The sequence below is a fragment of the Anser anser genome (assembly GCF_964211835.1).
Source record: "Anser anser genome assembly, chromosome: 2".
Classification (NCBI taxonomy): domain Eukaryota; kingdom Metazoa; phylum Chordata; class Aves; order Anseriformes; family Anatidae; genus Anser; species Anser anser.
Genome location: NC_139721.1, coordinates 138602342 through 138674430, shown reverse-complemented (window position 1 = coordinate 138674430; position 72089 = coordinate 138602342). Strand labels below are relative to the sequence as shown.

General features: G+C 39.4%; 1 protein-coding gene and 1 long non-coding RNA gene across 4 annotated transcripts; both read right to left on the bottom strand.

Annotated features, from left to right (window-relative positions):
- Nucleotides 1–22580: 22580 nt before the first annotated feature.
- On the bottom strand, nt 22581–38018 carry LOC310894969 (uncharacterized protein). Of its 3 annotated transcripts, XM_083825705.1 has the most exons (6): nt 37716–38018; nt 36287–37604; nt 32658–32710; nt 30454–30512; nt 28869–28949; nt 22581–27236 (listed from the first exon to the last, which is right to left on the bottom strand). In XM_083825705.1, exons 2-6 carry the CDS (start codon nt 36393–36395, stop codon nt 27194–27196), a joined length of 345 nt encoding a protein of 114 aa, XP_083681831.1. In that variant the 5' UTR covers nt 36396–37604; nt 37716–38018; the 3' UTR covers nt 22581–27193. The 3 variants fall into 3 exon arrangements, 1 of the variants encoding a protein (XP_083681831.1); XR_014580321.1 differs by lacking the exons at nt 28869–28949; nt 36287–37604; nt 37716–38018 and adding an exon at nt 32839–35787; XR_014580322.1 differs by lacking the exons at nt 22581–27236; nt 36287–37604; nt 37716–38018 and adding an exon at nt 32839–35787 and having other exon boundaries at nt 28604–28949.
- A 1333-nt stretch (nt 38019–39351) lies between these two features.
- Nucleotides 39352–41958, bottom strand: LOC310895503. The gene is made up of 3 exons (XR_014580737.1): nt 41733–41958; nt 41520–41605; nt 39352–40591 (listed from the first exon to the last, which is right to left on the bottom strand). It is a non-coding gene; the product is annotated as an uncharacterized lncRNA (long non-coding RNA).
- Nucleotides 41959–72089: the final 30131 nt, after the last annotated feature.

Genomic DNA, 72089 nt, shown 5'->3' with positions numbered 1-72089 from the left:
GCTAGGTGTATGAACGTCATACGGTGTCAGTCCTGTGTACTCAGTGCAAGGGAGTAAGGAGGATCTGTCTTCATTTTTTTTTAAAATGTGTTATGTTCCTGAGTGGGAGCGTGTACTTTACTGGTTACAGTGCATGGAAATAGACTGTCACCGGTTTTATTTAGTGATCTGCTTCTATAAATGTAGACATATTCACCCTGGAGGATCCTAGAAGCAGCTTAGCTGGTAAGAGGTAGCCTGTATCCCCAACCATGCATGTTAAACACTGTCCAGCTGCTATATTCCCAGACATGCTGAGCACAGTAGGATGCGGGGCTCAGAAGCACCCCTCTCCCTGCCTTGGAAGCAGAACACGCGAGGCAAGCTGGTTTCTGACCCGAGACACCTTCAGTCCCTAACCAGGGGAATATCTTCCCTGAACACACACATAGCCTGAGAAACAGCCACATCCATTGGCCATAAACGTCAGCATTTTGATTCACATGTTCTGCTCTGATTGCAAGGAAGAGATGAGCACATACAAAGGTACAGAAATAGTTCCTCCCCTTGGATGTCCTTAATACATTTTATAGGTTTAAACCAAAATCGGACTTTTAATAAACTCTAGCCTGGTGTAACTGGCTTGGATTCTTGTAACATGCTGTGTCTTTAGAAATGTTATAACAATCTGCTGAGGAATTTTTTAAAAATATTTTTTCATAAAGCTGTGCATGATACAAAAGTAAATTTGAGCTGGTTCCTTGGTGGCTGTTATTAAAGGATGTAAGATTCCAGCGTTTATGTAATAACTTACAGCTGCCGGGAAGCTATTTTAGTCAGTGCATACAATAAGTTTACAGTTACTGTCTCCAAATACCTGTGGTCTAGCCACTTACTTCAGCCTGCTGATTATTTAGCTGAAATAATCCTGTTCAGTGCTCATCCTTCGGCTCCCTCTGGCCTGACAAGAACTGAATGCGGAGCCATTCGAAGAAACCCACCCCAGGCACTGTCTCTGGAAGCCTCCAGGGCCCGTGGCTGGAGGTCCCCATCGCCTTGCCCCTCGGGTCTGGGATGTCCCAGGGGAGGGTGGCTGTCACGCCGTGTGGAGGCCAAGAGGGAGCTGGCGTGAGGGACCTGTCACCTGCCAACCTGCTCTTGCTACGTGGGGAGAAAGGGGTCCAAAGGGCTTGGCTGAGGGTTCCTGCCGGGGGGCCAACATCCTGCAGCTCACCCACCTAGCACGGTGGGAGGAAAGGTAGGAGGCAGGGAGGCAGGGAGGTAGGAAACAGATTTAAAAAAATACAATTTACTAATTTATTTATGGGCTGCACATAATCATTATTTCCATCTTTTTTTCTCTCCCACTGACTTAGGGGAAATTGCGTATCCTGATACAAGTGCAACCTGGCACTGGCTGTTTGATTATTTAATGACTTTTTTTTTTTTTTTTTGGTCAGAAAAACCTTTTCATTCAATTTGATTGTTTCTTCTAAAATTGCTTCTGTCTTTAATATCTAAGTTAGTCCAGTTCTTGAGACAGAGAATGTCTTTCCCAATGCTACCTAATGAGCCCCACAGATTAATTTATATGTTTGTTGCTCCCAATTATTATTATTTCTGATTTTGTTGTGAGAATATTCACTGTTCACTCAGTCTAGGATTTCACTAAGGCTTTTTTTGATCCAATTCTTTTAATAAGCATTGGAGCCAGTCTAGGAAATCACGATAGAGGGTAAATCCCTTTTAAACAAAATAATAATAATAATAAAGCTGAGTTGTCTGCTGCTTCTGCTGGGGTGAGTAGGGTTGTAATGCTTTTGTGTACGAATTGCTTTGGGATAATAATGTTTTCTACTTGCTTATACATTTTTCATCAGACAAATCAGGCAAGAAGGTTGTATCATACAGATCTGTGACTGTAGCTGCTTTCCTGTCCTTTAGCTGCAAGGGGAAGATGAGACACATTTTCTTACTTGGAGAAAAAGGGTCAGAGTTGGAGGGGAAAAACAGTATGAAAGTGCAAAGCCTTGGATATAAGTAGGTAGCCCCTAAAGCAGGTGCTAACAAGACCTTCTTGACAACCACTGAGTTTTGTGTATAGCAGAGGAAAAGTTACAGCTGAAAGAAAAGAAACAGGCAAGGAATAGTATTGTGCTGTAGCTGAGTGGGATTATAGTAGCTGAATGAGTCATTGTTATAAAATATGGGCAATAGAGCATCCTTTCATGTCTCTCGACGCAGATTGAATGCAGTCCTGACCAAGATGACAAAAATCATTTTGATTGAATCCTCGTCCGTATTTTTAAATGAAACGCATGTGGGGCTATTAGCTCAGCTCCCCGTCAGAGGCGGCTGCACCGCAGCCCTGCCATATGTTTGGCAGTGTTTGAAGCACCTGGCATCCTCCACAACAGACAGGCACATCTGAATGGGGATAAATATTAAACCACCTCGCAGTTTCCTCTTCCAACTCCAGGGTAGGTGTTTTTATATATATATATAAAAAAATACATAACTGAATATAAAAGGTTAAGCAAAAATTTATGTACGTGAAGTGCTTTATAAAAACAGAAGGCGAGAGGAGGACATGGCTGGCAGAGATCCTGGGCTCCTCCCATGTCAGAGGAGGACAGGATGGGCAGGAATGCAGGCTTCTTTGTCTGAAGTCAACACTAGGCTTCAGGATCCAAAAATACAAATAATAATTTCTGCTTTCACTACCGATTTATCACGTTATTATTAAAGTTAATGTACAATTTCTCAGCCTGGAACAACCACTCCCACAAGTCCCATCCTTATCACATTTCCCTCTCTTTAACATCATTAAGAAAGAGCTATGCTTAGCTGCATGCTGAGAAGGTCAGTCGTGTCCTTTGGCTGAAAAATGAGCATGTTACTTACACGACTCTAGTGAAGAAGGTTCAAATCTTTAGTGATCCGTGGGTCTGGATTTTAACTGGTCAGAATACTTCATGTCCATGTGCTCCCCATAAGCCATTTTTTTTAAGGTTTACCAAGGATTTAGGGTATGTTTTGCGGTTAAAGAAAGAGCTATTGACATGATTACACGAGGCACTTCTGGAACGGTCTTGATTTACTTCCACCACTGACAGGTGAATTCAGACCAGCGTAAGTGAAAGCAAGGACTAGGACAATAACCAGAGAATGGAAAACCCCATCACATAACAGAAGTTAAAAGGATTTTGCTAGTTTCATGTAGCAAAAGAAAGTCTCGGCGAAGATACCGTTTATTTCTCTAAGTATGTCTCCGGGAGGAAAAGGTCCTTTCTTCTGAAGGGCAATGCGGGCACAAGGACAAGTGGATATAAAATGGATGTGAATGCATTCATGTTGGAGAATACAAAAAGTACTAACAATGAAATGAGTGAGAGTCTCAGCTGGACTTCTGGGAACTTACTGGGGTCTATAACTGCAGTCTTAAGTAGTTTTTGTTAACTGTATTTTTAAAGTGAGATGATGTGGTTAACTACAATTGCAAGTAAATGATCTTGAAAAAAAAAAAAAGAGCTTTTTCTAATCATTTTACCAATGTTCCTAATACCTAAAATGTCTTCCAAAATAGATCAATGAGGAGTACTGAGGATTGCACAACACACTTCCCAGCTATAAATATTGCAGCATTACTTTTTTTCTTTTGGGTGCAGTAAGGTTGGAAATGAGTCCAGTGCTCCTGTTGTTTCACTGATTGTGAGGATCACTTTCAGATCCCACTGGTATCATTCTTCTGCCTACAGCTGCTTCCACAAACTTCCCAGTGGGTGGACTCCCTCTAAGAAATGCTTGTGCTTCTGCCAGGATGTGTCTCCTTTTCCAGAACTCCACCTTTTAAAGAAATTCTTAGTGTGTAACAACAATACAGAAAAGATGCTGTCCCTGGAACACAGTATTTTCTGTTAGTGTTTTATTAGCTACTGTGGACAACCAGCTTTGTAAGAGGATGATTGTTGTTTATTTTTAGAGATCATTATTATGAGCATGCTGATTTTTTTTATAACGTTCATCCCTACTTATCTATGTCTTATAAAATAGTAAAGTGTGCAAAAGAGCAAAAAATGCAGCCATTTTTTTCTACCACATTTTTCTACTTCGAAAGTTAAAATAGGCAAAGTATAATAAACCAAGGAAAAATCTGCTGAAATGAATGCATTCCAAATGATCACGACTGTACTGACAATTTTTGGTCTGCTGATGGGCAGTTTCACAGGATCTGTATCACACATTGCCCACTTGTTCACCATGCCTCTCACTGCAGAGACTGCAGGAGGTCTGAAAAGCAAGTTCATAAAAACGTAGGGGTAATTGCACACTCACTTACTAGCACTGAGCACTACGAGTTCTCCATAAAAATGAAAACAAAGCAGGGATGTGGCTATGTCATACATATGCACCTGTAAATATCAATGTCTCATTCATTAGAAGAAGTGAACTGGGAACTTCAACCTCCATGCAATTATGCTGCTCACTTATAAAAAAAAAAAAAAAGAGAGAGAGAGAAAGATAAAGGGCTGTTCCACTGTTCCACCAACAGAAACCAAGCAAGGTCATTTTCTGCGTTACTTAATACTAATTTCCACAGAGGTGTATGGGATATATGGCATTTCACAAGCCTCTAAGTGTTTAAAAAATAAAATGAAGTACCATTTTCACTCATATAGGTTTTTGCTTCATGTTTAGAAATTGTAATAACAGCAGCCTCAGACTGTTATTTTATTGTCCTTGTGGTACCAGGGAAGAAATGTATCATTTGAAACAAACCAAAATAAAACCAGCATGAAGGAGGAATTGCTGAGGCTGGTAGACTGTAATTAGGGCTACCATTTTTGTTGAGGTTCAGGGAAAAAATATGCATGCCACGCTGCCCCATTGGTTCTGTGTAGGCCCCAATATTTAGCTGTACAGGCACTGAATTTTCTATATATCTTTCCATATCTTACCTAGATGAGACAATCATTATATCATATTGCATTATATATGCATAACAGATCTTGGTTGCCAACTCCATAGCTGTGCTATGAGTTCAGTATTGCACCACAATGCAGACCTTTTCTCATGGTAAAATAAATACATTTAATTGAATATTTTCACCATCATTTTTTGGAATGAGTAGCTTTAAAGGGATTCAGAGGAGGTTTAGAAATACTTGTACAACCTTAATATAGTTTATGGGTTTCTTTCTTTCTGCTTACATTCCTTTAAAGGATTGGAAAGAGAAGTGCTTCATTGTTTTGAATAAAGCAATTTATATCAATTTAATGTTTGGTTGCAGGAAAACATCCTGAACAGGGTGTTTATAGTTCATCAACCCAACTGTGGTACATCTAGCATATGGCATTTGTTTTCTATATGTATATATAAGTATACATGTATTCTTTATATGCATTTATAGGTGTATTTATGTATGTGCATATCCATGTACATGCACAAATAGTTGTAGGTTACATAGTCAGTAACAGTATATCTCCACCATTAAGAAAACATGGAGGGCGGAATTCATGTCACCTATATTTACCTGTAAGAAAATCATCATCTATTCTAAGTCAGTCATATAGGTCTCCTCTGAAGCCCGTAGAGAGATACAGCCAGTTCCAGGGGCTGACCTGTTGCACTCATCTGTATTAGAACGGGAGATACCCGTCTCTCACCACTGCCTGCAGAGAAAGCTTACACAAGTAATTCAGAGCAAATATATAGCTTTCAGAATGCTAAAGTTAGGGACAGGGAAAACAAAACAAAAACAAACACAAACAAACAAACAACACCTATTTTGTGAAGCTGACTGGTCTAGACTCCTGCACTTCTGGTTCCTACCCATCTTTTTTATGGTGGTGATAATAGTGGTGGTGTCTACCACCAAGTTAGAAAAGATCTTTTCCACATCAAATCAGGATTTAATTATTTTTTAAATGGTTATGGCAATGATTAAAGTGAAGAGGAAATTGTTCATGTTGCCAATTCATCTTTTATTTTGTTTTTTAATTTTCTCCTTAAAAATGTCTTTGAAGCAGATAATTGTATAAATGTGACTTGATCACTGAAATCACTAGGTGGACTTTCAAATCACAAGGAAAGAAGGAAAAGGGAGGAGAAGAATTCATGAGATCTACAGTAAAGAGAATTATTAATCTGCAGAAATATGTGCCTCTGTTACTACTGGCTCTGTGAAAAACTGATTTCACATGTTATAATGTGCCTTCTAAAACTGAAAAAATAGGAATGGGTGTGGAAACCTACATTTGTACAGTGTATGAACACTTTGATCTCCTAAGAAGGCAGATGTAGAATAAAATGTAAATTAGATTTGGAAAAAATGCAAACCCATGAGAGAAACAAAATTAAAGACCAAAAATCATGTCTCCTGGTTTAATGGTGAGACTTGGCAATAACATCTTTGGGCGCTTCTAAAAGGAAAACTCAGATGCTTGGCTCAATGTGCAGCACAGAAATTGCCTCGAATATAAATTTTATCTCTGTCTTTCCAGTACATTTTGAGAGCCAAATTCCAGCACTGACTGAGAGAATGTTAATATTTCTCTACAGTGACGGTTTGAATCAATAGTTCATCCTATAAGCAGGGAAAATCATTGTGACAAAGTTCTTTGCTTAAGTAAAACAAGTCAAAGTGGAGAACATGCTGTGTCTAATGCAGAGTTCCTGAGCTCCTGTAAAATAGCATGCAGTGCTCTGCAAAATTTGGAGGACATGGTAAGTGCACTAAAAGCAGTGCTAACTGTGCTGTGACTCACAGCAGCAGTTTTGGAGATAGTAGACTGGTAAAAAACTTGTTACCAAGTTAGTAATGTTTTGCTGCTAAGACAAGAGGGTTTATGATCACAGTAATTTGAAAAGCTAATCTAGTTCAGTGATCCACAGGCTGTGACCTTTGGCAACCATGCTGGTGATCGGAAGAATGGAGCATCTGGACATCAGGAGGATAAGAAAGTTGGGAAGGAAGCTGGGTCTGCAAGAAAAAGCAACGGAACCCCATCCTGTGAGGTCACTAAATATGACTTTTGTTTATGTAGATGACTGATAAATCGGATGTTTTAACATCTAATTTTCGTAAGTTGCTGCTGAGTTAATGTGCTTCAGTTTCACACAGGCCAACTTAGGAAATTCTGTGCCAGTTTTCATAGATTCAAAGTGCTATTGGCTTCTAAATTAGATAAACAGAGCTTCCAAAAATTATGTCAACCGTGTGTCAAGTTGGCATAAAAAACAAGAAACACCCTGTGTCAGTGTCATTTAAATAAACAAGTTAGCAACTAGTCCTAAAGACCATGGAGGGAGTAATTTATAAGAATGTGAGTTCCCAGCTCCAGGATTCCAGTTCTCTGACCCAAACAACAGCACTCCCACACACTTGGGAATGTACATATGAAATAAGCATGGGAGTGCCAGAACTGGAAAGCTGTATCAAAAAGGCCAAAGACACAGGAAACTTCAGATTTGGATCTTGATCTGAGAGGCTTTGGCCTCTTTCTAAAATTAAGTGCAACTCCCCTGAGTTTTGGGGACAGCTCAGTATCATATTGCAGGGAAGTCGAGGTGGATAGGGAGAAATGAAGTGGCAAAAGGCTCCCTGGATGACAAGAAGGGAAGTGCTGAAGTGAAGAAGATGCCTGTGAAGACTGGGATTTTTTTGGACAGAACCAGATGCAGGAGGGAACAAAGGAGAACTTGGAGAGAATTGGTACGGGATGAATAAAATGGAAGGAACTTATGTCTCATGATGGCTCTCATATGCCATCAAAACTTAGCTCAGCTTAAATGATTAAGGCAGGTTTGGCTCAAATTTGCTCTGAATAAAAATATGGGTAGTGAATCCTGCTTTTAATTTTGCAGAAACATGTCCCAGAGATTATTGAGATATCAGTCTCATTTTTTAACCAAGTGCCCTCTGTTGTAGCACAGACACTCCTCAGTTTCCCCAAAGAAATAGATTTCCTCTTTCGGTCTCTTTTCAATCTTAGGAAAAAGCGGTGGTTCATATGAACAACCAAACTTCCAAACCTTTAAAGCTTTATCAATCACTGGTGTAACACAGTCTCAAAACAAAACACTCCATGGGAAACAATTATTGACATGCATTTCTCATTCAGTACACTGATTTCACTGAGTAAATAATAATGACGAGAAACTTCAAAACATTTGTGGAGCCCTAATACTTGTTTTATTTTTGTAAACTATTTAATGTCTCTCTGTCATTTTTAGAAGCCATCATTTCAGTGAAAATTCATTATTAAAGAGTTTGACGACTCTCAGTAATGATCTTAGGATGAATGTAATTAATGAGCTAGAAAAATCTTTAGCTTATGTTAAGGTTGAGGATTACTTGAGGAATATTGGAAAAAGAAGCAAGTCTTTCCCCTCATTACTAAATATATCCCATGCAGTAATATGAAAGATGCAACATATCGTAAGAGAAACCATGAGATGAGGTACTATGGTTGCAGCTGTGGTTGTAACAGGGAGTGGCACACACCCTCCAAAGATCCAAAACAAAAAGAAAAGAAAAAAAAAAAAAGAAAAAAAAAGAAAGGAAGAAAAGACCAGACCATCCCAAATTCTTTTGAAGGTCAGCTGTGGGTTCAGGTTTGCAGATGGAAGCCAAACCCAGAATATCATCATCAGAAGTCTGGGACTTTTCCATTTGGGATCTACATTTTACAACAGATCTCTTTCTCCATAAAGTGACTACAAGAAAACCTTGATCTGAACACCAAAAAGATAGAGAAGATCTAGATCCATATCTGCAGTATGCATTTGCCTCATTTTGGATGGCCTGATGGGACAAAACTTACAAGTGCAGTTCACCTGATGATTTGGTGATGATTTGCTATGCATTCTTCCTCTGGTTTATATCTTCCCCTCTGCCCCCTGCCCCCCCCCCCCCTTTTTTTTTTCTTCATTTTTTATTTGTATTTTTTCCCCATCCAGGACTGGCTTGAAAGAATTAAATAATTAAATATAATGCTTGGTATGAAAACAGTATATCCCATCAGACTTCTTAAAATTTTTTTCCATGATTTATGGTCACAGAAAGACGTTCAGAAAAAAAAATCCTCATAACCCTTTCCTTCAGTTCTTTTGGAAGGCTTGTGATGGAAAAACTTGAAACTTGAGGGGGGAAAAAAAAGAGAGAAGAAAAATTACAGGAAATTGTTTGCTTTAGAAAGAAAAAAGGATGAAATAATGTCTAAAAAGATGTTATTACTGATTTACTTTAATGCTGCATTTACTGCTTCATGTCAGCCCTTTCAACCACTTTCAACAATGAATAGTGTTTCCAGTGAAATGATTAGGTATTTCCAGTGCATTTATTCTGTAACTAAACTTTACAATATCACGCAACTATAATTCCAATATATTTTGCACCAAATTTGCTGTTAACATTTAATACTTCACTGCATTCATTACATTTACTTGAAAGCATATATGGGGATGTCACGTACATTTTCAAGCTTTTCATCTAGAAATATGATTTTTTTCTGTATTAGAACTCTAGATACAATCTGTTTCAGACCTGTATAGATAACCTTTCCAGTTTATTTTTTTTCCATTTCATAGAGAAACTGTCAAGGAAAATTACTTTTTCCTTGAAAGATAGAAAAACTCTCTCTCCACTGGTGTCCTATTTCTCACTATTAAAAAAAAAAAAAAAAAAGTATATTTATGTATATTCTATACACATATAAAATTTATTGGTGTATTCTTCATCATTAAAGCCAAAAAGAATCTACTGCATAAATTTCAATTGCTCCTCAAATTTTCCATTTTCCAAAAAAGAATGAAGAATGAAGAAAATTTGGTTTTTTTTTGAAAATGACTTTTATTTTCTTTAAGAAGTCTACATAGAATTGGTAGCAAAGCATTTGACACTATCTGGCACAACATCCTTGTCTCTAAGTTGAAGAGACATAGATTCAGCAGATGAACCAGTTGGTGGGTAAGGAATTGGCTGGATGGTCGCACTCAAAGAGTTGCAGTCAATGGCTTGAGAATGGCTTGAGAACAGCTCTGAGGAGAAGGCCCTGGGAGTGCTGGTGGATGAGAAGCTCAGCATGAGCTGGCAACGTGTGCTTGCAGCCCAGAAAGTCAACAGTACCCTGGGCTGCATCAAAAGCAGCATGGCCAGCAGGGTGAGGGAGTTGATTCTCTCCCTACTCTGCTCTCACGAGATCCCACCTAGAGTACTGCATTCATCTCTGGGGCCCCCAGCATAGACCTGTTAGAGGAGGTCCAGAGGAGGGCCATAAAGACGATCAAAGGGCTGGAGCACCTCTCCTACGAAGACAGGCTGAGGGCACTGGGGTTGTTCAGTCTGGAGAAGAGAAGGCTCCATGGAGACCTTATAGTGGCCTGCCAGTACCTAAAAGGGGCCTACAGGAAAGCTGAGGAGGGACTCTGTGTCAGGGTGTGTAGGGATAGCACACAGGGTATTGGTTTTTAAACTAAAAAAAAAGGGTAGATTTAGATTAGTTATTAGGAAGAAATTCTTGACTATGAGGGTGGTAAGACACAGGAGGCGCTTGCCCAGAGAAGCTGTGGATGCCCCATCCCTGGAGGTGCTCAAGGCCAGGCTGGATGGGGCTTTGAGCAACCTGGTCTGGCGGGAGGTGTCCCTGCCATGGCAGGGGGGTGGAACTGGGTGATCTTTAAGGTTCCTTCCAACCTAAACCGTTCTATGATTCTATGATTATATCCTTAGCATGCATAAGAATTTCAGGTAGTGTTCAGGGCCAGTGTAGCTTATTTAGAAATTTAACTGCTCATCTTTTTAAACTTTAGGATTCTTGTAGCTCTGTTCAAGTGCCACATCATTTCCAGTTCTTTTCACCAGTACTCAGGCAACTGATACCAGTCATTTGCTTTCTGTCATTAGACATCCACTTGACAGCTCACAATTTCCCACTTAGTCAAATTGCACTGTTTTGTAAGCAGTGAAGAAACTGCTTTGCCAGTTTCAAAATCCTAAAGCTAAGCAAGTTTATATATTGATAGCCTTTAAATATGTATCCTATTCACAGTCCATTCATTCTTTTTAGGTTTATTCCTAGAGGACATTTTGCATTATATATAAGCAAAGCTTGAGCTATATAACCTTTTCCAAGACCAGCTTTCACAGTTCAGTCTGGGTGCTTTCTCCATGGCTACTACATCCTCAGATTCACAAGCAATTGGTAGTCTTTCATGCCAATATTCATGATTCCTATATTAAACCGTCTGTTGATTGTCACAATGCATATTTCTTATTTAGATTTATCTGATCAAATTATGCAGATGGAAACTGCAGGGCATTTAAGCATATTCACAGGAATACAAGGAAGGATTTGTATTGTTTCTATAATGTTTCTCATCTACATTCTTCAGTCCATTATATGTTTTGCTTAATGGTAAAGTGACAGTCCCTGAACCAAGTTTTTAAAATGCATGTCTATCTGTCACTTCCAATACGTCTCACAGCAGCATGCATTAACTTATCATGCTTGAAAGTACAAAAAGATTATGCTGCGGTGAAATGTTAACAAGGTCATATCATATACACACTAGCTCGTTGCACTTTTCTTCCTTTCATTGCTCCTGTTAGGCATTATTCCATGTCATGCATAAATAATGTTGCTCTAGAGAGAAAGTCAGTGTACTTTATATTACTGGTACTGCTATACTGTTGAGACAGGCTGAACTTCTGGAGTGAATGTCAGTACATGTCACTTGCTAAATTATTGGTACCTAGCCATCAAAGACAAGTACAGCAGATGAATACGTGTATTCATGAATATAAGATTACTTTCTGCTTTGGATCACCACTGCAGTAACCATATTGAGATAGTTTTCATTTAAATGGGTTTTGGCAAATCACTGTCTGGCGTCATGCATCTGATTTTACTGGGCTTTTGTGAAGTCTGTCAGACTGTACTGGATGAAGCATCTGAAAGCTCAGAAGAGCAGCACAAGAGGACAGTTTATGCACCAAGGAAATATTTCACAAGCAGAAAGTCTCAGCTACCAAAAATCCTGACAGAAAGCCAAAGATAAATAATTTTCCCTTGATACGACTCTGCAGCGTCGCAGCAAGTATGCCAGTACATCTGCTGCAAGACCTCAGCTCCTCCCTACACTGCTCTGCTCCCAGACATTGCCAGCACCCGGCTGGACCTCCAGGGAGTCACAGCTTGGGGATTTTCAGCCGGCATGACTGGGTCTTTCTGCCCTGAACCCAAAAGCTGTCTGTGTGGGCTGGCTAGGCCTGCTGCCTGCTTCCCACCCCTTTTTATTCCCTCCAGATGGAAAACTGTGATTTTTGGGTTAGATATTCCTGGCAGGTGTTGTGGTAAGAGGCCTGCTTCAGTCTTTGTCCCCCAAGATAAATTACCACCCACGTGCTAATTTCAGATTTAATTTTAAATATATCTAATATGATCCATGAGCATTTGCTTGAAGGTCTGTTACAGAATTTCTTTACTGGTATATTCTTTCACATCCAGATATAGTTAGCAATAAATCTCACTTTGTCCAGGCCTAGGTCAAGCCAAAGAAAATCTCTGCATGGAAATACTTTATTTTCATGTGTAACAAACAGCAACAATTGTTAATTACAAAAGTCAATAGAGGTCTGTGTGGGGTAAAGGGAAGAGTTCAATTTTGTTATTAGTGGAGAACAAAAGCATTATTATGGTTGATCTCACAGATGCTGCTTCGTTATTTCAGCTTTAATGAATGTTTTGTAGACAGCAATTTCAGTTTACTCAGTAATTCTGAGAAAGAGGAGAGGAAATCAAATGCAAAAGTCAGCTTCAAACTAACAACAGGATTAATCTGATTAAGGTAAAAAGTTGCAGGTCATGCAGCTTCCCCATTACAAGCACAGCTGCACCCAGTCTTACAGCCCCTGAGCTTTCTGTTATCATTCTCCAGCAATCTCTTCTGTTACAGGCAAGAAAAATTAAAAGTTGACTTCCTGAAATAGAAATGAGTCAATCTGGTGATGTAACTCACACAGCGTTTGGTGGTCTTCATAATGAACTTTGACTTCATGCTCCTAACAACACGGGGCTTTAATAAATCTGCAAGATAACTAACACAGACATGAATAGATACGCAGGGAAGGAACAGTCTGTTGTCTTTCTCTGTTAGACTGCTACCAATAGCTGATATTAATAGTGCCCTATTCTGGCTCTTGGAAGACCGAAACTCTTGGTTTAGAAAAGCCTGGAATAGGTAGCAACTTCTCTGGGTGAGGCTGCATCCCAAGGGATTTGATTTCTTCCCAGAGACCATAAGGCAAAGGTGTTTAAAACTCAGGATTTCTATTTCATTGCAAATCCAATAGATCAATAGAGGTTTTACTCCAATATAGCAGGAAAAGTAGAAAATCTTGATGTAAAAGTCATTCTGAAACATGCCACTGTTTTGCATAAAAGTGAATAGTTCTGTGTTTTTCTGAAATAAAACAGAGAAACAATTGCCTCCAGTGGAGCCCTGTGGGAGCTGGGGTAAGCCAGAGAGTGAGCAATGAAGCAGGTTTGTCAATATTCAAAGACCCCCAGCCCAGGATGAACTGACAGTCATCCCATAAAGACGAGGGTTCAGAGAAGTGTCTGCACGTTTCCAACTCACCCTGTGTCTCCTCACGGATTCAAAGCAGAGTGATGATGGGCTCGACCAGGAGCTGCAGGTTTGGGGGACTGCTTGTGCACCACGAGCAGCTGTGTGATGGGACTGTAGTAGGAGCAAAGGTCACAAAAGCCCTGGAGTACCTGGGATGAGCGATTTTGCATGATAAAGAAGCTGAACCATTTACCAAAGTTCGTCCTTCAGGCAAACCATGAGACAATTTGGCATGAAGCCAGGCAATTTTCTGATGTGCCCTGGATTTTATTTGACTGGAAATTCTTCTCAGCTGACTAGTTTCCACAAAACTCTTCTGCTTAGATGGAGCTATTATTTTCAGATCAAAAAAGTTTCACCAGAAAATTCCAGACCAGCTCTACCACTGAGCCTCTTTGGATTGCATTACTCAGGGGCTGTCTCAATAAAAGCAGACTATTAAATTTCACTTTAGTTTATAGTTTCTGACACGGCTGCTTAGAAAATGGATCTTCTGTCCACTGTACAACTCCGGTTTCAAAATATTTTTCATCTTTCAACAGTATATTTCAAAATACGAACAAATTCTTTTAATTATGTTTGCATTTATATCATCAGTAGATCAGAACTGGACTTTCTTTTTCCTGTGAAATCATTCAGATTTTTACAAATTCTCTGGAAAAATGGCACAGGCTATTTCTTCTTGTTTCTAATTCAGTGAGTTTCTGTTCCTCAGAAATGAATTTTAAATGAATGCTAAAATGAATCCATACTTCCAAATCAGGGAAGTTTATTCCTCCAATGACTTTACTATGAATAACGAAGTTGAGTAATTATAACGTTGTGCCTTACATCTCCTAGCTTTCCTTTGTGCCTGAGATCTTGAAATTTCTTGCTTAACTTCTCCCATGAAACAGGTGTGGTGCTGGTGCTGGTCTTGTTGTTGTTGATGTCTTTTTCCTTTCCTTTCCTTTCCTTTCCTTTCCTTTCCTTTCCTTTCCTTTCCTTTCCTTTCCTTTCCTTTCCTTTCCTTTCCTTTCCTTTCCTTTCCTTTCCTTTCCTTTCCTTTCCTTTCCTTTCCTTTCCTTTCCTTTCCTTTCCTTTCCTTTCCTTTCCTTTCCTTTCCTTTCCTTTCCTTTCCTTTCCTTTCCTTTCCTTTCCTTTCCTTTCCTTTCCTTTCCTTTCCTTTCCTTTCCTTTCCTTTCCTTTCCTTTCCTTTCCTTTCCTTTCCTTTCCTTTCCTTTCCTTTCCTTTTTTCTTTAAATGAAATGGGAGGAGAAGGTGTATGAACTTGAAATTTCCCAGGACTCACTGCATCCTTCATGAGTGAAACAGTGACCTGCTTTAGGGTTTCCAAAGGGTGAACTCTACATATGGCAACTGGACTCATAAAAAATAATGTTGGCAGGTGGAGACATGTACCATCACCAAGACGTGGTGTATAGGAGTGAAAGCCTGCTGCATGCACTGTCATTTTTTACTCAGTCTCTGTTGGTTCATTGAGTTTTTGCTAATTTGCCACCCCATGCCAGTTTTATACAACAGGTAAAAATTCCCTTGTTTTGTAGACTGTTATTTTACTTGAGAAATTAAGCTAAAGTCTAATAATGCTTGCCATTTCTATATTACAACCATCACCTTTGGAGTTGGACTTCCAGGTAACTTAGGCCAAGGCATACTGATTTTTGTAGTCTCTATAGTGAAGAGGATTGTTAGTGGAAAGTGAAATTCCAGCTATTTCAGAGGGAGGAATTCAGCACATAGCCTGGTATATTTATGACTTCAAGAAAGCAACAAAACTGGGGAAGGTTTATTTTTCACAGTGAAGGTGATGTTTGATTGCTGTTGAATACTTTTCATGTATTTTTAATAGTTAAAATTCAATATTCACTGAAGGATCAAAGCACAACAGGCCAAATATTACTCTCAGATGTATATGTTTGTCTCATACTTCTCTGGGATCATCTAAAATTCGAGGCACAGCCTTTTGCAACAGGAACTTTGTAACCCAGTGAAAGCAAAGAGTGCTGCTGGGGCTTTCACAGATCCCAAAGACGCAGAAGGCAGGCAGGAGAGGAATGGGCCTTAAACCTGTCTTTCTTGGGTATTTAGTCACTTAGCAATGCCCCACATCCATGACCCCTCACGCTTGTTTCTCTGACACTTTCTGCAGAAACAGCTCCCACTCATTCTCACACTTTCCATCCCCTCTCACCTCCCAGATTTTTGTCTGATGGCTTCACTTTTATCAACAAAATCCTAGACATACACAATCCAGGCAGTACCAAGCACTGGGGTGGCTTCTTATCATCCTCCAAGCTCTGCTGGGGGCAGTTAGCGAGGCCCCCCGGACCTGCCATGCCCCACAGGGTACCGGTGCCATGGCTGGTGCACAGGAATATAGCGTCCTTCTGAGATTCACTTCCTCTCTAGGCCAAAATAATTCTGAATTTCTCCACGCACAGTGGAGCAGCAAGAGCAATTTTTCAACACGTTTATCCCAGAGTAACCTGATGGTGAAGTCGCTAGTGCAGATCTTGATTCACATCCCTTAAGGCAGAAAAGAAAATTGAATGTGATTTCCTATGTCCTAGGTCAGTGTGCTAAACCTGTGGCTGTGAACTGAAGCAGGTATATCCTCACAGTGTTTAGGGAAAGAATAAATTGTATGTCTAGAAACTGGGAAAGTAAAGCTGAAAGTAGACAGATTTTGCTCTCTGGATTCCCTTTGGACCTTAGGTGTCTCCTTACTCAGTCCATTCCTTTTCATTGGTAGCATGTGAGATATCCTTTGGTGTCCCCATATCATACAGACAGCAAATGCACTCAGTCCAGGACTGCAAGTCCCAGTGCCTGGCAGGTGCTAATACTACGTGCTTTGGGTCTCCTCTCCATAATGTTCTTCAAGCTCAGATTGGTCGAGCAAACACAGATTTTCACCCACAAATTTTGAGATCTACCTAAAACCGTGGGCCGAGGCACCCAGAGCTCCTGGCTGAAGCAGGCCAGCAGCAGCAGCAAGGTGGGAGCTGAGCACCTGGGCAGCATGCATCCTGCACGAGGAGCCCTCAGGCCAGCCTTGTAGACGAAGTTTGGGAGTGATATGTGAGGAACAGAGAGTGAAAATACAACTACTCCAAGTATTGAGTGAACATCTGGCATGGGTGCTTTCAAACCTTCGTCTGTTCTTCATTCTCCTTGCCAGCACACATCATTAACTTTTAATGTAAAGGGAAAACAAACGTGTTCGTCAGCAGAGTGATTATCCACCATACAGTCTTTTTGTTTGTTTGTTTGTTTTTAACATCTCTGAACATGTTAATTATGGTTTTCCCTAAAAAACTTCATTGATGTTAGGATTCTAGGCAAATATTCTTGTCACATAGAGAAGCTCATGAGAAGAGTTTGATTTTTTTCCCAAGCTTTAAAAGGTTTTGTGTTTGTTACGCTGAAATGTTTATGTTGGTCCTGCTGCATTGTCACCATTCCCAAGTGTTCCCAGGGTGTTACTCTTCACCACCCCTCCTCCTCAGTTTCACAATAAACCTACCATTCTGGATGACTATGCAAAGCAGCTGGCAAAATTAATCTCCCAGATGAGGAAAGTGTTTATTGTATTTGCAATAAAAATCGAGGGGACAAGGGGACATGCAGAAAATTATAGTAATTCAGGAACTGATTCAAAAGAGTTCACTTCATCACTGATATAAGAAGTTGATTTTTCCGACCTCATTCTTATTCTGATCTCACCACTGCAATCATAAGTGTACAAACACACTTCCAGAAGACACCAAATTTCCGTTCTTTCCAGCTGAAATCAGAAGAAAGTTTTGAACTTTGGTTGTTCTGAAGATAAGACACTGAGCTTACAGAGTTAATTTTGTCTAAGGAATCACATGCACGATCCAGTTCTAGCAAGTAAACAAAATGTGTAATCATGCACCAAAAAAAGAAAATGAAAAAAAAAAAAAGAAAAAGAAGCAATCAACTACATTTTTGTGTCTTTAGCTAGAGTAGCCCTGAATAAATCTCACAGGAGCTAAGTGGGCTGTAGCTCTTCCCCAAGACCATTAGCACCACTCAGAGCAATACGTGCAACTCTGAATTAGTAAACAGTAGCCGATATCCATACTGAAGATTTTATTTCTGATACTGATGGGTTCTGGAAGTCTGCAATGATGGAAGGATTTATAAATAAACATATACTTTAAATGTCATTGTTATAAAATGCTAAATTACAGTTCCTATATAGAATAAAAGATTTTCTCCAACATAGAAAGACATATTAAAAAGATTAACATAAGTCTATAGAAAAATGAAAACAAAAAGTTACTTTCCAGTCCTTCGTGGTCTTTGAATGAGTCACATCATGCTTAATATATTCCTGCGACACAGACTAATTTTAACACGTTCAAGGGTTAACAAAAAACTTTTCAGGCAGGGTGGGCCTCTAACATACTAAAGAAATTCTTCTTGTACTTGGACTCCAACAAGCCATGAAATATTTAAACACAAAAAGCTATTTCCCCAGTTACATGGCAACATTGCAGCTTTAAATATTAAAAACAATAGCACTCTAGCATTCTAAACAAGTACAAGAGTTCACTGGCACCAGGCACCTCTTGTCTTCTCTTGCTGGCATGGTAGAAAAGAAACTTTATTACAAAAACAAAGACAGACTACTGAGGAATGCACATTCCCCATATTCCTTCCTATCAGGGTATGGAGAAAATAAATATCTTGCTGATTTACCCATCCATGTATTTATATAGCACTGTTCTCGAGAGTATCTGGATTCATGGAGTGAGCAATGCAAGAGGGACCATTTTGTTGTTATGGGAATAAGGTGCATAAAGATAGACAGACAGGAAAGATCTCCTGCGAGTGTTTTTCACCACAGCTGGAGTAAATAGCTGCAATGATGATTTTACAAAAGATAGTGAAAAGGCAGAAAATATATACTGCCTCTTTGTTCTCAGGTCAACAACTGACACAAAAATATGCAAAGAGCTGAGAGTTATAGCTGGAGAGAAATTCAACCATGCAACTGTGATGATGCATCTTGTTTATAAGATAATCTCTCCATCCCCAATCAGGTGGTGCAAACATTGTGGCAAATCAATTTCGAGGCCAAAGGGCAGAATTAAATATCTCGGGATATGGCTGTTACAGAGTTCAAATAGGGAATCTTCAGAAGCAAACGCAGCAGCACTGCCATTAGTGCGTAACTCCTGGCTTTCCATTTCATCCAGTCTAACTCAAATTCTAGTCTTTATATTGCCTAATTATTATTTTCTTGTGGACTGTTTAGCAGCTGTCCCAGTACTGTAGTCTTTGCCTCAGATTCAATCTTCTGCTCACCCCAGTTCTCATCTTTTATGATTTCCTCTTCAATGCTTCTCCGTTCCTCACTCCCTTTATGTCAGCCTTTTCTCTTCTTTTCCCACACACACTTCCCTTCAGTTTCTCCTCACAGCCTGCACCATAAGAGATCCCTTAAACAAATCAGTGGCAACAATAAAGAAAAACACCAAAAAGCACAGGTCTACCCTGCAGTAGGGCTGTGTAAAGCCTGCAGTTTCCTCAGCATATGTGTTCCCTGGATGTACTCATCTTCATATTGGTGATTTGGAGACAAAAATGTTTCCCCACTATGCTTCTGTTAGCTCTGCAGAGCAGCATGGCTGAGGGAGAGTGATGAATTGACTCCTTCTGTGTGCTGCCAAAGGGCACAGCATCTTGTCTCCACCGATGCTGGGACTGAGCAGAGACGTGCACACCGACCTCCCCTTTGGTAGGACTGGCCTGTAGGGCAAGTGGTGGGAAGTATGCATGGTGCTTAATGCAGCAAGGAAATAATGTGAGCTGCATGGACAAGTCCAGTATAGTACTGATGCCTGAAATAAATTCGCTTGTATCTTCTTACTTTGACTAATCTTTAGGAGAAAAAAACCTGACCGTTTTATCAAGCACACTCGATCTGTCTCTATAGGCAAGTAAGGGCAGATGTAAGTTTTCTTGTACTCAGTGATCAAAAAAAAAAAAAAAATTGGCTCCAGATTCTTATAGTCAGACAAGCTTAGCAAGTGCCCAAGTTAAATTTTCATTTATATATTAAATGGGAGGGGTAGTGAGGGCATAAGAAGATGCTCCCTTCACCCATCTGAAACAACAGATGCTCCCAGCACTGTCTCAGAGCTCTTTCTGCCCCTGCTCATCCCCGTCTCTCAGGTTAGAGCAGCTCCCAAAACACCAGTCCTCTGTAACAGGGTTCAGGAATACCTATTAATGCTCAAGGATGCTTAAGGCTTTTTGTTATAATATTTAAGATAAAAAGGTGCTATCTACTGTAGACGCAAAGCATGACATGTAAAATCAGCAAAAAGTTTCCAGTGCTTAAGAAAAAAATAAATCAGAAACTGAACCTGACTTCTTCCTTCCAGCTTTGCCTGGAACGGGTACCGTTTGTCAATGGATGCTACATAATCACCTCAGTGAAGCTTCCAGACTTTTCTGGTAGAGGAACAAAAGTACAGCATGCACCTATCTGTAACACTGAAAGATATGAGGTTGGGGAATATTGTTAGCTAGGCCTCATTAATAAAATAAGGCTAATGATTTATTCATATCCAGGACAATAAGAGGACAATGTAGAGCAGTTACATTAATGGTAAGTAGATGCTTTGGGGGAAAAATGTGAACACTAATGGAAATTGGTTCTGTCTGTTTCAGTGTTTTGTATAAAACAGCATGGGTGATTTTTCTGACCAAATCACTACATGAGGGACGCAGAATTCCCTATTCTACATATTAAGATAGGAACTAGGAAATTATTCAGATTAATATAAGAATATATTATCACTTCAGTGCTTGAGTAACTCTCTCAATCTCTTTTCCCCACATGCAATCTTTTATTCCATCTTTTCGCTCTCCTTTTCTAGAAGCCTTGAACTTGCTACTGTAATTATGAATGCAGACATTATTGCTGTGAAAATAACACTGAAAATGATCTGTGAAGGCATTATTTGAAATGGTTACTATTTAAAGCTGACTTAGCTGTATTTCTGCTGTGGAACATTATATAATGTGTGCCCTTCCAAATGAAGCTGTAACTTTTTTGAACTAGTTATAGAAATCTTTTTCAATACTGCAGATTTTTTATTTTTTATTTTTTTGCTCAAAATGCAGAGTATGTGAGCTGTTCTTTTTTCTCCCCCAAGAACCCCTGTGCCAATTCTCAGGTAAAGTTGTGGAGTTTCTTCTGTTAGTCACTCTCTGGGTTATTTGGCATCTAAATAGTGGCTGTATTTTGCCTGGGCTTCTGCTGGTGGGACTCAGCAGTATCAGAGCCCTAACATGGAGTAAGGTCACCCCAGCTGGACCAAGTGCCATGACCTTGATGTTCATTCAAGGCTGGCCCAGTGCCAGCTGAGCTCCAGATTTTTCAGTTGTTTTCTTCTACCAGCTGTGCTGCAAAGAGCTGACCTAGATATAATCCTACAGATAATCCTACAGATAAAAAGATGGGTATTTTTCCTCCATATACCAGTCCTCCACTACTAATATTTTGACTACATCTATACTAGTGAATGAAACAGAAGAGGGACAAGCAGCTGGGTCCTTTACTTAGCACTGCTTGTGTCCATACCCCCGAGCTCTGTTTCCCCTCAAACAAGGGGACCTCTTTCATCTCGCCTACTGGGAATACTGTTTGGGCTCTCTTACAGCCCTAGTCTGTGGCCAGGCATTGTCTGGGAGAGGGATATTTGGCAAGAAAGGTGCTAACTGTTACACAGTACAGAGGATGGCACGACAGGGCTCTAGTATGGCCTTTGTCATGACTAGTTAATTAGCACAGATGTAGCCTTCAGTGTTTGCAACTTCTCTTCTCCTGTAGGACAACGTTTCAAGGGAACCATGAACTTCTGACTAAGCTTTGACTGCCTCAGTTCCCAGATCACTTTCAGGACTTGAATCACTCCTACAGGCAAACAATACCTGTCAGGATGATCTAACTGTATGCCAAATTTCACCAAAGGCAGAAGAACCAATTGAGTTTTCCCTGGCTTATATCAGCAGACAAGTTAGAAACACTGCTTGGGTGGAGGAGAGTAGTCGTGGTGGAAAGCCAAAAGGAAAGGTAATGCAGTATCCCGCTCTGCAGCAGGTAACATCTAACCCCTATGCTGCTTATGAGGACTAGTAGGCTGAACACCTCATCCGCACAGCAGGGCATGGGCAGAGTGAGAGTCACAAATGCCAGCAAATGAAGTGAGGTGTTGCCAAAATCATCAGTGAGAATGCCATAGGAAGGGTAGGGTGAGTGATGCAGAGGCAGCAAACTCCAGACTGCAAGTTGTGTCATATGGCCATTGTGTCATAAGGTCATATGGCCTGCCTTCTCTAGGCAATCCTAGTGTTTTTTTCCACACTTTTTGCCTCTGTGATTTCTTATATTTAATGCCATGTCATTCACAGCTGGTTGATGTGCAATTTTAAACCTTTCTAAAAAAAAAGAACCCATAAACTTTTCCAAAGCATTTGCAGTTCTTCTTCTTTCTGCAACTTTCATGAAACCATGTTGAAAAATTGCTGAATGGTAGATAGTCTAGGGGAAAAAATGGGAGCAAGTAGAAATGCACAAGAGCATAACTGTCAGTTACAGAAAAAAATATTCTTTTCTCTTTCCTTTCCTTTCCTTTCCTTTCCTTTCCTTTCCTTTCCTTTCCTTTCCTTTCCTTTCCTTTCCTTTCCTTTCCTTTCCTTTCCTTTCCTTTCCTTTCCTTTCCTTTCCTTTCCTTTCCTTTCCTTTCCTTTCCTTTCCTTTCCTTTCCTTTCCTTTCCTTTCCTTTCCTTTCCTTTCCTTTCCTTTCCTTTCCTTTCCTTTCCTTTCCTTTCCTTTTCCTTTTCCTTTTTGGCAGTGGGGGAAGGAAAGAGTTTGTTCCCTTTTAAAAGAAAATTTTCTACACAAAAGAAAGCAGAAGGTCAAATCACATACTTTGACCAGTTCCAGTGCTTTGTAATAGGACAGAGGAACTGTCAAAGTAGCTTAAACCACCATTGTCCTTTCTTTTAAGACTCTTCTCTGGTAGGTTTGATATCATAACTCTCAAATTTTAGATCCAAAATCTGTGTTTCACAATATTATTGTACTCTGTACATACAGCTTTGGGTTAATCTTATTGCTAATTATTGTTATTGCTTAAGCAGTAAAAGCAGATTTTTCTTTATACAAAGGCTCTGCCTCTGATCTCATCCCTGATTTATGTACACATAATTGGTGATGGATTGAGTCTCAGCTGAACTGGAGAAGTGGAGGAGATGTGTGCAATGCCAGTCAAGCAGGAGAGAGATAAGAAAAGATGTTAAATTGCTCTTTTGCTTCCCCCATAAATCTGTCATATAAATTACTGCATCAAAGTCCCAGGAAGTTGCACTGGTCAGAATCTAGTCTTGGGTCTGTGGCAAGGTCTAGCAAATTACCCCATGTTGCCCAGGATGAGTGAATGCTCTGGGGGCTCTTGATTTACCTGTAATTCACCTTCTGGACAGGTTAATACTTCTTTTTTAAACCCAGACAGAGCCACAAGGCACAAAGATCTCTCTTCTACCCTGCTCCACATTCTCTCTGTTGCAAAGTACAGGAAGTACATTGCTCTCCTCTCTGGTGGCTCTTCCCAAAAGGTTTTGGGCCCCATTTACTCACTCGTGATCTGGCTGTCAAAGTTATCTAATTTACTTTTGAATATTTTGTCTGATCTGCTACTCCAGAGCTTCCCCCAGACACTCTGCAATGGATCAATAACTGTGCCTCGTGTAGGTGCTGTGTATCTTTGTGTATCATCTGCTGAGGGAATTAGTTACTGGTGGGTACCTTTCTCAATGTCAATTCCTTTGGGAGGTTTCTGCTCACTACTATGCTCAGGCAGTAAAACTGATCTTGTTTCTTGATGTCCATGACAATGTTAATGCTTCAAAATGTTTCTTTGCTGCAAATTGCACGAGCCCTTATTGGCAAATATATACATATATATATATATATGTTCCGCATTATCTGCCTCTTCTGTAGATTTCTGGACAACATTCAGTAATTCACTGTCACTGAGCAAGTCTAGGTCGTCCCAGCACTTGACCTTCCAGTCATTAGGATTTAGGTTGCCTGTGGTGTTCTCCATTACGTATTTACTTAATAGCTTATTTTCTACTTCATAGTTTATTTTCTACATCCAGAAAGGGGTACAGAAGCCAGAAATGGGTTACTCTTTACAGATAACCACTGGTTTCTGCTTGTAAATCAAGCAGACTACCATGTCAGAAATTTTATACTAAGGCAGAAAAAAATGAGGCCAAGAATTTTACTTAATTTTTTATAATGCTACAGAAATTCAAATGAACTTGGGAGAACTGTCATCAGCAGTCATCTCGGGATGGCTACATTTGGGAAGTGGTGTGAATTTCAAGGCTCTGTCTTATGTATTTTGTCTACAGTTTTTAAAACTGCTGTAACCAATTTTGGACATGCAGAAGTTTATTATAAATAAAAGTACTTTAAAAAAAGTCAGAGTGCTTTAAATGCAGCAATTAAGTACCCATGTTATATAAAACACACCCATATCCATAATTATTTCAACCACAAAATTGTTTCTGCAATTTCCTTGGAAGCAAAACAAGATATTTCATTTCACAACCAGTCTGTTACTGTTACTTTTCAATGAGTTCAGTGAACTAACTTAACAATCTGTATTAACAGTTCTTTTCATCATGGTTTAAAAGACATTTGTATGTGCATGTCTTATTAAACATAAGACAAATTCAGTAAAGACACACCTCCAAAATTTGAACACGCTTACAAAGCAAATTATGTAAGCTTATTGCAGAGGAAAGAAGAAAGGTAGAAACACAAGAAATCTGAACATGCAAGCATTAATTTCAGACAAATTGGGCCATTTCAAAATCATCAAAACTGTACTGTACACAATTATACACATGGAATCCCAGCACAGGGGGAATCTCCTTCTCCCCCCACCCTCTGGCTTCAGGGTGATTGCACCCACTACAGTCAAGGCTGGAGTTCACAGAATTACAGAACTATAGACTGGTTTGGGTAGGAAGGGAACTTTAAAGATCCCTTTGGAGGATCTTTGCCCTTGTGTAGGGGGCATCCAACACTTCTCTTGGCAACCTGTTCCAGTGCTTCATTACCCTCATAGTAAAGAATTTCCTCTTTATACCTAATCTAAATTTACCCTCTTTCTCTTTAAAGCCATTACCCCTTGTCCTATCCCTACATGCCCTTGCAAAAAGTACCTCTCCAGCTTTCCTGTAGCCCCCTTTAGGTACTGGAAGGCCGCTGTAAGGTCTCCCCAGAGCCTTCTCTTCTCCAGGCTGAACAACCCCAACTCCCTCAGCCTGTCTTCATAGGAGAGGTGCTCCAGCCCTCTGATCATTCATTCCTTGGTGAAGCTGTGCTGGCTGTCTCAAATCACCTTCCTGTCTTCCATATGCCTTAACATAACTTCATGGAGAATCTGTTCCATGATCTACCCAGGCACTTTGCTATTCACAATTCAGTGGCTGTGCTGTGACTTGCTGTCAAGTGATCAGCCCACCTTGTCAGCTAGTTATCTGCAATTACAAATAAATAAGCATTTCTATATGGTAGACGAAGAAAATGCCAAATTTCCCTTTACTGCAGTGGGGCATAGCATGTCACTCTTTGGTCTTCTTGTAGCCTGTGTAGAACTGGGAGGGAAAGATATGGTGAATCACTCTGTACTGGTCTCTGTCTCACTTTGCATTAGTTACCTCCTCACCTATCTGTGTCAGAGACTACACAAATTCTAACCCAACACTGCGGACTTTCTGCCAGCACAGCAATCCTCACGTGGTATCTGGAGAAGCTGATCTAAAGACAAGAGCCCTTCCCTCAGTATAAATAGACCTGCGACAGCACATCAATTTCATTTATGTCAAATTAAACAAAATTTTGCTTTTTGGCTGAGAGGTAATGAGCTTCAGCCAAAAACAAATTCTTACTTCTGAGTTATATAAACCCCTTAAGTAGGACGTTTATAGTACAAATACTAATAGACATGCAGCTTCTACGTGGCGGTGCTCCCAGGTAATGCTAGCAGAGAGCTCATCACAGGAATAGCAAAACAATGTTGGATGGTGGATATGAGCTCCTTACAAAGCTGTGTGAGGAGACACCAGATGGAGGGCTGAATCTGAAGACATTTATTTTTAGGCTTTGGGTTTTTAAGGAGAGCAAAGGAACTGAGAGGGGAAAACAGTGTCAACAGTTCACACAGGCTCTCTTTTCATGTTTGGGAGAAGCCGAGCTAGACTGAAACTATAACTATGATGGGATTTAAGAGTAGACACAAAAAAGGCAGCCACAAGCTATACCTGTAACAAGGAAGGTCACTTCTAGGAGTTTTTGATGTATTGAAACATGAAAAATATATTCATTTTTGCCCAAAGGCAGAGGCTGGCATGGCAGCTTGGGGACCACAACTGTAATTGTTCCTAAGAGGAAAAAGAAAATGTTCCATAAAGTTGCAATTGCTTTTAAAAGAGAGAAACATTTGAAGGACTCTTCAGTGCTGTTCCAAGTGCAGCAGAATGAAACCTCTCACGTAGGGCTGCTTTCATCCATAGGTGTTGCGGCAGTCAACACAAATTGCTGGAGAGGGGAATAGGTCGGGGTGGAGGGAAGTGTAATTATGACAGCAGACTGAAGCTGAAATAAACAGAGTTTAAAAATCAGAACATCCTTTCTTTTTTTTTTTTTTTCCTTTTTTTCTGAGGAACTCCAAGCAGCAACTCCAGTCCAAAAAGGGGGGAAAAAGGGGAGAAGAAGCAAAGAGGCATGGGAGAATTTTTTTCCAGGAGCCTGGTCTCTATCTGTTTTTTTTTTGGTTGCATTGTTGATTAATGTAATTGAAGTATATATAACTGCAACAGAAAAGGAAATAAGACTTCTACAGGGACCCATTAATTTCTTCAGGATAAAGTGTTTGAAGGTTCAAAGGCTTTGTTAAAGCTTATTTTAAATTTAAAATTTCCATTGCCAAGGGATTGATTACTATTCTTGCTTTAGCTTTGTCAAACAATAAGTTGATCCCAATGCTTTCAAAGTTTTATGGTGATGTACTTACTATATTCAGTTAATTGTAAAAAAGAGGGGACTGTCTTCTATACTCAAGGACAGTTATTTCAAAAAAGGTCTGCAAATGTTCTTTCAAATGTTGAAAACCTTGGAAACCACAGTACTTGTATCCACTAAAACAAATCACAGTATTTTGAGATATCATAATTATTTTTTGAATATTTCTTCTCTTTGGGAAAACTACGTAACATCATACATGTCAATATTTTGGGGTATGCGCAGTACTGGATAATAACTTAATTTCAAGCCATTTAATAGAAATTACATCATCCTGAAAAAAGCTCTTGTGGCAGGCTGAGACTCCTGTTTTTCTGCTAAACTCTGTTTTTCTAATGTGACCTCATCACCCTGACTCATTTCTCTCTCCTCTAATTGACATCTGGGTTTGTACGTGTCCTGGAGCAGGAGCAGACTTTTCTCTTTCAGTGACGACTACTGTGGGCCTCTCAGCTTCAGTTGCAGATCTGTGGCATTCCTATCATAACAATAAAGGAATGCTTTATTTTTCTTATTTGCAGAATAAAACGACAAACAGGATCAATTCATACATGTATACACACACTCACACACTTCAAAGATTTTCTCACAAAAATGTAGTGAAATTGGTTTTGGTTTTCAGAATTTTAATCTGTCAAGGAAAATTCAGATGGTTGCTCTCAAAACCATTTTTTTTGCTGTTGTAATTTCAGGTTACAAAAAATCTCTCATTGAAAAGACGACATTTCATTAAAAAAATGTCAAAAGCAAGATGATTTGTTATTTTTATTATTGAACTAAATAATGGCCTCAACTCTATTTCCAAGTTAAACCAAAATGATGTCTTTGGTATCTTGCACCTCACCCAGTAGGACTACAGCTCACTCTACCATGTAGTCATCTCCAAAGCTTTAGAGTGCATTAAAGGAGGCCCCTCCAAAGTAAAAGTATATTTTGGGCCCTGGTTGCATTTTTTATCATGATAAAATATTGTTGTTTACTCTTAATTTTCTACTCTCCAAATGCTCTAAAATGGAACTGTTATTAAAGATTGTGAGATGAGATTGGCCTGACCTGCAAAATGTGTTTCTGCACTCCAATTTTGGATGGATATCATGAATCCTGGCTCTCTTATCTGACATGAATGAACTGGTTTTTCAAGGCAGGAAGAGATGAGGAGAGCAAGGGAGCCAATGACATAAAACGTTGACAGTTCTCAAGATTTTATTATGAGTCTTAAAATGTTTGATATTTTTCTTAAAGCCTCATCTGTGGAAAGAAACTATTAATGGCAGCCTGAGGTCCCATTTTAGGAAAAAAATGCAGGCTTCATGATTGCAATCACTGGTATGACTCTAAAAACTCAAACCCAGAAGGCAAATAAAAAGCATCAAAATATGCCATTTTGAAATAACAAGGTTTTAGGGCTCTCTCCTGAGTTCAGACGATCAGTTCACGCTATCTTTGGTGCCAGCGACTGTACCATCTGACAAAGCAGCACAATATGCTGGGTTGGAGATGGAGAGAGAAGAGGGAAAGGGAGACAGTAGCTAGGTAGTGCTAATGTTTCCCACTTGGAGGTTCTCATTTTCCCATAATTGTGGAGTTAGATGTCCAGACTGTGACAAGAAGGCAAAGAAAGGCAGGAGATGGTGAACCAGCAGCACCTCTTGCTCAGAGCACACCTACTCGTGGGGTCGCAAGGGGAGAGCCAGGGATGGGCAGCTGGTGGGTATGACTGCAGGAGAGTTGTGACTCAGATGTGAACACTCCTCTCTCAGAAGCAGAGGCTAGGAGCAAAATGCCTTTAATCAGCACTTCATTTAGCCCCCATAAGCACACAAGTAGATTAAAACTGTTGAGAAAGCATGAGAACACTTTTATATTTTGGGTTTTCTTTCTAGCCAGAAGGGCTAGAAACTATTTAAGCCACCAAAAGCTCAGAGCCTGAGGAAGGCAACATCCCTGCATGTATTCCCTGGGAAGCCTCCCTGTCATCTGGAGGTGGAAGGAGGCAGAATAAGTCTTTTAAGATGCATTAAATAGGCAAAGTCACTGTTTACAGTCAAAAGCTGCTTTTTAAGATTTCATGAGTTCTTTATTTAAAAACAAGCAAACAAATTCAGGTCACCTCTTTATCCCACTTAATTTAGGAAGGCAACTTTTCAAGCAGATTTTCCTCCTGCTTTCTTCCTCACCATCCTCTTGTGCACTGAGTAAGAAAAAATGAGAAAGTGGGAAAGCCTGGACTTGGTTCATCTAACATTTTAGATGAATCTATTGTGGCAGGGTATCCCACAGTGCTTTCCAACCCCCCTGTACCATGCGAGACAGACGTCTCACCTGATGAATCTCACAGAAAGCCACACAACAGGTTAAAGGGGAAAATTTTTCTTCCACCTTCAGAAAAAAATGTAAAAACCCATCACAGCTTGTGTGATTTATGCAAGTTATCTTTTTCTTTTTCTTTATTTCCTATTTTTTCTTTCTTTTTTCCTATTTTTTTCTTTTTTTTTTTCATTTTTCTTTTCCTTTTTCTCAACAATAGCCACATATCATCAAGTTCACTTGAACAGATTATAGCCAGTCTCCAAAGCATAGCCTCCCACCTCACTAGGGAGTTATGACTGATGTGATGAATTACTCATCTCCCCTCATAGCTTGTATAACGAAGATCATTTGAGTGGGTTGCTACGTCCATAGTGACAAAATTGCATAGAAGAGTACAAGTAATGCCTCCTTGCTGTAAGCAGCTTATGGTGTAAACTGAGTGCATACACACAGCACAGGCATAGCAACAGGTTAAAAGGAAATTTGAGAGAAGAGAAGCAGAAGGGAATACTGTTCCTGGAAAGAGTGTTTCACAAACAGGGAAAACAACATATTTCTCTAATTCCTCACTAATCTTCTAGGTTAACTCTGATGCTGGAAAGGCTGATGATGAAATAAGTGAAGAACACATGAAAAATATGGTTTGTATCTGGTATTTCAAATAAAAAAAAAAAAGTGGACTTTTTGGCAAGGTGCAATTTGCTGTTTAATCTCCTCTGTTTACTTTCACAGCAAAATTACGCTGAAGCAGGCTAATTTGCTGAACCAGTGTGGCCTCAGCATCATGAGCTCATTTCTGTTTTGTCTCAGACCTCCAAAAGAATAAGTTAAAAATGTTAAAAAGGAGCTCACATGGCTCCTTTCTGGAGGGATGAGACCAGTGTGGGCAGAGGGCAGGGGAGAGCAGGCACAAGGACAGCAGGGGAGAAGAAGGCAGGGTGTAACTGTGATGTATACGTATATATGCACAGCAGTGCAGCTGCAGCTACATGTGAAGTTACTCTGATGCTTGCCTCTCTCCACTAAATAGTGAGTTTTCTGCCTGTAATTAACAGCTAGAGCTGCATGATCTCCGTGTAGCAGCACTAACAGATCAATGTTTGCTCTGGGTTTGACTAGGCCCAGATAAAGGGCAGACATGCAGGGGACTGATAGGGGGAAAGCCTCCCGTCCTTATATCTGCTCCTGCATGCTATGGATCTGAGTGTGTCTGGCAACAAGTGCTGTATTTGCAACATAGTGCTTGGAGAAAGTGACTCTGAAAGTGGGCCAGTGAGGAGTCAGGGATGAGAGAAGATCGAGGCCAGCAGAGTGGATGAGGAAGCATCAACACCTCCTTCATCAAAGCACGGGGATATGTGATTAACTTAAAAATTGCACAATACCTGTTTTCATGTAAATCATGAAGTACAGTAATAGAAGAACTGGAATCTTCATTGTCCCCCTGAAAAAAAAAAAAAAAAAAAAGCTTTCAGACAAGTCTTAAACCCCAGATGGGTAGTGATGCTCACTTCAGTTAACAGTTCTTTTCCAGAACCTAAACTTATCTACCTTCAAAGCAACCTACAATCTTTTCAGGTATCTACAGCTGATAGATACAGTTTTCAGCTGCTTGCAACAGCATGCAGCATAAGAAAATACATATAAATCTCCATCTTTAGTGCAAAGTCTGCTTCTACAGCTTGAATCTCTCTTCATTTGGCACTGAAAAGAGAAAGGAACAATTCACAACTAAATTCTACCGGTAAGACGACAATGTCTTCAGCCACTCCAGTCATTCCTGGAAGAGGTTATCTGTCTGCTCTTCTTTCCTTGTCATTGCACTTACCCAGACTGTGGAGATCCAAGATGCAGGTTCCTTTCTGAACAGATTTAAACCCACATTGCAAGAGATTTATATTAGATATCCATCAAAGTGGAACTGGAATCGAAGCCTCTAAAAGCCAAGACCTGTGAAGCTCTAAGGGCTTTCTAAACTTGTGCCTGTATTCTGGTCTAATGCAGAGGTACTCCTCCTTGCAGAATATCAGTAGGACAAATGGATAAGGCAGCTTTTGTGACACAGGTGTTAGGGTTCAAATCACCCGCAAACAGAACAAGAATCCAAAACTCAGGTCTTCTGTGTCTCCACAAACCACTGAATGGTTGGATGAGGGGCCCAGTGTGGTATCTGGTCACGCTGCTTGCATTCCCCATTGTGGAGGGAGTCCTTCATTTTAAGGTAGTGCTTACATATTGATGTTTTTATAAGTTTGCTAAAACAGCACCAGCTGTGATCTATACTAGTCTCAGCATTTTAATGACTTTTGGCTAAACCTTCATAGCTAATAGTTAAATTGCCAAATGCTCCATAAAACAAATATGCCAACAATTTGCTAGTTAATCATCTATCATAAATGGATGTACGCAGCTGCTGAGATATATAATTGCTGTTTCATCAGGGTTGGTACGTTATTTACATAATTCCCTTACCGATTTAAACTTTTTTTTTTTTTTCCTGAGAAACACAAAAGGCAAGAAACGCTAACATAATGTCTCATTAAATGCAGCACGTTAAAGAGACAGTTCTGGTCACAGCTGGTGGATAACAATAGTGATTTTCTTTGATGTATTTTAAAAAAATAATTGAAAGTTGTATATATCTACATATTTATGTCTATGCATATATGTGTAGGCATTGTTCTATACTTATACAAAATATTTGTATGTAGAATAGGCATACGAATATGTGTTAACATATTCAAATTAAGATCTGTTAAAAATGCAGAAAATAGGTCTTTTATGCAAGTGAGAAAGATAAAACATGAGCAATAAAATATAAATCAGCATTTTTTCTTTGATTCTGTGCAGTATTTCTGATTAAAGAGAATATCAGCTGCAGAAAGAATCCAAGTCATACAAATTAATATGTTTTCGGGATAAGCATATTAAGTGTGGGTTTGTGATTTTTTTCTTTGTTTGTTTTTGTTGTTTTTTGTTTTCAGAAAAATCCCAATTAAAAATGAAACAACATACCTTGTTAATGTTTTCTAAGTGAAAGTGCTAGGAAAAAGTGATTGGTAGCTTTCTGATTTTATGTCTTTTTTTTTTTCTTTGTCAGGCTCGAGAGAGCTGATGAAATTATTCTACACCTAGAAAACTTTAATGCTAAAATGAAAGCTACTACAATTGTAGAAATAACACTAGCAATCAGAGTGCCTCCTATATCCATGGCTCTTTTCCTTGACCTGTTCTTTTATTTTAATGCGAGCACACACATATTAGCAAGATACTAACTGTATTTGTATGACAGAAGCAAGGTATGTAGAGTAAGAAAGCAGCACATGGTTTGTAATTTGTTTGTTTGTTTTTTTTAGGTTAGTGTGCCTGCATTTGCTTTCTTTTCATGCTCTGGTTTCCAAGATCCAGGATTGAGAGCTGGGAACAGGGTCTAGAAGAAGACTCTTCAATACTTTGGGCGTTACTTTCATGCCTTTGGGAAACCATTTAAGTGCTCTCTGTTATAAACTGTGCAATTAGGACTGATTTGGTAAGTTCCAGTTTCTGTGAGGGTCTAGACTTTGGGAATATCTACAGGCAAAACGTTTACCTTCCTCCATTTTGCCTCTTCACTGGCATTTCCTCCGGATTCTTTATCTCCCTCTGCAATAAATAAATAAATAAATAAAATTAATAAGCTTCAGGAAAATGCTAGAAGAATACAATTGGAAAGTCTGCTTTATTTTATCAAACAGTAGGATTGATAACTATATGTTTTTAAATTTCCTCACCAAAACTTTTTGATCTTCATCAGAAAGAGCTATCTTTCAAATGGGAGGTGAGAGCACTCTGCAGTGCCCAGCTGCTCTTTGCTTCTTGGGTAGAAAACAGTTTCAGCTGAAGCTGTTTTCTGTACATATAGCAAAGCCGTATGGAGTTCATCAATGTTTCAACATATTTCAGTGATTATAACCTGAGCTGAATTTAAAAAAAAAAAAAAAAGAAAAAAAAAAGTGATCGAATAGAAAGTAGATGGTTCTGTATCTGACTCCGGTATTTTCTTATACATAAATTTAATGTGCTGATCTTTAAATTATGTGTCTGTAAGGTCAAGCATTCGGTATGAAAAAACAATGCCAGAGTATGCTCTGTTTGACTTTAACCTGGCCTCTGACAGTATTCCCCATGACAGTCTTTAACAATGTAATTCTTCCTTGTTTTCTCCCCTTTAGATCACAGCTCTACTTACTTTCTACTGCTCCTGTTTCAGGCTTCAAGCATCTGTATTCCTGAATATCTGGTGATGTTTTGCCACCTCTCTCTATCGATCTCACCAAAACCTCACCTCTCCCTACAAAAACATGGGGACCAGCTTATACAGCAGTTAACATTATCATAAAATTTCATATGTGAAAAAAAGCAGCTTTCTGTAACTTCTTTTGCAATAGAAAGCATTTGTGATTCATGCCAGTCCTGACGTGGAAAATCAGAACCATAGACTGAAACCATCCTGAAGCCCCTTGTGTAACCCAGGACATGTTTCCCATGTCTGGGTGAAGCAGTCCCACACAGCCCCATTCACCAGCTTTCATGCTCTGAGTAATGTCCATCCTCTGCTCTAAATGAGTCAGGGTGCCCACAGAAAAATGAGCACATAGTCACTTCTTTTGGAGTCATATCCTACTAAATGGGTACAAGGAGACCAAAGGCAGGTGCACCTCACAACCCGAGTCTGGTATTTCCTGTCTTTTCAGTGCTTGACTATGTAATCTTAGGGTATTTTTAATAGTATTTTTATTTCTTAGGGTTTCCTTTTTAAACAATGCAAAGCTGAACATGTCCATTTGCATGAGAACAGTCTCTCCTGACCATATCAGGAAGGATGAAAGCTCCAGGTTTCTGGTAGTGGGTGATTTGAAGCAACCGATGGCAATAGTGCAGTGTTTGAGCCATCTCCTGAAATGACTGCCATGCTGGTTTTATCAGTGGTTTCACAGGTATTTGCTGATAGCAGACTGAGGCTCAGGTCTCAGGCCCTGTGCTGGGGAAAGTGTCTTACAGACTAGTGCTCAGCTTTCATCCTTCCCCCCTGCTTATCTATGGCACCTTTGCTGCCATCTCCTGCCACTTGTCTTCTTCCTCTTCTGCTTCTGCCTCTCATTAGCCAGAAGCGATACAGACAGCAGCTGGAGTCGTGGGAAGGACTTCTTTATCCAGTATGCTCTCTCATGCTGGGGCTTTAAAGTTGCAGAGCTGGCAGTTGGAGCAGTTTGCATTGCTGAGCCTCCCAGTCCCTACCTGAACTAGTCCCTCCTGGGCCCACATGGGCAAAACAGTGTGTTCTTTTCACCCCCAACCTCATTCTTGGAGCCAGGAGGATTTCTTCCGCTGGAAGTTTCTCCTAGAAAATTATCCAGAATCAGACACCCAGCATGATTTTCTTCAATGCTTACACATGGTTAAAAAGTAGAAGTTCAAGCAGCTGCAAATAAGATCTGCCATCTGTAACAAAATGTTTGAGAGAGTGAGGGGACATCTCACCTGTCCAAGCTACCAAGTACAGAGTAATGGACTGCTAGACTATTACAAAGTAAGTCCTCAATATAAGGCATGTGTTCATGGACGTCGATTTATAGGTCTTGAAGAGAAAATGTTCTAATTTTTATTTTACTTCATAAGGCAATGATTTTATTCCTTTCAGTGTGTCAAGCGGTGCTCTGGACTTGAACCTTAGAGTCCTCCCTCTTTTTTTTTAAGCCAGTGGGTCACACTCTGTCCTTTAATACAGCCACCACCAAGCCCCACTAATGTCAGCTTTCCTTCAGAGGATGAAGTAATATGATTGAGTCCCAGAAAGCAGACCTCAAAGTCAGAGGCTTTATAAGCCTGCTTCTTAGACCAAAGGCTTTAGCAGGTGGATTCTAAGGATTTTATTATGAGGAGCTTGACATGGTGTGGAAACTCTGAGCCATGAGGACTTGCCCTTTCTCTCAGCCAGCTGCTGAGCTACAGGTCTTCTGACTTTGTTCCAGCTGATATTGATGGCTGTTCACCTGCTACCAAACAGGCTATAAAACCTTCCAGCAAATACCTTTTACAGTAAGTGTTTTTTTTTTTCCTTTCTCCTAGATTTCAACTGTGAGTGAGGTGTGTAATACTAAGAAAAGCATATTCACATTAAAACAAATTTAGATACCTATAGGATATTTAGGTGTTTATATATGCTAATGAGGGAAACAATTAATTTATAGTAAAAATTAATCACTGCACTGCATTCTTGCACAATAGACTGTCAACCAAATGAACAAAAAATAATTTTAAAAGAAAAATGCAATGGGCTAGTACTCATTTATACATTCTACAAACTTAACAGTATATTTCTGATAGATAATGAGGTCTGATTTTACATTAAATGCTTTTAAGATGAAAAAAACAGATATCTGTTACTGTTTACCCCTGTGTTAGTAAAAATAACTCTCTTCAAAAAGTGAAAAATAGATCTTAATATTGATTAGTACCATGGCCACAAACAATACTCAACGGGAATTTTCTGAGTGCTGATTGTGGCTAATATTAGATTTCATTTTCCTCTCTCCCAGATTTTTTGATTGTTTACAATATTGTCAGAGTTCCTTGGATCAGCACCAAGTCACACATCTCACACTGCTGAAGTAGCTTGGTAGAGGTTAAAATGGCCTCGGCCCCTTCTGGGCACTCCCCACCACCCCTGGGAGCAGCAGCACTGCACAGTGCCTCTTCTACACTGTCACACTCCCTTCATATGAATGAGTTGGAGGCCACACTGCAAGGGGATACAGGACAAGACCTGGTGGACAAACTAGGTGGACTTCAGTGTCATGTGTGGGACCTCCTGCTCCCCTTTGCATCCTATCAATAGGGACCAGCCTCTTTACTTGTGACCCCATGCCTGCTCTTGGGTTGTTTTAGCAAATGTCGAGCCTCACGTGTGAAACATTATGAGGTTGATTCCTGGATCACTCAGCCATGAATTGTCATTCAAACATCACATCCTCTTTGAGTGGTGGATCCAGAAATCAGCACTGCCAGGCTGCATTCACAGTGTGAATTCAAAAAAATTCAAGCAGATGTCTGTGTGGACTCCTTCATCTCAGAGAAAATAGGAGGGTTCAAGGTTTCACATAAAGGAATAAAGATGTATGCAAAGCCTTTGCTAAAGCAACTGCTGATATATGTCAGGGCATATTGTAAGCTACCTACCCAGTATGAGGAAATGAATGCAGGTTTGTGTCCACCAACCCATATTTGCTGTCAAAGGCAATGGATCCAGTATCAGTTTGTGTAGATTCTCCTCCTGCCGCAGGATCATATCAAACACTTACTGTATATACTTTACTGTATACTGCAATAGTTTCTCTGGTCCTGAAAGAAGACTCACCTCACTGCTCTCCTTCTTTTTCTTTTCTATTTTTAATCCTGGTCTGATTCCCAGTCAGTCTCTTTCTACAGTGCCCTTCCTTTCAGGCTTGATTTTTTCACGACAGCCCTAGCATCCCTTAATAACAAAAAGCAGTTATAGAGCCCTGTGAAAACTTGGTGCAATCCTCATTCATTTGCCTCCTTGTGCAATCAGGACCTAGCCTAAATTTTCAGGTTTTAGAACATGTCATGAACATTTACTACCATTGTCGAAGAGGGCTGAGAGAATATATTCTGTGCTATTTCATCATAGTGCTGCCTTGTGAAGGTCACATCTCAGCATTTTACTAGGCACAACTCACAGAGGTTCAGCAGTGAACTTTATCTGGGGAACATTTCCCAGCATAAGCCTGCATGCGAGTGAAAAATATTTAGGTAGGGAATTGGCAACAAAGCAAGAGGAATGGGACACTATCAACACTTGCCATTCCCAACAATAATGGAAAAACACAATTAATTTTAAGGCAGGCATTGTATATATGCACAGCAGATTGATAATACAATTTAAAGTACAGGAAACGTACTATATTTCTAGCATTGGAAGACAACCAGTTTGCTCTTTGCTCTGACATAGACAGTCATGCTCTTTATGTCTGATGTGATCTCTGCAGAGGACTACTATGGTTAATAACTTCATCTGATCTTTTAAATCACTGTCTTACTTGCTTTTTAGTTACCCATATCACTAATGTGTTTTGTGTTGTAATTGCCCCCATCATGTTCCATTGGGTTCTTCAAATCTTATTCATCTGTTTGCTTCCTGAAAGCCCAGTGCAGCGCTCTTCTGTGACCTGAAAACAACAGGACACACTTAGATAGTCCAGGTCAACAGTAACCACCTATTCACTACTTGGATACTGAAGAAATACCAAAGAATTAACAGAAAAGAAAATGAAAAATAACTACCTACCCTCACCTTGTCCAGGTTTTGAAAAGAGACTTTCAGTATGACAGCTCCAAACAGAGGCAGTGAAATACTTCACCTGTTCTTCCACAGAAACCAGAAAAATAACAACCACCACTTTGCGCTGTCCTCACTTCCCACAGCCCATGCTCCTCCACCCTGACAGGCAGGACTCATGTCAACATCCTGTCACTTCTGTGGGGAAGAGAAAAAAAGAATGGAAGAAGGCATGTCTGGAGAATCCTTGCTTATGCCAGCGCAGAAAGAATCCTGGCTAAAGAGCAGGCAGACACATTGTTAACTAACCAAGAGCGGTGATCTGTGCTGGGGCTAATCAACCTGGACCTCAGCAAGGTTTGGGGAAAGCAGACACAGGTTCAGAGAGGTTAATGCAGCTTCCTGGAGATCAGCAGAAGGCAGACTCCTCTGCCTGAAAAAATGATGAATCATGTAGACATGATCATTTCATGTAAAAACTTGTAGGCACTGGGTACTGGGAGCTGTGGTGGTACCTGAGCTCTCACCAGAGCCTGGGTCCCAGGAACGTCCATGCTTGGTGCTCTGCAGGCCCTCATCCCCCTGCATGCCAGCCAGTAAGTTACTGGCAGAGTGGCCAGGCCAGAAGCACCAAGCTGCAGGCTGCAAGCTGCAGGACTGTGTGCACGTGCATGTTTTCAGAAAGCAGGCACTCTTCAGGAGCTGTCCTGCTTCCAAGATTCCACTTTTTTACAGTTGTTTACATTCTTGTGCAGATAATGTTTATGTGAATGTAGGAAAAGTAATGAAGACTAGTTTTGTTAAAATCATACACCCACAGGGTGAGAAGAGAATTCAAGAAATATTCCAGTCATCTCTCCATTCCCTCCATCCCCCAAAGCATGCTTCCCCCAGAGTATCCCCGCAGTGTTGGGGTCTTTGTGTACTCCCTGCAGACCTAGTGTTTCATTATTATTATTATTAGAATTTTATTTTTTCTCCATCACTAGGGGTGACCTCTGTGCTGATTGCCAGAAAGTGTTATTTTTTTTTTCTTTCAGCCGCATTGACTTGCGTTCAGCAGCACAATTCTTTCTACCTGACAGTTACTCTGTGAGCCTTGAGATGTGCTGCCCTGAGCAAAGCAACCCACAAAATGTCCTTCAAAAGCAGCTCATTGGTGTTCTCCAGCTCTCCCCTGCCACGGCAGTGGCTGCAGCTTTCTGTGAAGCAGCCAGGTCACAGCAGCAGTCCTGGTCCTGGCCTCCAGCCCTTCGGTACTGTCTGTACCATCTTGAGTAACCAGCTAGCATGAGGTGGATCATGGAATATAATGAGGATTTCCAACTTTGAGCCCCAACAGACCAAAAGGAAAGAAAAGCAAGGGGAGAAAATTCTGGTGCTCTTCTATCAGTTCATTCATCCTCTGCCACAGTGTTAAAAAACTACTGCATTTGCAAGTGGGACAGCAAAACAACCTCATTCACAGCATTCATGCTGTCTTTCTCCCCTTGCATGTGTCTGTGTGCCCAGGTAAGCCAAGCCTGCTTGCTCCCTCCAGGGTCACGCTCAGATCATTTCAGTACTGCAGCATCAGAGCTGGTGCCGCAGATGCTTTAAAACTTCTTGTTTTAAAGCTTTTTGTTGTTGTTCTTTCTATACTTCCTGGTTAGGGTTTGAATCAGAAGCACTGAAATGCCTCCGAGGAGGCTTCCAATAACACACTGATGCCTTTCCAAGACTTCACTGCCAGTAAAAGTCAGATGAAGTTTGGGCCAATATCTGTGTTTACAGATTCTGGAGTGAGCTGAACTGAATTTGTCAACCTGAGCTGTCTTAGGTTCACTGCAACACCTGTCTGCACAAAGCCACTTTTAGCTCTCTTGCACTCGTGACTTCTTCTATCCTGTCAGTCATTATGGCACACCTCTCATGTTGGAAGGGCTGACAGAAAAACTGCCTTTGATCTTGTGCAATAGTCACTTTATGATGGGGAATTACAGAAACAAAAGATACTGGGTGTGACTCGCTCATTTGATGTAAACACCTAAAGTAGGTCAGAGCCAGATCTGTGCCAAGCACCATGGGCTGCCAGGCCAGTGCCAGGCCACCGTCGCCTTGGCCTGAGGTCGGCCTCAGGAAGGGCCAGCGGGGCAGGCCCCAAGGCTGGCTGCCTCAGAGGTGTCGTTTGGTGAGGTGAAACCTGGAAAATAGAACTGCTGAAAGTTGTCTTCTGATAAAGAATATGGTGAGTCACTGCAAAGCAATTAATAGCTATTCTTTGGGGATTTACTCTCTCTCCTGCCCACTTCCTTTTTCTCTGTCCTCAGTTATCTAGCTATAAATAGAGATGAGTAGTTGAGTGCCTGAAGCAGTCACTTACCTTATCAGTGTCATCTCAATGAAGTGTACAATTAATTTCTGTTTCAAAAATGTTGATTGGTTATAATATTCTCATTGTGGCTGAACAACAGCAAAACATTTATTAAGTCTTGCACAGACATACATAGGCAGTCAGCATTCGTGCGTGCTCACCACATTAATCTCTCATTTAGTGGCAGAGAAAGAGAAATCTTCCTGTAAGGCTCGATCTGAAATGTGTCTCATTTCAGCTCGCACGTGACGGATTATCTCTTTGCTCCCTTCTCTTTCTATTTGTGAACTTCACTTGTGAACGGTGGTGGTGCAAGGCTGGGTGACAGCAGCCGCTGCCTCCTTCTCTCCAGCAAGGCAGGAGCAACCCGGGGCTGGAAGGACACAGCCCTGGCAAGGCGAGCTCTGCTGACTGCCAGAGGGTCCTGCGGCAGTTTTTTGTGCTGTCTTCACCTAGGAGAAAAGCTCTGGATGTGTGAGAGGCTGTGCTAGGGGGAAAATTACCTTACAGGTCCAGCTGGCATAATGAAAACATTCTGAAGGGTAAAACTATGTTGCTTGTCTCTTATATCCTTACCTTTCTCGTGTAACACATTATGGAAATGCAAATATGAACTTATTGGAAATACATTTGTCATTAATCTTTAACTGTTTCTGACATTACATATCAGCATTTGGAAGCTCTGTGCGCACTAAAACCATCTAACATTGCATCCCATCTCACCACATGTTTTCTTCATTCATTTTCCTGGGATAAGAAGTCAAGAACAGCAGGAAGTGTCAAAGACTTTAATCAGCTGGATCATTGTGTTGAAATTCTTCAGGTATGAAATCTGAAAATAAAGAATATAATAAATCCAGTAGCTAATAACAAATATATCAGTAATAAAGGTCTAATATTTTCCAAAGGAGCAAGGTTTACATTTTTCACTTTCAATTTGCTGCTCCCACTGAAGACAGTATAAAGTGAAAAAATAGGCTTACTAAAGATAGATCATGCTGAAATAACATTATATCTTTCCTTGACAAGGTAATAGGTTTGCTTTAAAAAGAAAAAAAAAATAACAAAAGAATTGTAGTAGAGCTCATTTATCTGGTTTTCAAAATGCATTTGACATTATGTCACATAGAAAACAGTTAAGATGAAGAACGTAGAGATAGCATACAAATTCTGAAATAGATAGTGAGCTGGCTCAAAGTGAGATGGCAAAGGGTCCAGCTGCAAACAGAAGTACCAATAAGTAGCTGCCAGATGTGCCTCTCAAGGCTTAGTCTTGGGACTGATCTTACTTAATGTTTTCATTAATCATTTTGGCATACTAAGTAGAATAGGTTGATGAATGATACAGAACAAGAAGAGCTCAGGTTTGAGAAGCAGGAAATGAATGTTGTCATGAAGACAGGCCTGAATAAATTAAATTGTATGAATGCAAAGTTGTGTCTGATATAACACAGACTCCTGCTATAGGCTGGCAGTGGAAGGGAGAGATTAGCTGATCGTGCAATGAGTACAAGACATTAGGAAAAAAGAAAATGCAATAACAGAGATACATTGGTCTCCATATTTCTGACCGAAGTAACTACTAATTACACATACATGCCACTTCTGGGACCTTATATAGAAAATTACCAACAATTGCAGTCATCCTAAGATGAATTCAAAGTGGCTACTAAAATGAACAAGGAAACCAGAATACAAAAAAGAATTTTAAAGTTACTGACTACATTTTAGTGCCCCTTTTGTCTTCCAGTGTCACGCACCTCTTTCCCCTTCTGTTTGGTGTCCAGTTGATCAGCTGCAGTAGGTATCATTGGGAAAGCATGGAATGATGGACAGTGTGACCTGGCTGTATGTGCAACAGAATGAAAATTATCATATTAATATAAGATGTCAGAGGGGAATATAACTTCCAAAAGCCCATATCAGGAGCCTCCTAGAGGGCCCCATTCTGTTAAATATGTCATGACACATACCAGTTGCTGGACTGGTTCTTCATCCGGTGAAGTGGCAACTTTCCAGGTTGATTTTGGAGCTTGCTGTCACTTTTGACACCACTCATAAGATAACTCCAGTCTTCATGCTGGAGCTCATCCTTGAGGGCCTTTTACATTTTTCTGAGGTAGAGTCATCCAGATTAGGAAAGAAACAAGACCACCGGGCTGAAGCAAGCAACCTCATAGCTCAATGGCAAGTTTCTGTAAGTACTGTGCAAATAGTTTGTAATTACTTTATAGAATTAAATACTTTACACAAAGCCTCCCCAAAATTCAGGATAATAGAAAAATAAGTAAATATTGTGAGTTATTGGCAAATAATTTCTGACCAGGAGTAAAAACTTTTATAGTATTTTTAATAAATAAACTCTTCTGCAAAAGTGAATTGTAAAACATTATAAGAAAAAATAAGAAGATGAGCAAACAGAAAGATTCCAAAATCTCTCCAGAAATTAAACCTGACACAATTTTACACTTCTGGTGGCAAGTTCTAAGGCATATGGAAGACTACTGAGAGGTATTTTTTTAATCACTCTTTCTTTCATAATGTCTTTTTACAGCTTCCATGTTATCTTTAGTTTCATAATCCAAACAATTCTGAGTTATTTGTACAACTATAAAATATAGAGTTTCTCTAACTTAAACAATCTGTTCAGCAATCACAGCCCTGTATATACATTTTACATTCTTCTATTTTTGATAGCAGTATCTAAAATAAAAACGGCATTTTCATAAAAGTAGCTTTAGATTGCTATGAAAAAGTATAAAGTGAACACATTTTCTTAGCAAGCACAATTACTAAGAATTGCAGGTATTCTTTAAGACAATCTCTTTTGCAGTCACTAAATGCAAGGATATAGTCAGACAATGAGCTGTAACTGCAGTCTCCCAGCTGCTCTGGCCTTTTCCAGCTGGTAGTGAGGAGCAGGTCTCTCCCATAATGGCTGGGGAGGCCAACCAGGTCCAGAGAGTGGGGAAAAGCCTGTGGAAAAACCCTTCCAAATGAAGTGCTCAGTGCTTTAAGGGTCATTTTTTTGCAGCCAAGGACTGAGAGCAATGAGCATTTGTTCAGCTGAAACACTCTCAAAAGTCTTCTGAGATGTGGAACATCTTGTCTGGCTGTTCAAACTGAGGTTTGGACATGTAGTATTATTCACCTAAAGTAGTATTATTCGTCTAAAGATTTCAAAACATTTTCTGATAGTAAACCAAGTAATTTCCTTCCCCTCTCTATATTTGCACAAGAAAATGCCTTAAAAAAAAAAAAAAAGGAGATCCAGAGTGTGAGTTACTTATGCTCACATGTTGCTCAAGTGGTGAAGACAATCCTGTTCTCCTGAGTATTAGTCCTCTGTAGGCTATTTCATGGTGCTATTTCACTGTAGTCATGAGGTATGATGCTAATGTTGGACAACAGCTAAAACAGGGAGTCTGTGCTATCGGTGAATTCAAAGCACCGGTTCAAATTCTTAAGCATTAAAATCACAGAAGGAATTGCTTGTCTTTTTGCCTTTTCATTCTTAAAACAAGTTTAAATGACTCAGATAGACTTGTTTTAATTCATCAAATAGTTTACCTCTCTCCCAAAAAAGCCTTAGGTGTGATGCACAAAAGCAATTAATAAATTATTCAGCTCTCTCCCCTGACTTTGTGCATTAATACATGAAGCCTCTGACCCCCTACAACATGAATGTTTTAGTGATTAAAGAGACATTCTGGCATAAATAGGTCAAATGTAGAGCTATGGAACTTCCTTCACCATCTGAATCTGAGTTAGTAGTCTTTCTCTCCTTAATTATAAAATCCCAGAAATTCTGGGAAATACAGAGAAACCTGAAATCCTATAAATAACACATAGCAATGCTTGGCTTCTTTGGGGTTTCTCAGGTGTTGTCATGTTCTGAACTGTGCAGCCAGCATTCTTCATACATTAATAATCAAGAGGAGAGACATTAAAGAAGAGGAAATATGTGAATAATACAAGAGACAAGGGAAAAATAATGAAAGCAAATGTCCTTCACCTGACATTGGGCATGATCATTCTGTCCCTGTGCAAATAAATCTCTGGCTTCAGGTTTGGTAATAAGGCAGTAAGTTGCTTATAAGTGCTACTGAAGGCAGATAAAGACAGCTGTACATTCAGATAGCTGTAATTCTATTTTACATAGCACTACAGAATTGAGCCCTTTAAGATAATAGCCAAAAATTAAAAAAGTCTTTTAGCAGCACTGTGTTAAGCAGGGTCCCTGGCATTCTCTGGCGTTAGGAAAAGTTACATTAAAAGCAGCTTCAGAAAATGTGTCTTTCCTAAGCTTGCAGTCATCCGATCAAACTGAAGGAGGGCAGACATGCCGGGGTAGCAGATGAGGGTAAAGGAGCCTGCAGCTCTCCACGTATGGAGCTGGTGGGCAGAGCCAGGCACTCCGGGCAGGGGGACTGTGACCTCCCTGCACATCTCAACCAGTCCCACCTCCGCTGGAGGGCTGAGTCCTCTCTGGTGACAAAAGACCACAGCCCTGAACAGCCACAGGGACAAGGTGCTTTAATCAGTGTGTTAGACCTTGTTCGTTTAGCATTTTCCTGTAACCCAGAACCAACATCCTTTTTCATTTGTTCTTGCTCCCTTGCTGTCCTATTTCCCCACAATGAGGATTCCCCAAGCTCTTGTTACTGGCACCAGCTGCTTCCCACAGGCAGGCAAGCAGTATATTGAATTCATTAGCGTTGGCATGCCTACAGCTCATACACATGTTTTGCCCTTGGGGCAAAGTGGGGACCCTGAATATCTCCTTCACCTTCCTGCCTTGTTCGCACTCCATCTGTGATTCTATTTAAGTGCTTGGCTTTCAGCTGCAGAGGTTCCAGGGCTAACACTTACATCAGGAGATGCCTAACAGGGGTTAGCACCTCCAGATAATTTTTACATTTCAGTAGCTTTCTTTATATATTAATGTTATTTAATTAGTAGAAAACAAATGATTGAGGAAGAAGTCAGGTGAAGAATGCAACTTCCCTGTGCCAAATACAGTCATTTGAAAGCTGCAGTTCAAAATCACAGCTACTTTGTGTGATGTGGTTACAACTCTTCAGGTGCAGAGCACCTAACCTTGAACTGTCAAAAATCCATTTTTAACATTGGGTGGTCTCATTTATGAGTTTAATCTAATCTGACTGTAGACATCTAATAGTTACCTCAATGAAAAAACAATCGCTATACTAAACTTTGAATAATGTGTGCCCATGGAAGATCATCATCCCAACTATTTCTATGTTTACTGGAAGATGCTCTTTTTCATGCCTTCTTCACTGACAGGTAGGGATGATGCCTAGCGTAGGCTTACATGGCTGTGAAACATCTAGAGTCTGGTGAGATGAATTGCTGAGAACTCCAAGGAATCAAATCTTCCAGACTCTGTACTATTAAATTCTCCTTGAAACTTGTGTGCATGCTCAATGTAATATTCTAGTACATGCCGCACATTTAAATAATGTTTAAAAGTAATAGGCAATACTTACAAAGAAAGTACAATATCAAAACAGCATAACAGTCAACAAAGTTGTTAACAGAGATTCCTCCTGCCTTTCCTGTAATCCAAGTTTAAAGAAACATGTTCCATACTGGTTCCCTGTTGGTTGAACTTGGCACGTCCTGTTGAACCATGTTTAGTTCTGCTGATGTTCAGTTAGAAGTAGTGATTAAATCTTCTTAGAAAAAAAAATATCTTTTCAATTACAAGAAATCAGTCCAGGAAGAGAATATGAATGAAGCCAGAGAGAAAAAAAAAAAAAAAAAGATGAATTATAAGTATTCCACTTGATCCCAGCACAACCACAATCTTTACTGGGAGTGACCTTCTTGGAAAACTCTACTACTTTTATTTAGAAATAGGTTTGAGCTACAGAATTTGAATGCAGATTTTTGGGAACCAGTGTTTGGCACAATGCACATCAGGGTTTTGGTTTGACCAACTATAGAAATAGAGCCCAGTGACAAGTATCTATTTGCATGCTAAATATGGGTTTGTACAAGTAAATGACAGATTACATATAAACACTCATTGATGCTAATCTGGCAAAAAGCAGTTCATACCATATTTTGCTGGCATGCTTTTGAAGTCCAGCTGAAAATATTATCCTTTTCTCATCTAGCCTTAAATAACATGAAAACAAAATAAACTACCATCTTTCTATTTGGGTTAAGCAATACATCTTTGTCATATTAAAAACCATTCACTGTGTTTTTTGTGTGACATGCAGTGGCTCCATTTTGACAGATGACGGGAAGGCTTTGAGGATGCCAAGTGGAGACCATGAAAATTTTGATGCAGTGCTTTTAGCTGAGCCTTCTGAAATCTCATGCGGATACTTGAGTACTGAGTTCTTTGTATTTTGTAATTTGTTCCTTCCTTCTCAGCTCAAGCAGAAACTCAAGCAGAATCCAAAGTCAAATTTGGATTTACAGGGCAATAGCTTCTGTCTTCATTTACACAGAATTGATGTTTTTTTATTGACAGCCTATGGATAAGCTATCTTTTTTTTTTTTTCCACTTTTCAAAAGGGTACATGTAAAATTATTCCGTATGGTTAAGAGATTTATTATTCTAACATTTTGCTTTCTTCCCTAGCTTCATATTATGTCTTGAAAATATTTATATTCTCCTTTTGTGAGTCATATGCCTAAAAGTCTAAAGAAAAAAACGAGTGTTTGTAAGCTCTCGCAGGAGTAATCCATTATTGAAATGGCTATGGATTTCCATCCAATGTGCTGTCCATTAGCTAGTATGGCTTTACAATATGTAGATTTGGAAGTTTCCTGCATGACCAATGAGGATCTCTAACTTATGTGCATGGTGAACAGACAAAGAAAATAGCTGTTTAATTTTCTGTTACGAGAGAAGCTCAGTGTATGACCCCGTGTTTAAAAGCATTTGATCTTTAGCGACTGCTGAAAATAGATTCCATACAAAGCATGAACTTGGCAATGTGAGCATTTCCAATTACACATCTTAGCTTTCATGCTCAGTGCAGTATATCAGTTCTCATTTGTGAGTGCACCAACTTTCCAAACCTTGTGCTACATCAACCAGAATGGCATTATTTCCTCTCTTTTTTTCCATGGTGAATTTAGTTTGAGGCATGTTCATTATGGTTTTTATTCTTCCTTGTAATAGGACTGTGCTGACACTAGTCATTGAATTAATGAGAACAGGTGTCTTTTTGTATTTTCTCCCTCCTGTTCACCCTGTTCTCCCACCCCCTCAATCCCTTTCTTTGAGTGGAGATCTGCTACTTCTTTGTTCATGAATAATGTGCTGCTTTTCAACTCAATTAGTATGTAGTATCAAAAGAGGTTTGTCAGGTGTTGTTACCTGAATCTCCCAACGAAAGCACTTTTAAACGTTGCTTCTTCTATACATTGTGTAACCTAGTCAATAGCTAAAATAGGCATAGTATCTCAAATTGGAGTGTATCATATTCTATAAATGAGATATGAAGGTGACTTCCAGTGAGATCTATGGAACATAGGTTTGCAAAGGTATTTGTGTCTTTGTGTGCACCAGTGCTCCTGAAAAGGAGACGAGGGAGGTGTTCATGTCCTTAGTTTTGTTTCTCTAAAACAGAGGAATTCCAGACAACTGCATGAATATTTGTATTATCAAGCACAACATAGAAAAAAAATATTTTGATTGCATATTTGATTGCTTTAAAAGCGTAAGGAGTGTTTAGAAAGAGTCAGCATTAGAATAGGCCACAGAAATCTGCAAAATAAGGTCATATGCAATACAGATGATGCAAAAGAGCTAGGGAGTACATAATATGAACATCTGACTATTTCTCAGTGACTATTCTGCTGTAGGATAGTGGGTTATAAAGAATATACTCAGAATCCCCAAGTATTATCTAAGAGTATAAATAGTCTAATAGGAGAAAGAAACAGCTCAGTGGCATGAAGGCAAAAGAACAGTACTTCTGGCCAGGTAAAAACTTGGTCATAAGAATCAGTACTGCCAGCAACCTACTGGGTTTATATTTTGTCCAAATGTTTATAAATCTTCATTTGCTAATACTTACTATGTAGTGATACCAATAGGACAATAATATTTTCTTGTACCTTAAGATTCAGCAATATTTTCAAAATATATGGTATTCATAAACAATATTTTCTTTTCTTAATGATCTCTGCTATCTTGAGAACCAAGTGTTAAAAGGATTTTTTCACACATTTTTCACCCTTAATTTTGACTTCTATCAAGCAACTTTTATTTTTTTAATTCTTTCAGTTGGGCATTACTGTCTAACTGATTCGACTAATACTGGTCCTTCTTCAATTTAAATCATTATGTTGGTGATGACGAAAAAGAAACAGCCTAATCATAAAATAATTGAGTTTTAAACTGTGAAGAGGAGACAACAGTAATGCAAACTTCAAGTTCCAAGTAAAAATTAACCATAAGCAACAACTTTAGTGGTTGAATAGATGAAGTTTTAAGCTGATATTCTTTTTTTCCTCTTCACTTGCTTCATATCCTGGGTTTAATTTTCCCTGAGCTATCCGGACTGAGAACACCAACATTTTTTTAATGGACTAATATATAAAATGTGTTTGGAATTAAAAGGTGTTTACTGTGAAATTGCTGTGAATTTACTCTGGCTTAGATCTGTAGTGCAGCCCCAGATTTTCTCCATAGCCGCATTGTTATCATGTTTTACCTACTTTGAAGAACGACGTGGCCCAGGGATGAATGGAAGATGTTGCCTTTTTCTTCTGACCTACCCTAGTGTAAAGCATGAAGACTGGGAAATGTAAAGCATTGTGGAGTCATGACGAGGGTGAAAAAGCACAATGTCAGGAATGTCACAAATACACAGTAAATTCTCTCTTTCCAAGGAATAGTCACTGTCACTTTCTAATGGCAGTGCCCTACATACTGGAATCTTTTCTGGATATGATTCCTTCTATACAGAGAATGGTGAAAAATACACTGTAATGCCTCAGAATCTGTCCCTTCATCCCTTTGACAATTTTATCCCTCAGAACTTTACCTATCAAATCATTCTTACATTTTCTCTTACTCCAGGGCTTCAAAAGTTTAGATTTCAGATTCATGTGGAATGTTCAGACCCCGCTTGAATAAAATGATGGTTAAAAATAAGTAATAAATATTGAAAACATCAGATGAAAACCTTACAGTTCATTTACATTCTAAATATTAATAGCTGTAAGATAAATTATATTTAACATCCAATTACAGTGCAATAACTGCCTGGTCTATATCAGAGGACTGAATGCATCATGCCGAGACTTAATTGGCACTATTAGGCTTTGTACTGATCTTTTAAATGAGTCATGTTTTTTGAACTTTTGCTCATTTTATGAGCTATATAAACACAGGAAGATCTAGTCATTTCTTTTAGCTCATTCCTGATTTTTTTCCCAAATTTTTGAGCTTTGGTTAATTGTAGTTGCTTTTAAAATCTTCAGTTTGGAAGACTTCATGCATATTTTTTTTGAATAAAATTGTTTTAAAAAATAGTTAAAGGCTTTTTAGCTGAAATCTCAAGATTAGCTGTTAACTTACACAGAAGCCCTAAAAAACTTGTGAATTCCAGAGTTTAGAGTAATTGCATACTGATTCCAAGCAGGTATTGTAGTGCCTAAGAGTACTATATACTTATCGACATTCTGAGGATAAAATCCTTCAACTCTGATAGCAACTCATTTAACATTTTCCAGTGCTAAACTAAGAAACTAAAATTATTTCTAAAATATGTAAACAATAGCTGTCCCTTCCTGTTTATCCTAAGATATGTATGAGAGGATGGAATGAAATGGAATGGCAGAAGGTCTGATTTACTAGGCTTTTTACAGTTATGGACAATATGACCCAGTTATATAAATAAATGACTCATTGCAAAAAGGTTTAAATTTTATAAGTCAATGCAATAAATTCCAACTGTTTTAGCTAAAACTGATGGCTTTTTGTAAAGTCCAGTCTGTCATGTCTACATGCATTACAGCCAGACCTTTTTACTGATGTTCTTAAACTCAGATACGTGCATTTTGTCTTAGTGTTGGATGTTCATAGACACATATGCTTGAAAATGATGTTCTTGATATAAAATGTCATAGGATATGCATAGTGTTTGCAGAAAATTAAATCAGCTAGGTCACAATTACCAATCGTTAAGGCAGGTAGATCACTGTGTTTCAGGGTAAGCTCATCCTCACTCTAAAAATTATGTGAAAGCTACATCATCTTCTATAAATATGTGTGTATATTTAAGTGTACAATCCAGGAGTATACAGAGAGCAGGAACACACAACAACAAAAAGCAAGCTTTTTTCTGGCTGAAAGAAGAGACTAGATGACCCAAAAGGATAATTTTCGTTTTCTCATTTGTATTTGATGTGTCTTAGGATTCTCCACACTCTTCTTTCAGTAAAATTAATTTAAAAGTATTTTCTTCATTTACTTTACTGTAACGGAATCAGAAAGTAAAATGTGTTTATCCAGTGAATTAATAACTATCTATAGCTATGCAGTAATATATCATTAACATAAAATAAGTTTTAACTGCTTAATTGTTAACCAAAAATAAGTATTATATTGTATAACATAAATAAGAATTATGCTTTTTATTATCTTGTTTTACTCTCAAGAATTGATCTCATTCTTAGTGAATGGACGTGTAAGAAGGAGACACAAATATGTAAAACAACCCACACAAGATATGTAGCAAAGCCAAAGAAATAGTTTGAATAATGGACATCAGTGATAAGATCCCACAAGATAAAGCTATTTTGGCTCTATTAATTGTGATATCTAAAGGATGCATAAGAGTCAAAGTTACTGCCAATAATAACTCAGACCATCCTCACTTCTCCAAAATCTTTTGTACTGTATTTCTTGGAACTCAATTGCTCCAGATTAAGTAGAAGTTTCAAGGAGAAATGTTTTAGAGAAAAAATAAAAACAAATAAACAACAACAACAACAAAAAAAAACAAACACCAAAATCTATGGTAAACGATTCACAAGCAGTGAATTCACTACGATTCACTGTAGTTGCTAGTACTTTAAGCCCCACTCCTTCATTTGGGCCCTAGAAATACACAAACCAAAACTCAGTAGGCTCCCTAACTCCCTGGTCCTACCACTGCACTGTAAAGCTGATGATGTTTGGTATTTGCAAATCCACCAAGAACTGGGTACATGTGCACTTCTAAGAGTCCTAGTGCAAAATTTGGGGCACTAGAAAGCTGACAATCTTCACTCCTTGTCCAGCTAAAGGCATTTTAAAGGGCTTGGTCTGAAGGATGTAGGGGGCCTTGTTCTGTCCTGAATTATACCACTAGTACAGGCCTATGTAGATCTGCAGAAGGAACCTGACAAAGAATGAATGATCTGGTTTTGTTGGGAGGATCTCTGCCCAGTGTTCTCTTTGTTTTACAGCCATTAGTACAGAAATCATCCATTTTCCGTGTCCACTTAGCAATAGCTTTTATTCTGATAAAAAGAGCTAATTGCACTAATTTTTGACTGGTTCAGTGAGTGAAATGTGGAATATCTGCTAAAGAGGAAGCTGAGTCAACAAAAAAACTCATTGCATCAAAAATACATTGCCATGTGAGTGTTTTTCTCCTGAAATGCTAAGAGGTGAAAAGCTAGTACTTTTATCCAGCATGCCATCCAGTCATCTGAGCAATTACTTGCTTAAAGCAAATGACGTCTAGATAGTGGAGAAAGATAAAGTTAAAAGACAATTCATTAAAAATATTTTCATCCTCAAGAAATGATTTGTTTTTTGAAGTAAATTGAACATAAAGAGTAGGAAAGAAGAAGAAAAATGTGAAATTTTATCATACCATTTTAAGTTTGATTATGTCACAGAAAAAGTAAATGGCAATAGAGTATAAAGGAATCTAATCCATAAAGGAAGAGAAAAAGGTTAAAGAAGTCAACAGTAATTAAATGGTGATTGAAGCTGAAAGAAAATTGATCTGTGTTAGCTGAAGGCCATTCTTGCCTTTTGGGATGTTATGCATCGGTGAAGAGGGGAAAGAAAGGTTTTTCTTGTTTTGATATGGAAATATATGTCACATCTTCTTAGCCTATGGTGCTGCGACTCAAGACTGCACTGAGTTTCTGGTACACTGATTCTAGTGTCCTATGCATGCTTGTGGGTATTGTGTAAAGATAAGATGCTCTAACAAAGCTTGGCAAGGTCAAAAGGCATGGGAGCTTCAACAGTTTGCATGCTGTTTTGTCTTGGGGCAAAGCGAGAAAAGCGCCCTAAAGCAAATGAATCTAAATAGGGGTAGCACTGACACATCCGTGTAAAAGCTGTGCAATATCAACAGCTCAGGGATGCAGCGATCCAACACATTGGAAGTTTGATGGTTTGGCCAACTCTTCTGGAGGGATACTCACATTGCTGGCAAGGATTGATACAGTTATGCAGAGCTATGTAGAGAAGTTTTATAAAAGCCAACAGCACTGCCAAGTACTTTAGAGTTTTTGTTAAGTGTTTCAGAGGTTGCATTGATTAGCTTTCTGTCAGGGCATGAAGAAATAAAACTAAATCTCTGACTCTGCTCAGGTTAAATACTCTCAATAACAAAAGAATCAGCTAATGCCACTGTAAACGATAGTTTTCAGGCCAGGCATAATCCCACTTCACATACATCTTCTGTTCTTGCAAAGATTCGTGTCTCTTCCAGGCATGAGAGCCTTATAAAACAGGTTATACACCCCTGCCATGAGATACTGAGCATGTGCTGAACTTGTGGATAACTGCTTGTGGGAGAAGAAATATTGAACTATGATCATGAGCTATAAAACCAGAAATATTTACTGATTAGAGAGCAAATATTTCTATCATTGCTTAGTTGCAATTTCAGTTGACATCACTGGGAGTACTGAGTATGTAATGAGTCAGTACAGCATGGTTTGGTCATAACTATGTAGATTTGTGAAATTAAGTGAATTAAAGTGAGAAAATCAAGTAATTTGCATTACTTAAACAATAACAGACAGCTACTAAATGTTTAGAGCTATAGTTTTTATTAAATTTTTGTCACTAGAGAGAGCTGTAGATACGTACAATTAATAACATTTATGTTAAAAATTACATTAATTTCTCCCTCACTGAAGAATTAAGAGAAATAAAAAATAACAAACAAAGCAACACAACCTTTGTTCTCACAAAATTCTATTGGGAATCTTTCCCTTCTATAGTGAGTATGGCACTAGCTGCTTGCCATTGTCTTATTCAAGCTTGTGAAGTGTAACAAGATAAAAGTCATTTGGGACAGACTCTTCAAAAAATAGCTCAGAAAAGAAAGCCAATTTAGTATTAAGATACATTAGCGATCTATAGTTCTCAAAATTAGCTTATAGATATAGGAGAATAAAGACATTTTCCATGTAGTTCAAGACCAGGATGAATTAGTATTCAGGTTTCCACCAGTTAAAATGGCAAGTTTTCAGAGAATTCCTTCTGCCTGCTCTGGGTGTGCTGACACTTTAGTTATAATTCCAGTCCATTCATTCAAGTGAAAAACAAACAAACAAAAACTGCTAAACCTATGGCTTGACAAATGGCATAGCTCTGAGCTTCTTTTACTTAAAGCCAATATAAATTTCCAGTGGTTTACAGTGGTCATTGAAACAAACCTTCTTAACTTTATAACTAAGGGTTATTAATATTTCCATCGGTATTTAATGATAATATGCAAATGAAGTATTGCATCCTATCTAACCATTCGCTTAAGTACAGGCTTCGTCGTGCAACTCCTTTTTGCTCTGCACATCACTTCAACCACTCAGGTTATTCCTTTACCTTCAGTAAATTCTCATCTGCATACAGTAGTGTTGTAAAAGCCCCAAGCCCAATTTCTAACCAGTTTTTAGGACACCTGTTCCCTTTTGCTGCAGTTCAGACCAAAGTTAGTGTATACCAGAACCTATTAAATTTTAGGCATTCTGAAACTTCAGGCATCCGCTTCTGTTCCATCTCTCTAAGAAAAACACCATGCAAATGGAGGCTGTCTAGTGTGCTGGCACCTTTGGGGGAGATGTGGCCACACCTACTGCCACCACCGTGGTGAGGCATGAAGATGACAATGGCTCTGTGTAGCTCCAGTATAGGACGACCTTGGACATCTTGCGTCCGCACTACATGAAGCAACTTAGTAATTCCCTGCATGTCAACCATCGTAACTGTTCATGGGCTTGCTCTTAGTTTATATCAATTTGCAATGTGACTTTTCTTTGAGGTTTGAAATAGCTTACATTGCTTGGCATTTGCTATGCACAGGTGGTTTATGGCAGTAGAGTGTACAAATGACCTGTAGCTCTGCTGACACCCAGGTTTCAATTCATCTATGAAAATGCACTCACCAACTGCAGGGGCAGGTACATCTGAACTTGTCACTGAGGGCTCACTGTATAGTGCCTGGGATGTCCTGTAGATCTCTGGAGTGGGTCTGGTGAATCATTCCTTAGAAACTTCCTTTTCTTTCCAGGGAGAACAAGAGGAACTAAGGATGATTAACTCCGATATAAATACCTACATTGCACGTGTTTAAAGTTAGGAGATATACATCTTGAAAGTAATAATGAGTTAAAATGGTCAGCAGCAATTCAGTGGGAGTTTTGAGAGTCTCAGTGATATATAAACATTAGATTTAGGTGCCTAAGTAGCAGTTAGTCATATAAATCTCTTGATTGATTCATCCCTTTGGTCCAAATTTGAAGTCACGTAACAGAATTCATGCTTTTTAATGAGAGATTCAGTTCCCCCCATGGTACCTCAGAGGAGGTTCCCAAAGCCCAAGAGACAGTACACCAAAGGCGGCCAGACCCTGCTGCAGTCTTAGACCCTGGACACTCTTCTGAAGATCAAAATTTAAACTCTTTCAGAGGACTCAGGTTAAAGTTCTTTCTCTCAAAATACAGGTGTGTGGGTAACAGATGACATTAGTATCTCTGATGACTCCACAATATTCAGTCACAAGCTGGGAGACCATGGTTCAATTCTGATCGTGACCACATTGATTCTGTACCTCCCAATGTCTACCTTAAACACCAAATGACAGGGTCTTTTGAACTCAGAAAATGTAAAACTACTTGATTTTTTTGTGAAGTTCTACTTTACATTGATTTTTTGAGCTACAAGAATAGTGTGTGGATCTACAGCTTAACACATGTACACCATGAATGGTGGATAATGGTGTCCTCTCTCTATACTAAACGTGTGTGTTAAGCAGTGGCCACATAGCACAAAGCAGAAAAAGTCACAGGTCTTGAGACCTAACATGAGACTTCCATTCCAAAACAAATGTTCTGCCACCTAGACGATATTTTTACAAATGCTGTGAGAAAAGGAACATCTTCGAAAAGAAGGGAGGAAAAGGATTATAGTCCAAACATAGTCTACCTGACCATTTTTAGGGTATGGAGGTAGGCTTGAATTATTTTAAGAAAAGAAATAAATGAAGACCAGGTCTTCTACATTCCCACATGCTGATTTTAACCACTTTCAAATATCAGAAAGGGAGGAAAAAGCCAGCAATTCCTCCAGCTGCTTTCTGTGCAAGACTAGTTTTTTTAAGAATTCCAGTTGAGTATCTCAGTTAACAGAAAAACACTACTTTGTACAGCATGAAGGTGTCCTTCAGAAACCTGAAGTCATATCCAAACAAGGAGAAAGCAATCATAAATTCTGGAAGCATAAATGTGAAAACACTGTAAGGTCAACAAAACTATTAACAATATTCTTTAAAACAGTCTGCAGGGCCACTTGCTGATCATGATACAGAAGGAAAAGATCTCTTCATAATTTAAATAAATTAGTGTTCACTATAGATGAAACTAAGGACATTCACATTCAGGAGTATTTTTTGTTGTTGTTGAGTACTGAGCAGAGTATCTCTTTGAAATTGAAATGACTGCAGAAAAGGATAAGGAACAAATGGACAGTTGAACAATAAAAAATAGCCAAGAGCAGATGTTATTCAGCCAGTTGTTCTAGGACAATGCAAGGACGCAATAGCTGAATTATTGCTGGGGATGTGTAACTTCTTGCCTGAATTTGCCTTAGTAACAGGACTGAAGACTGCCAAATGGGATATCAGTTTATAGAAATGATTCCAGGGAAGATCTGAGGAACTACAGGCCTCTGAGACTGACATCTATACAGGACACATCAGTAGCATGTTTAATAAGAATAGAAATAATGCACATCTGGAACTACTCCATGTCTTTGTCCATGGAAGTATTGGTTTATAAATTTAGAGTTCTTTGAAAAATAAAAAGCCATGTAGATAAGGGTGATCTGCTAGGTACCGTCTACTTGGATTTCCAAAAGGCTTTTTACAAAATCCCTCAGTAAAGATTTTAAGAAAGCTAAACATCTGTGGCCCGAAGGGGAATTTTTGTTTAGATGGATATCTGAATGAAACACAGAAAATAAAGGGTAGGAGTAAAAGTTTACTTTCACATTGTAGGGAAATCTACAGAGATTGTTCAATATTTCCAGGACTGTTAAAATATCCTGGAAAAGGGACAAGTCTAGCGTGCTAATGATGCTTAGGTACCCAGAATATCAAAGGACAAAGGCAAAATGTGGAGGATTGTAGGTAGACTTTATGTCATTAAGCAACTGGACAATAAAATGATGACAGAAATTTAGTGTTGAAAATTTTAAAGTGATATACATGGGAAAATCCTAACCTTATCTAAAACATTTTGGGTTCTGTGGTAGTCTTTACACACCAGGAGTGAGATCTAGGTGCATAACTCAATGTAGATGTCATATAAATGTGGAGTAGTGATCAAAAGATGAATTCAAATGTTAATTTTTAGGAAAGGAGTAGAACAAGCAGAGAGCAGCACTATACCAAAGCCAAGATCTTCCAGTGTCTTAAGACTGTAAAGTTGTTATCTCTGTGTCCCAAAACAGAAGCAGTAGATCTAACCGAGGTTCTAGGCAAAGAGGTCTCTAAAAGAGGTTTAGATCTATGAAATGATCAGTGGCATCAGCTTCCATTTCTTGCATTGCTCAGAAAATATATATTCAAGATATGGTTCTAACTGATATGTTTCCAGATTCTTATAGCATTATTTTATGGGGGGATACCTTCTTTTGAAATCAAATAAATTACTCATAGAGGAACATACCACTTATAATGGTTGAGTATGTTTACCTCTAATCCATGGTAGGGCTATGAATATTTGGTGGCTAGTAGGACTTTTTATTAGTGATGAGCATGCCTTCTTTTGCCATATCAGAAATCTTCACAAATTAATCACAAGTAATTATTCTTTCAGGTGTTTTTGATATAGAGGTAGTAAAACTTAGTCACTAATGAATTTGTACGAAATAATGGCAATAAGTGTAAACTAAGTGTAAACTAAGGGCAAATCATGCCTGGAAAATCTGGTGGCCTTTTGCAATGGGTTTACAGCACTGGTGGATAGGTGAAAAGCAACTGACAACATCTACTTGGATTTGTGCAAAACATTTGACACTCTCCCACTCTATATCCTTGAGGGACATGGATTTGATGGGTGGACCACTGGGTGGGTAAGGAATTGGCTGGATGGTCGCACTCAAAGAGTTATGGTCAATGGCTCAACATCCAAGTGGAGATCATTAACAAGTGGTGTTCTTCAGGGGTTGGTATTGGGACCTGGGGGTGTTGGCGGAGGCTGAGGCAGTTGGGGTTGTTCAGCCTGGAGAAGAGAAGGCTCCGGGGAGACCTTACAGTGGCATTCCAGTACATAAAGGGGGCTACAGGAAAGTTAGGGAGGGATTCTTTGTCAGGGAGTGTAGGGATAGCACACAGGGTAATGGCTTTAAAATAAAAGGGTAGATTTAGATTATGTATTAGGAAGAAATTCTTTGCTGTGAGGTTGGTGAGGCAAAGGAAGAGGTTGCCCAGAGAAGCTGTGGATGCCCCATCCCTGGCAGTGTTCAAGGCCAGGCTGGATGGGGCTTTGAGCAACCTGGTCTGGTGGGAGGTGCTCCTGCCCACGGCAGGAGGTTGGAACTGGATGGTCTTTAAGGTCCCTTCCAACCCAAACCATTCTATGACTCCGTGATTCTAAAAGCTAAATTCTAAACAGGATGTAAACAACTTATTGTGCATACAAGCATAATTCCAAATTCTTTAACTCTGGCAAGAAACACAGTTAGTAAACAACCCCCCTTATACAATTCTGAGCTCAAAATTTTTTAACAAAAGGAAGTAGTTACCACACAACATAGACTTTAATTCTGAAACTAATCATCAAAGGATATTTTATAAGCCAAAACTATAAATAATCTTACAAAATAATTGCACAAATTAATGGAAGATAATGTCCACTAAGTGCTATTACACCCAATGACTTGGATATATGTTCCAGTTCTTGTAGTCCATGATTTTCAGATTGCCAGGGACCAGACAGATGCACCAGTGACAGTAGTATAAGAGGATTGGCTTATAAGCATCTTTTGCTGGACAAAGCCAAAATAATGAGCTTTGTGCTCTCCTGTTCTGACTGTTGTACTTTGCCACTAACCACAAGAAATACTAGACAAAGCCTCTTATAAGTTTAAACAGAACTGGTCTGAACCACCTTTCTTAGTTGGCTATCTACTTTAAATAGATAATTAAATTAAAGCCTTTTAACAACGTCTTTAATGATCTCTTAAAGAGAGATTACATCATATATAACTAGTTATAATACTCTAGCAGGGCACTCCATCATTTGCACTTAATACTATTGTATTAACAAAAAATAAAGGTGTTAAGTTCTTCCCAACACTCACTGTCCTGCTCTCCTATTGTAACTACTTTTGGAGAGCAATTGTGATGTGAAGAAATATTTAGTTCCTGAAAGAACTCCTTTTATTCACAATGGAAGATGTGTGAATTTTACAGATCTCCTCCAAAAAAAAAAAAAAAAAAGAAAAGTTTTTTTGTTAATAGTTGGTGAAAGAAGCCTAAGGAAAATGTGTACCTAATCCTATTAGCTGACTTAATATAGAATTATTAAAAGCCTTGATACACAGGATTTAACACAATCTTTCTAGCAGGGTGTGATGTAATCTATTTTTGTTCCTCAGCTAGCAGATGGCTTACCTTTAAGTAATTTCCAATATGTTAGGAGATCAAAAGCCATCCTTACGCCACCAAGGCAGTAATCGTTCCTCTCTGCTGGGGGTTGCTTGGTACTGCGGTGGGGATATGCAAAGGCTGCTGGCATTTCCAAACATAGAAGGCCGACATTTCTTCAGACTTTGAAGTTAATAATCCTTCAGAAGTTGAAAAACTGAGAGATTTTCAAAACCCTTTGAATGTTCTATATGCCGTATCCTAAAGTAAATATCTGTAAGTAATCACTAAAGACTATTGCAAAGAAGTGCCTCCCAACATGAGTGCTGGGTGCAAGCTATGGTGCAGTGTGCAAGGCATGCGGCTGTGCTGCAGCAAGGCTGCAGAGAGGACAGTCCGACCACAGGGCACGGCTCACCCTTGGGACCCTGCTCATCAGCCCAGGACACACGAAAAGGTCCCAAACACCATGTATCAGCCCAACACAAGGTCTCGGAGCCACCTCTTTTCTATGCACTCCCTTGTCGAGGCATTATTTGTGGCAAGACAGCACATTACAGAATCTGTCTGATCACATACTCTCTGCAGAGAGACCAATGTTTTATTTTCCTGCAACCAGGAAAATCAAGTGTGTAAGAGAACATTTCAGACAACCAGGGGGATGTGATTAGGATTGCTAGCGACAGCCTCACTGACAGTACGCTGAGCAGTTTCCAGAGCAGACATATCATATTGCCCTGTGTCAGCTTTAGGTCATTTCAGTATAGGTAGCCTTTCCTTCCTTCCGTGCATCATTATTCTCCAGCTGCTTGGTGATGAGAACATGGCACCTGGGAAAGAGAAGCACCAGCCCAGCAAGGAGCACTGGTCCAAAAAGGCTTTTGCTTTGGAGCAGAGGGCTCAAACTTTCTGAGTAAAGTGATCTGAGTCTTAACAGAATTGCCTGCTGAGCACAACCTTTCTGGTTTGTGATTACATCATATTTATTTCATAATCACAGCTTTTCTTACAAGTTACAGAATAACTGTTATTATCTCAGTATGATTTAGAAGTAAGAAGCATCTAACCGACTTTTTCTACAGACAAAGGGTACAAAAATTAGTTCTCAGAAATAACAATGCAAGGGTCTGTATTTAAGTGTTGCTAAAACTGACTTATACAAATATTTAAATAATTTAAAATTAACTTTTAAATTAGCTTAACCTATATGAAGGCCTAAGATTAGCGAAATAACTCAAGGCTATTTCATGTGAAATTAAAAATAATTCTTGAGCTGAGTGTATTTATACTTGAAATTTTAAGAGAGTCTGACCATTAAAGAACAGGAAGTTGGTGACCAAACACCTGGAAAAATGTTTGCTTTTGAGAGCTGTATCTTCTCTGTAGGTGCAGAGAATATATATATATATATATATATATATTTTTTTTTTCCTGTGTTTGGACTTATTTGAGTAATTCATTCAAGCTGAGAAACTGATCAGGTACTGATAAACAGGAAAGTTTGCTTTCTTCTTTCAGTCTATGAATAAAAATTGAGTGGCAGAGACTTGGATGTATTAGTTTTAAACTCCCAAAATGTAGAATAATGAGAAAACCACAGAGGTACTAGCAAAATGCAGACAATATGTTCCTAGTCCACTTTAACATATCTTGATAACAAAAATCATGTTTCTAGAACATTCCAATTATCTACAAAACATTTTTACATCAGTGCTCTGCAAGCATCCAAAACCAATTTATAGGCTAATCGTGAGCCAAACTTTAATCATGCAATTGGTAGGGAGTATCATATACTAGTTTACAAGCACAATACAGTGCAAAATAAAAAATCTGAAAGATGTACATTAAGCCATGGTGTTACAAAAATATACACATGGCGCACCTGCTGTGTAAAGCAGCACATACTGCCAGGGTGGCTTGAGGGGCCCAAGAGTGTCTGCAACACCTGGAAGCCAAGCCAGAGGTGGCCCCCCTGTCCAGGGCAGCTTGGGGGCCCCAGAGCTCAGGCACCTTGCCCACGCACCCTGGCAGCATGGAGGACCAGGAGGGCTCATTAGCTGCTCTCTGCTGAATTCAAGCAAGTGCAGCAACCTTTTTTCGCTGTTTAACTCCCCCAGCAGGAGAACTGACTCAAAGAAAGGTTAGGGCAGGACTATGTCAGGGTTCTGCGGTGCAAAGAAAGGATTATACTGAAAGCATGGCCAGGAGTGTTGCCTCAGCCCAATTTACCACTGCCAAGGTTGCAATAATGCAGCAACATTTTCAGTGCATTCACAGGCTCAGGAATCAGCTTCATTTGTCCAGGCATGAATACAGAGGAATATCAGACTGCATGCTCTGGGGTAGGGTTCAAAAACTGATTGCTAAAAATAGGAAAGAAATGTTGCCAAGTATACTCGTTATTCACAATTATGAAAAAAAAAAAAAGTCATAAATAGTCTTCTATTTCGGGCAAACTGTAAAATGTCTGTTTAACTAGAGAGAACTAGAGACAGACAATAAGATAATAGTTGCTGATACATTTTATACTGATTGTTGTAGCAAGAACAGTCTCCTGCCAATTCCCTGTGCAACCCCAACAATCTTGGCTACAGCAGGACTGCACCTCAGTCAGGCCTCTCCCTCTCCTCTCCTCTCCTCTCCTCTCCTCTCCTCTCCTCTCCTCTCCTCTCCTCTCCTCTCCTCTCCTCTCCTCTCCTCTCCTCTCCTCTCCTCTCCTCTCCTCTCCTCTCCTCTCCTCTCCTCTCCTCTCCCTCCCTTCCATGGCTTGAGGATGCCTAGGGCAAAGCACTGGGCTCAGCTGCAAATAATTCTAGCTTTTTTGTCTTCCCTTCTTTTTTTCCCAAGAAAGAAACTCTGCACATAGAGATTTACCTATCTTCTCTGGGCCATCTGTGGCTAGGCTGGCTGTGCACATCCTCCCCAGCAAACTCCTACCACCTACCTCACCATGCACGAGGATTTCTGACACCCTGTTTCGAAGTAACCTGGATGCATCCCCCTCTCCAGCTGCTGATTCTCTCCCTCTGTGGTCTTATTTACCTGTTTGCTTCTCTTTTTACTCACATGGTAAACAAGTCCATAATTTTTGTTCAGTGCAGTTCACCTGCCAGTCTCCAAAGCCGAAGAGCCACCTGTTTTATCCCTGTTTTCAAGTTAGTAAACCGAGGCTCTGTGCAGGGATGTGATTAATTTAGCATAAGCCAGGATCCTGGTGCTTTAGTCAATCACCTCTGCTTCCTCCCTAAGCTCTCCTCCTTTAATAAAATGAGCCTCTGCTTTAACTTCAATATTTATTATTAATGAGAAACCTACCCTGAGGGAAAGGCTAAAATTACCTTGCAGCCTCATTGGCCAATGCCCAAAAAATGAAATCTCTCCAGTGAGGTAGATTCAAACAACAGGTTCAACCAGCTGATAATGTGACCACAGAAGGAAAAACAGTCAGCCACTGCACATTAGGAAAGACACCCTTGTATGATCGGGGGAAATCAAATAAGATTTCCTTTGGTGGTACGTGTCTTGCAGAAATATATTAGTGCAAAGTCATCTCTTTCAGGTATGGCAGCATGGGAAATCAAAAATCTAAGTTAGCAATAGGTGTCTGAGAAGGAACATGAATCTTGTAGCCACTAAAATAGAAGGGAAAAATCTCCTCTCTGATTTACACTTGCATTTCTACTGTGTATTTCGTACTATTTCCACTATCTAAGCTGGACTGGATGCCCAAAGGAAACAAAACGAATGAGTTCACAATAGGCTATAAACAGGGAATATCTAGGGTTCATGCCAATTAGGCAAAAGGAGCATGTCCTCAAGTTCATATCTCAGTGTCTAGGATTTAAGTCTCTCTCTGAGCACACGTTTGCAAAATACAGACATCTTAGCAATGCTTCCCAGGTATTCTTGCTGCCTGGAATTTCAACTGAGGAGAATCCTCAGGCTGGCATATTAGCAAAAGCAAAAGGCACCACTTTCTTTTGAGCGCAGCACAGGGAACAATTATGCACAAAAATCTCTCTGATATATATTCCATTACAGGCCAATGGTACACAAGCCATCCCATCCCAAGGTGTCTGGACATAAAGGGCTTGTCGAAATGAATATGGGATGACTACTGTGTGTCTGTATATATAGAAAAAAGCAGAGCACAGCAGTGACTGCACAGCACTTTCTGTATTCCTACTGTGTACCAGGCAAAGATGTTTCAGTTCATACATCATTCACAACTTGCTACAGGGATTCCACAAAGCCAGTACATATCCTTTACACAAAGGAAGAGGGAAAAAAAAGAATAGATTCAGAAAAGAAAAGATTCTGAAAGTATGTCTGCTGGTGGAGTAGTCAGTGTCAGGGGCACTAACAACACACAAAGCTTAGCAAGAAGCAAAATAAATAAGTAAACAGTGACATCGCCTCTACCCCATCGAAGCCACTATGAAACAGAGTGCTACCTCTGATACCACGGCATTTCTTCTCACAGTAGAGAGAGAGAGGAACCGCCAAAGGGCTTTCTCCCTGGTCCTCCAAGAAGCATTTGCACCATTTGGCATGCAAAGGACAAGGGAAAAGGGAAATGGAGATAAAAAGTAGAGAAAGAAAATGAGGTGGAGTATCTCATCTAGGATACCTATTTAGGCTCTTTTATAGCCCCTTCCAAGGGCCATATGTTTCTTCACTCCTCACAGGCTACTGTAGGAATGTAAAAACAGAGGTCAACACAGATGGAGCGTGGATAAGCACTCTTGTATTTGCTCATTAAACGCGACTCCCACCATCTTGGCTATGGATTGAACCCAGAATCACTTTTGCTGAAGAATGCTCTGCAGAGGACAGCCTGCACAGAGACATGCAGGAACACCCTTCCACCAGTGGACATATATGGGTGACACAAAATCAGAGTCATCTGTAGGAAAAGCAATTCATAAGGCAAATTTTCAACTAAAAAATTCAAAGGCAGTGGCAAGACAGAACAGATTAATGCAATTCTAGATAGTTTAGATGCCTTTTGGGGGTTGAAAACACCAAAATGAAGGACTTCTTGGGCACAAAAAATCTGTAGAACAGCCACAGAGCTGCATGAAGAGGAGATCAAAAATAAACTACCTTTTTACCTTTACTCCCCTGAAATTTTTGTTAAGAAATTGTAACAGTAGCTAGTATGATTGATGGTTGCAGGTAATGCCTGTTGTTGTTTTCCTTGATGCATCATCCTTAATGTACTATTTAAGTAAACTATGCTTAAAAGAGGTCTTTGAAGGGCTTCATATAGCATTTAAATCATCATGGGTTTTGTGCCGTAAGCAGTGGTTAAAAAGTAGTTTATAGATACTATATTACACACAAGGCAGTGCTGCAGCATAGTGCCAAGCCCAGGTCTAATCTTGAAATGTGTTTTAACTCTGAAATGAATACTGTAATGCAGACTGCCTGCTAGTTTGGTTTCAACCATATTTTATCTCCTGGGGTTCTGAGCTGATTGTAGCAGAAAAAGGTGCCAAGACAGTCTCTTGTATTAAAATATATGGGTTACATATGCACCAAGTTTTATACACAGTTTAGACTTAAACATCAGCGGCATAAGGCATGTTGGGATGTAAACTGTTTTCAGATGTTTCTATGGGCTCGAGTGGAAAGGAAAATATTAATGCTACTCAAACTGATGGCAGAGGCAGGACCCAGAAGGTGAACTGCAAGGTTTTGAAGGGGAGCTGCTGTGTTTCTCAAAAGCTATAACCTTGACATTGAGGTTAGCTCTATTTCTCCCTTATACAGCAACGTGTTGCATTATGGCTGTCTAAATATTCCTGGAAGCATTTCAGAGATTTTGTGACCCAGATGTGGATTATGTGTAACACTAACTATGTACATGCGGGAGATGATTACACTGGGAGCTTTCAGATTCCATTCTGCACGTGTAGCACTGAAAAGAAACTTGACTTGTACTTATGAAATTCCTTTTGACCATAAGAAAAACAGAAGGAAACCCCCTTTGGAGACTTCCATAATGGGAAACAGGAAACAGGGCTGTCAAGAGTGGAAAGTTTGCAGCACAGGAAAAACAATGGACTATATAAACATAAATGCCATTATCAGATACTCTGCAATGGCCTTGCAATAGGTCTAAAGTTGAAAATATGCAGTGGTTTGTGTTTTCATTCAGATCTGAAGATTGGTTTATGGGCTATTCTCCTTTCTATTGAGATCAAGTGGCATTTTCATACTGACAAATGGGCATAGATTAAAGCCCAGGGGCAGTGGTTTAAAAAAATACACTCTTTATGAGAATTTTCAGCATCTTTGATTAATTTCTGCTCCTTATTTTTGCATATCTTCACAGTCAAAGCAGTTGAATTGGAGGGGTGGTTCACAAAGATTTCTTGGGTAGCAAAACAGTGAGTTTTAATGATAACATCTAAAAATTAAGAGTAAGATCCTGGTATTTCATAGTTCCTTCCATGACTTTAATTTCTCTACAGGGTTGATAAAAGGACAGATTTTTCATTGACATGTGAGCTTCATTCAAGGGAAAGTATGACAGTTTCTCATTTAGACTTCAATTAGGGACACTCCTCCAGGGCTTCCCTGAAAGCAAGAAAACATAGTCTGACGTCCTGGTGCTCAAGGACTGCTAAAGAAGAGGCTAATTATTGATTCAGAGTACTCCTAAAGTGCACCAGATCTCACTGGTAGTAGACATGCTGCTTGCAGACCTGCTTTAAAACAGTTTAAAACAACTCAGCAGTCTCTAGGGAACAGATGGCCTCTTTGGCTCCCATAGAAAGTCAAAGCAATTTCAGGACAGCTTATGCTAGTTCACATTTATACTATAAGGTCTACATTTCAACAAAAATCACTAGAATAGAGTGTAACCAAGCCAGAAGCTCTCCTGTTTTCAACTCAGGCTCTGGGAGTTTTCCAGATAACTGTTATCGCCAGTCACCCTGCTATAGCAGCTTTCTAGCTCCTTTGCACTGATGCCAGAGAAGGCATCTAAGACACATCTATAGGGCAAATGTTGTATCCTCATCCTGAAGGCTTGGGGTTACTACAAATGGGGAGTGAGAGGCATTATATTATCTGATTAAGATAAATGTTTACATTGAGGTGGTCACCAATGCCATTAATATCAGTGGAATCAGTGCATGATTGATTTCCTTCTAAAGCTTTCAAACAGCTCCTATAAAATGTCCATTTATCTGCATTGACTATAAATCAAGACTCAGGTCTTGGACAAATGTAACCATGGCATAAATGTCAATATATGGGTCAAATGGATTCCACCCTTCGCTTGCACTTGCTGTATCCAGTAGCTCGAAGTTACCTGCATGGTTCAGCACAGTTACCCTGAGAAAGGCTGAATTCATCTCAGCCTTCTCTGATGCACTAGCCCTCTTTTGCAGATACAACCAGACTGAAGGTGGAGCAGGAAAAGACCAGCTCGCCTATGCATGTGCTTCAACTGCAGAAGATTTCAGAGAGAGAATATATTCTTGTCAAGGTGGGGTATGCACATCCTGGGATTTCCATTGCCTTGAGTAATGTGGGGATAATGTAGGGATCTATTGCACGCCAGTTTCTCTCTATGTGACTGTTACAGTGAGATTCAGATATTGCTCCTGGAGTCTATAGACTGGTTCAGACCTGGTGAGAGAAATTGTGTTATTGATTGGATATACTGAATATATTGCTTATCTTTTATCTTTAGATATACTTCATAGCTTTTTATTATTCCCATGTCTGAAATCATGTGGTTAGTAATGTGTCAATACCTTTTACTTTGTTAAAGTTAATACCAAAGATTTTGAAAATCTGTTTTGCCTCAAAAATCAGAAATTAAGTATTTTTATGTCCTCTAGAAAATTCTCCCCTTCATCTCAAGCATCTTCACTGGCAATATTTTGATCTGATAATTGGATTACAACAATGTTGAAAGATATACTCCCAAGTGAATGTGTAAGGTAATTTCTGTGTAATACAAAATATATCTACCTGAAATGGCACCATATACTCTAGATGATCTCTTCTAAAGTTCCTCATAAAGTAATATGATTCAACCAAAGCTAGCTGTTTAATAAAAACCAGGAAATGTGTGTTAGTAAAGTGAAACTGAATAATACTTGTTTGTCTTTCAAACACTAAGTTTGTCCTTCTACCCTACCCTTCTCACAGTGCTCTTCATCCATCCCTGGGAAGGGACTGTGCTCATCCCATGGGCATCCACAGCCTTGGTGGCCATCCATGCATGGGAGGTCTCTGCTGAAGGAGGTCCTGTTTCCCCTGGCTCAGCTAACATGGTTTCCACTCCCTGTGCCTGGGAAAATGTCTTCTGTCTGTGATGCTCGGTCCCACTGTGCCTCAGCATTGATCAAAACTCCTCTTCCTGGCCTCTTATTTTCAGTTTCTTCCCTTTTCATAGTCTCTGAGCAAATGAGGAACTGAGCAGTTGCGTAAAGAGAGCACAAAAGGGGGCATCTGCCTTTGCAGTCACCTCTTACTCTGTACCACTCTGGACGTTTCCCCCGGAATGGTGGTTAAAAAGTAGTGATTATGCCAAGCGGACAGCTGAGGGTTTCAATTTGTCAGAGTATTCTCTGCATTTTTTAGTTCTGCAGTTCCGTGGAGGTTTTCCTAAATGAGCTGTGACTGAGGGAAGTACAAAAATTAACTGCCTCTCTTCAGGATATAAGGTGTAAAATTAAAGCTATCAGAAAGAAGAAACCACGCTTCTAACAGCCAAAGGCTCAACTTCTGTCAGCTCAGCGCTGAGCTCTCCCCACCATTGTCTGCCCTCGGAATTAGATTCCAGTCACCGTTTTCTGAAGTACCTCATTGACTACAGTTTAAATTTTCCTTGTGTATGATTTGAAAAGCCTGGCTATACTTTCTGTTCACCCCAGCCACATCATTTTCAATGACTCCTTTATTCTGAAATTAATGACAGCATACTTCATGTTCCTGTTGTACAGATCCTAGGAACAAATGACTTCAGACTGCTCTAGTCATCGAGGAGAGATAGGACCTCCACAGGGCAATTCATCTTCCCTATCTTAAACTCCTGTTTTAGGATGGAATAAATCACCCTCTGGAAGTGCTTGTCTCTTCCCATTGATGGCTAAGGGACCCTAATGACTGGCAGAGAATAAACGCCTAACTTCAGAGGTCTAAGATGAAGGCCAATGAATCCCATCATAAACAGACAGCTGAATGTTTCACCTAAGCTGTGTTACCTGACCAGAAAAGGACTCCAGACAAACGTTAGTGTCCCCAAACTTTATGTCATCAGAGAAAAGCTTATTTTCTTTAAGAACTAATGTAATTGAAACACTGCTTTTTTGGTGCCTTAGAAGAAGAAAGCAAGCAAGACTATCCTAGGGAGAACATTAAATATAATCCAGTAGCTGCCAGCAGGAGGAATCCCAAACTGTATGTATTGACTGCTGTGAGGGTCCTTTAACTGTGTGGTAGGATTATATTAGAATTAACTAAAATAATCTTTTGGAACTATTTATGAAATCAACACTAATGAACAAATCGAGGAAATCGAAACTTTTTCACATCACAAACTACTAGGCATCCTCCACCTCGCAGGAAGGCCTTGTTGCACAAGATTCCGTTCTTTTCCTGGAAGGGGCTAGATGGTGAATGCATCTTGGTATGTTGTGAAAGGTGTAATAAGAGAGCCTGAAATGGAGCTGCTGGACAGTAGCACAACTGCTTCTTCTTTATGCTGAAGTAAAAGTCCAAGTTGTGGTAGGGAATCTTTTCAAAATTCCCCCAGAAATTGAGTTTTTAACCACAGAAGAGTAATTTCTCCTGAAAAACATAGTTCATTCCCTTCCATCCACCTGATCACAAAAAGTAGCAGATTGATCTACAGGCAATTTATAAAGGCAAACACTGAATATTTCAGGACAAGTTCCCAAGAAAATGCAAATGCAGGTAAATAAACCCAGGAAAAGAAGTTTTAACCTCTGTATGTAATTAATATGCTTGTGTAGCACTCAGTGTTATATAAGGATATTAAAAAATTTGAGCCTCTCATAGTGAATAAAATAACAGAATAACAGAAACACAAGTTTGAGATGTGCAGTTGTTTTACAGGTTTGATTTCAACCATAATTATTTGATTCTTTTTGCTGGTTTCAGACTACCTATTATCCCAAACATGTCAGTACAGGTATTGTTCATTTTGTTCGCCAGTTTAGGAGATGGCAAAGTTGAGGGAAATGGTGATTCAGGGACCAGCAGGTGATGTTGCAAGTGAGCTCACTTTCAGTGGTCTGTGTTGCTTAGAAACATGACTTTTATCTTCTCTGGGATGCAAAAGGTTGTACATATATACAGGATGAAACTGATGATTTACAGACAACAAATATTGCAGAATAATTCAGTTTGAGAAAACACAGGTGAAGGAAAGTACCTGGAAAGCACACTAATTTAAAGTCACACTTGGGCTTTTTTTAAAAAAAGGTATTTTACAGAATTAACTTAGTCATTCTTTAAAATCTGAGATAAAAAGGTTCAATACTGAAGTTTCCACCCTTCATCCTTGAATATCTGGCATGGCTGGAATCTCTGTTTTTAAGGCCCTCGAAAGATTGCTTGAGTTTAGCAGTATTTGTTTACCTGTCAAGAGTCTTCATCAACTGAAGACCAGTCATAAATAAAGCCTACCATGCAAACATCATGCAGACAGATACATGCTTTAATCTCTGACTGTTATGCAAACGTCCTGTGCTGTTGTTGCCACCTCATTACCACCTCCAAGGAGAGACCTGCCTTTAGTTGGAGAGGTGATGGTCTAAGGTCAGCAGACAGGAACACCCTGCAGAGGCAAAGGCAAAGCATTTTCCCCGTACAGTCAGTGGTGATAAGTGCAGCAGATGCTCTCTGATAGGCAAAGCGAGTGTCCTGTGTTGGGCACTAGAATCAGCCATGTTAGTCTTTTTTCTAATGGGAATTCGATGTTTAACTTGCACAGACTGGGCTAAGCACCTGAGATATCATCAAGGAAATGCAGACATTGGATACATAAGTAAAGCATATTGGATTGCCATATAGGATAATTGGCATCCTATGATAATTGGCATCTTATAGGATAATTAGCATCATGAATGCCTTTGCCTGCGTTATTATTTGCATGGGACCATATTTCCCCAGCTATACAATTAAAAGTGACTATTGTCAGAAATCACGAAGGAATCCTTCTGTCTGTTTTGGCTTGGGTCCCTGCTGCCCCACAAAGCAACGCAGGAGGCAGCGGGGCAGTGTCTGTGCCCAGAGCTGCTCTCTGCAACCTGACCCCAAGGAATCTGTTCATCTATCAAAGCAGCACAAAGAGTTAAAGCAACAGGTGTAGTATCAAAGATGACAAGCCTTTCCCACTTTCATCTCTGAGAAAAGCAGCAGCATAATGAAGATAAATAGGAATTTTACAGACAGGTAATCACACGATAACAGATCCCTGTTATTTAATACCACCAGAGCTATTTCAAATAGTGTTAGGACTTGTCTGTGCCCACCAGTATCAAGTTCTGCTAATCAGTGATCTATAAATGTGCATGGTTCATTAGGGCCCCGAGAACAGCTGTCAGTGTCCGCTCAGGATCAGATTACAGGATATCATTAACTCGGATTCTATATCCGCTTTGAGGCTTTTGTTACAACTAAGTCATAATTCTTTCTTTCTTTCTTTTTTCAAACTGTCCTGGAAGCCAGGAGAGCTAAAGACTGAGGTTTCTGTTTTACCTGCTTCTGTTCAGTATCATTTTAATGTGCATTCAAAAGAAAGCTGTAAATATAATTCTCATTGTAACTACTGCAATAAAACACAGAATAATTTCATGCCTCTTGCGCATGCCTGTGCTCAAGCTTTGTAGCTGAATTGTTTTTTTTCTGGAACAACTTAAACCCACTTTAATCTCCTACCACCTATAAAATATGTAAAAAACACATATTAAAAAAAAGCATATTTCAAAGTTCTTCGGTTTACTTTTGTGACTTTTATCTGATAGAATACTACATTGGCTTGGCTGTTACTGCATGCCTAAAGTATAGTTCTGGAAACATAAGGCCAAGCATGCTCCTTCTCTTGAACTGTACTCTAAGTATAGTACGGGGTGTTTGATTTTAAGTGCTTCCTACTACAATAAGCAATTTAGAGGGCAAATGTAGAAAAAAATATGTTATTTTTTCATACTTTTTTGAAGCAGTTTGCTTCTTTCTACCTTTTTCTGCATTAATTCCAAGAGAGATCAAAGAAATCAAGAAAAAGTTGTAGTCTCGATAGAATCATGAGAAGGAACAAAAATCAACTGATACATTACTAGCTGAATATTATTCAATCATCTTGATTGTTGTTCTTCCAGGACAGTTAAACAATCATAAATTATATCCATGAATCACTTATTCAAATAAAAATGCTGAAATTCAGTAGTTAGCATGAATAATTATGACTGCAGAAAAAAAGAGAAAAGGACCCTCAAACAGCACATGTGAGGTTATAATATCCTATTTTACTCATGCTGGCTATTACACAATTACAGATTAGTAGATCTGTTATTAGATACAAGGCTGATCATTCACTACTGTTCTTGTAAGCAGATTTCTTACATTCAATATGAGTATGACCAAAAAGCTACTTACTTCGGTACATGGAACAGGATTAAGTTCCTAGAACTGACTATGGAATGTAAGTAGTATCATTAATTAATTAAGATTAATTAGATTAGTAAAATATTAATGCAAACTGTAGATATCTGGATATAATGTGTTGGTGAAGCTAAGGCTCAAGGGTAAAAAGTGTTTTTGAAAGAAATTTTCCAGACTTTGTTGCTGAAAATTCAGCCTTTTTAATGGGCCCGGAAAATCAAGACACAGTGTACACCAAAAATCCTGGCAGTATTCTGAATGTAGTGGGTCTGAGGCTGTCAACCCATATCTAGACACCAAGGCAAATGGCTCAGTCCACTCCGGGAGGAGTTCATAAAATATCTTCAACAGGAATTGGACTGGCCCCCTTAACAGAAAACATACCTGTTCCTCTATGTCCCTAAATGCACTCTAATGGAGTGCCCCTTTACAATTAAAAAACAAACAACAACAAAACCAGCCAAATTTATAAATCCACTCAATAAAGCTAAATAGAATGCACATGAGCTACAGGATCAAAGGCTGCCTGAAACAAAACAGTAGGTCTGGGGAGTTTGAAGGTGTCATTTACAGAAC

Bases quoted from the DNA above. Each gene is read 5' to 3' on its own strand.
- LOC310894969 (XM_083825705.1), bottom strand. From the start codon at position 36,395: ATGATCCTGCGGCAGGAGGAGAATCTACACAAACTGATACTGGATCCA. The intron at 30,513-32,657 runs GTAAACGTTTTG...TTTTTTTTTCAG, and splicing joins AAGAGGCAAAATGGAGGAAG to GGGGACAATGAAGATTCCAG. The intron at 28,950-30,453 runs GTATTGTGCAAT...TTTCTTACTCAG, and splicing joins CATGATTTACATGAAAACAG to TGCACAAGAGGATGGTGAGG.